General features: G+C 36.3%; 6 protein-coding genes across 6 annotated transcripts; 5 read left to right on the forward strand and 1 right to left on the reverse strand.

Annotated features, from left to right (window-relative positions):
• The first annotated feature begins 2,757 nt into the window (after positions 1 to 2,757).
• Positions 2,758 to 4,148, forward strand: LOC121749385 (disease resistance protein RPS2-like). The gene is made up of 3 exons (XM_042143956.1): positions 2,758 to 2,927; positions 3,078 to 3,788; positions 3,902 to 4,148. Exons 1-3 carry the CDS (start codon positions 2,758 to 2,760, stop codon positions 4,146 to 4,148), a joined length of 1,128 nt encoding a protein of 375 aa, XP_041999890.1.
• Positions 4,149 to 21,807: 17,659 nt separating this feature from the next.
• LOC121749386 (protein ALP1-like) lies at positions 21,808 to 23,043 on the reverse strand. Its single transcript, XM_042143957.1, has one exon. The coding sequence runs from the start codon at positions 23,041 to 23,043 to the stop codon at positions 21,937 to 21,939; it is 1,107 nt and encodes a 368-aa protein (XP_041999891.1). The 3' UTR covers positions 21,808 to 21,936.
• A 5,091-nt stretch (positions 23,044 to 28,134) lies between these two features.
• LOC121746819 (telomere repeat-binding factor 4-like) lies at positions 28,135 to 31,346 on the forward strand. Its single transcript, XM_042140753.1, has 5 exons — positions 28,135 to 28,445; positions 28,764 to 28,975; positions 30,113 to 30,194; positions 30,766 to 30,970; positions 31,070 to 31,346. The coding sequence occupies exons 1-5, from the start codon at positions 28,296 to 28,298 to the stop codon at positions 31,096 to 31,098; spliced, it is 678 nt and encodes a 225-aa protein (XP_041996687.1). The 5' UTR covers positions 28,135 to 28,295; the 3' UTR covers positions 31,099 to 31,346.
• A 2,202-nt stretch (positions 31,347 to 33,548) lies between these two features.
• LOC121747740 (bidirectional sugar transporter SWEET4-like) lies at positions 33,549 to 35,403 on the forward strand. Its single transcript, XM_042141840.1, has 6 exons — positions 33,549 to 33,692; positions 34,135 to 34,171; positions 34,431 to 34,647; positions 34,732 to 34,893; positions 34,974 to 35,096; positions 35,179 to 35,403. The coding sequence occupies exons 1-6, from the start codon at positions 33,650 to 33,652 to the stop codon at positions 35,299 to 35,301; spliced, it is 705 nt and encodes a 234-aa protein (XP_041997774.1). The 5' UTR covers positions 33,549 to 33,649; the 3' UTR covers positions 35,302 to 35,403.
• Positions 35,404 to 42,652: 7,249 nt separating this feature from the next.
• On the forward strand, positions 42,653 to 53,134 carry LOC121746744 (diacylglycerol O-acyltransferase 1A-like). Its single transcript, XM_042140668.1, has 16 exons — positions 42,653 to 43,113; positions 44,385 to 44,465; positions 44,684 to 44,757; positions 44,848 to 44,923; positions 45,636 to 45,703; positions 46,765 to 46,888; positions 47,109 to 47,207; positions 47,571 to 47,672; positions 47,762 to 47,898; positions 48,563 to 48,644; positions 48,767 to 48,787; positions 49,315 to 49,377; positions 51,190 to 51,237; positions 51,329 to 51,391; positions 52,039 to 52,092; positions 52,636 to 53,134. Exons 1-16 carry the CDS (start codon positions 42,775 to 42,777, stop codon positions 52,738 to 52,740), a joined length of 1,536 nt encoding a protein of 511 aa, XP_041996602.1. The 5' UTR covers positions 42,653 to 42,774; the 3' UTR covers positions 52,741 to 53,134.
• A 14,188-nt stretch (positions 53,135 to 67,322) lies between these two features.
• Positions 67,323 to 70,498, forward strand: LOC121748861. The gene is made up of 2 exons (XM_042143411.1): positions 67,323 to 67,490; positions 68,208 to 70,498. Exon 2 carries the CDS (start codon positions 68,246 to 68,248, stop codon positions 70,307 to 70,309), a length of 2,064 nt encoding a protein of 687 aa, XP_041999345.1. The 5' UTR covers positions 67,323 to 67,490; positions 68,208 to 68,245; the 3' UTR covers positions 70,310 to 70,498.
• Positions 70,499 to 72,089: the final 1,591 nt, after the last annotated feature.

Below are 72,089 nucleotides of genomic sequence, written 5' to 3' on the forward strand. Positions count from 1 at the left end.
CTTTAATCTCACGTAATACAAACATAAAGCATATTCTTTTATCAATACATATAATCAGAAACAATATATAATATAATTTAATAACAAACCATTTCATATTCATATGCATATGCCACTATATTCAGTTTATTATTCTGTAACAGTCAAGCCTGGTATCTACCATGGATTCCTCTATGACCCGAAGGTCCCTCTGTAATTGGACTCATAGGTCCCTCTGTATTTGACCCGAAGGTCCCTCTGTAATTGGACTCATAGGTCCTCTGTATTTGACCCGAAGGCCTCTCTGTGATTGGACTCATAGGTCCCTCTAAAATTTCAGATCCAGTAGAAGGCTGTCACAGATCCTCTTTAATCCAATGATTCACATAATCAGTATCATAAACGTATCCTTTGCACCAATAACATATCCATATCATATTTCATCAAATTATCCAATATATCTAAACAAACATGTCCATTTCAGCAATCAAATATTCATATCATATTCGACCATCAAAATCAAATAATTTATAATCATATCAATTTCACACCATATAAACCAATAATTCACTCCAATTCAACATATAACAATCAACCACATCACACATGTAAAACTAAAAGTGTGATTTATACACACCTGGTCACGACAAGTAATCTAACAGAGGACATGTTCCTGCTTCCCGGCCTACAACACTCGATCCTATGATTAAAAACCTCAAAAGAGCTTAAATAATTCTCCCGTACTTGTGGTGGTGAGCATTCTCTTCCTACTTTTTTTTATGTTCTTTCCCCCTATTTTCTCAATAATAATCTCTTATGTGTCGAAAAGAAGTCGGCTTAGCCATTAGTCACCCCTTTTTGTTTTTAAGCAAACACATAAGGATAAAGGTCATGCAATTCCTTTCCTACTTACACGTGTAGTACCTATTTTCCTTGCACAAGACTAATTATTTCTCTAAATATGTGTTGTGTCCCATGCACAACAACACCTACGTGTCCCATGCACACCCACTCCCATAATATTACACATACTATTAAACATACACACGCATTATTATTACACATACTAATTTATAACTATAATTAGTTGTGCATGGCTATACGTAGCCATAAACACACATTCATATTGTACACATACTTATTTATATATATTATATACTACTACTTTAATTCAACGATTTAATATACTAAAAAAATTTATATTATACATAATATATTCATTATTTATTTTGAAATACGGAATAAAATATGCAATGATGCAAAATGATGTACGTTTCGGGTTAGGGATGTCACAAAGGTGATGGTGGATAGCGACGCAAACTACTGCTTCATATCAGAGCAGTGCGTCCAGGGGCTTCAACTCCCAATTACAGGCACAACACCCTACTCGGTGGTGCTGGGCGATGGATCCACTCACCGGGCGGCAGGGATATGCTGGAGCATTCCTTTGACATTGGAGAAGGAGAAATTTGAAGTATCGTGTTATGTCTTCCCTCTCCGGAACATCGACATAATTTTGGGGGTCTTGTGGCTTGCTTCCCTCGGCAACGTCATGGCTAATTGGCATCACTCATCCATGGATTTTTCAGTCAACGGCCGTCCCGATTACTCAAAGGAGATCCGACTCTAATGCGCAAAGCCTGTTCCACTCAGGAGCTCCGTTTCCTCGAGGAAGGGGACTGCTGCTGGATCCTCCATTCGGTTGAGAAAAGAGAGTTTCGGAGCCGTTTGGGATCATTCCAGCTCTGCCACGGGCAGCCCAGTCAGACCTGCTGCAGCTGATTGATGAATTTCCTTCGATCACAGAAACCACTGCGGGGCTACCCCCCCGCCGCCACACCGATCACCGCATTCCTCTTCTACCAGGTACTGACCCTATCTCCGTTCTCCCGTATCGCTATAATCATTTGCAGAAGGACGAAATGGAGAAGCTAGTCGCTGAGATGTTGGCTTTCGGGGTGATCCGGCCGAGCACTAGCCCGTTCTCCAGCCCGGTCCTCCTCGTTCGCAAGAAAGACGGTTCTTGGAGGTTTTGCGTGGACTACCGGGAATTAAACAAGCGGATGGTACTCGATAAATATCCCATTCCGGTGATACAAGAATTACTAGATGAATTACATGGGGCCAAGTGGTTTAGCAAGATCGATCTTAAGGCCAGATATCACCAAATCCGTGTGGCAGCCGCCGATGTGCCAAAGACTGCGTTTCGCACCCGTTCCGGTCATTATGAATTCCTAGTGATGCCTTTCAGTCTCACCAACACTGTGGCAACTTTCCAAAGCCTTACGAACGACATTTTTTGATGTAATTCCCTTTCTTCAGCCTTGAGGACAAGGCTGTTTTGACGCGTGGGGCAGTTGATACGGTCAATGCTTGGAAAGTGTATAGCCGAGGGAATAAGGGAGTTGTTTGACCAAGGGAGAAAAATAAGGAGGCAAGCGAAACTGAAGCAGAGGATTAGTTTGAGCAATCCAAGGAAGAATCTGCAGTTCCTATTTTAGTTCCTATTTTATTGTAATTCAATTATTCTGTTATTTCACAGTCTATAAATATATGTACGCTAGGGAGAATAAGATATCTCTTAGGTGATAATTTATTTGGACGAATTTGTCGTAGGCCTCCGTAAGGATTGTTATTTCCGTTCTCTGCATTCCAGAATTAAAAGTGTGTTCTTTCCTCTGCTATCCATAGTTGAGCGTGTGTGGGTGTGAGTTTGTATTTAAGTGAGTACAACTCGTGCTCCATCCATTCAATTAGCCTTTCTCTCCTATTAGCATCATGAGGAGGAAGAAGTTTGTGCTGCTGTTGGATGATGTTTGGGAAGGTCTTGATCTTGAAAAGATTGGGATTCATGCACCTAGTAAGGACAACGGGAGCAAGGTGGTTTTCACAACGCATTCCATGGAGGTCTGCAGCGACATGGATACCGACTGCAAGCTGAAGGTGGAGTTTCTCAATGAGGAGGAATCATGAGAGCTATTCCAGCAGAAAGTTGGAGAATCTGCTGAGATAGTTAACTCACACTTGATATTGCCTCATGCCAAGACCATGGTTAGGAAATGAGGAGGTCTTCCACTTGCTCTGGTGACCACATGGAGGGCGATGGCGAACAAGAGGAGTGAGCATGAATGGAGATATGCAGTGGAGATCCTACACAAGACCCCTTCACAAGTTCGAGGCATGGAGGATGTTTTCAATCTTCTCAAGTTCGGATATGATAATCTTGGCAGCGATAATCTGAGGTCATGTCTGTCGTATTGCTCGCTGTTCCCTGAAGACTATGAGATTGAGAAAGAGCAGCTTATTGAGTCCTGGGCAGGGGAAGGCTTCTTGGGAAATGGCAGTAACCTGCACATAATGGGGCATGCCATTATTGGATCACTGAAAGTTGCATGCTTCTTGGAGACTGGAGAAGATCCGTCACGAGTCAAGCTACACGATGTGGTGAGGAGTTTCCTGCTGTGGATTGTGCCTGAGCAACGGTTCATAATGCAGGCGAGCCAAGGCCTGACAGAGGCGCCGTGTGGGGAGAGATGGGAACAAGCTGAGAGAATCTCTTTGATGGATAATCAGATCACAAAATTGTCTCAATCACCTCATTGTCCCAATCTTTCAACATTGCTGTTCCACTGGAACAATGGGTTGAGCAAATTCTGTGATGGTTTCTTCCAAAACATGCCAGCTCTCAAGGTTTTAGACTTATCCTTCACCAACATCAAAGAGCTTCCTCCGAGCATCTGCAGATTAGCCGCGATTCACCATCTTGATCTATCAGGAACTAAGCTAACCACACTGCCTAGAGAGCTTGGGTCTCTCACAAATTTAAGGCACTTGAATTTGCAGAGAAATCAATATCTTAGAACAATTCCACGCGAAGCAATATATGGCTGTCTCAGCTGAGAGTCTTGAATTTCTACTACAGATACCATGGTTGGGGGATGCAAACCACCGCTACCGCTGCCGATGCTAGTGAGCTAAGGCTTGCTGACTTGGAACGCCTGAGCAGCCTCGACTCTCTTGGGTTCACTGCAACCTCCTTCTCTGATCTCCACAATGTGTCGCGCAGCAGATTCTTGCGTGGATGCATACACTACTTGCACATCAAGGAGTGTGAAGGCCTGCATCAACTGCCATTGTCATCATATGCAGGAGACGATGATCAACTATGAAGGTTTAGCATCAACAACTGCATGGACCTCAGGTACTTGACCATCAACGAGGCTGCAGGTGAGAACTGGCTCCTTAACCTAGAGATCTTGGCTCTTAATGGCCTTCCCAGCCTCACCACGATATGGAACAACGCAGTTAATGCGACATGTCTACTAAACCTCAGATGCATCAACATTTGGTACTGCGAAACGCTGAAGGATGTTTCTTGGATATTGAGGCTGCCAAAGCTCGAGGTGGTTTACATATTTTACTGCAAAGAGATGGAACAAGTGATAAGAGAAGAGGATGTAGAAGAGGAAGATTACTCGAATGTGTTTTCAAAGTTGAGGATTATGTCCATAAGAGATGCACCTAAGTTGAGAAGCCTCTGTAACAAGGCTATGATCTTTCCTTGTCTGAAGAGGATTGCTATCATAGATTGTCCAAAGCTGATGAAACTTCCACTCAAAGCACACAATGTTTCGGCAATGCCAACAGTTTACTGCAGCAAAGAATGGTGGAGTAATTTGGTGTGGGATGACACTGATACCCAAGATACCTGCTACCCCTACTTCATGGAAGCATGAGAATGTCCAAACTTGTTCCTCTCTTCCAATAGTTCCAAAGCCCAAAAAAAAACCTGCGAACTGATCATCTAACCCATTGCAGACTGATGAGCAGAGTTAGTCCAACTTTTTATTTATTTTGCATATTGATGAGTAGAACTTGTCCAAACTTAATAGTTAAGCAAATTATTAACTGTTCAAGAATTTCAAGCATCCATCTATGTCAGAGCTGGAAACAATCTGGCTGAAGCTGAACAGTCGCTAATGGTGATGTGAATAACTCAATTTTTCTCAGATTATAGCATGAAACATTGACAGAATCAAATCAGCTAACAATTCATTTTCAATCACAAAACAATGCTGAAGCTAAGTTATCAATTCAACATAAATTGATTTGGCAACAACAATAAACTCAAAATCCACACACTAAATCAAAGTGCCACTATTTTCAGACAAGGTTTCTGCAATTATTAATGTGAAGCAAATAAGGAAGAACAAACGAAAGCAATAGCTAATGCTAGAAATATTCGGGAATATAATAAAGTACATTTACATGTACAGAATACATAACTCCTGCAATATAGTTCTATAAGGAAGGAATCAACCTTATAACTCTATAAGACATTAGGACTTTGGCTCCATAAATGAATTCTGAATGGAATCTCTTATAGCATATAACTCAATCAAGAAATTTGGTGAGGACTAGAGTTGAAACTAGCAAGCCAAATTAATCAAGAAGGAAACAATGTGGTCACTCGTTCAACAATCAAGAACGAAGCTTTGTGGTCACTCGTTCGGCAAAATACTGCATGACTACAAGTTTTCTAAATCTATACATATATAAAAGTTGAGTTTTGGGACGTTTTGAATAACTATTTTATGCATAGGGTGTAAATGCAATAAACAAAAATGATAGGAATTTATTTGGACGGTTATGCTGATAGGAATTAAATTGGTTAATTGATTACAATCATAATCATATACTCCTATATATTTGGACGGTTATTGTGATGGGAATTTATTTCTCTAAGAATGCAACCATCGTTAGATAATTTCCTTCATCTTCCTTGGAATTTTTAGTGTTTCGGCAGTTATGGTCATTAGAAGTAACGTATCAATTAAAAGTAACGTAACAATAATTATGACATGCCCAAATTGCAATATATACACCAATGCTATAAAAAAACGTGCGGCATTTATTACTTTATATTTTTTACCTATAAATATGTCTCATTTGCTATGTTTCTTTTTCACAACCTCATTAGCTTCTCCGGTTACATTATTTTCTCTTCATTTTTCTTATTAAGATAAAATGTTTTATGGAATTCACATTCCTTAATTCCTTAATGAGCTGCCGCCTAACAATATTGCATATGTCATCAAAGTAAGGTTTGTATGTGTTTTTCAGATGAATGTGAAATTACGCTATCACATTTAAATCTGATTTTGAGGATCATTCTCTGTTTGAGTTATGTTAGTTCACATTTAAACTTTTTCTTAATGTTAATTTATTTTATTTTATTGTTAACTTTGTTTTAATTTCTTCTGCTTGAGCTAAAATAGTTCTTTTTTTACAAAAAAAAAGTCATAGAATCTAACTGTCTATAATATTTTGAAGCTAATGTTTTGCACATTCGTTGTCAACTTCATCACTTTCATGTTTTTGGTGCAAAAAAACACAGCCAAAGTCAATGATTGGCAAAAGGAAGCAAAGAAGACGAATCACATTGTTCTTGCACACATGCATAAATCTTCAATTTGGAGATTAAATAGACTGGAGGAGAAAATGGGGTAGAAAACAGTAGGAGAGAGAAGTTGTGGCGCTATGATGGTGTATATTTGGTTGAGTTCGTGCTTTACTATTTCTTTTTCTTTATTTTACTATTCCTATTATTGTATAGTTAATGTTGTTTACTTAATGTTGTTAATGAAGTATTTTTTATTGTTCTAATGTTAAGTTTTATTCGTATTTCTATGTGTGTCTTTTATTTGTTTTGTGATTTATCATTTATCTTTTTATTGCAATATCATTGCCCACTTAACATTTTTAGGGTTTAGAGCCCATCTCAAATCAGTAGTATTGCACCCAAAAAGTCCCAAACTGAGAAAAATGGCAACTTAAAAGCCTTCCATATGAACTGATGTTAATATGCAAAAATGATCATCTCAAATCAGTAGTATAGCACCCAACGTCCCAATGTTATTATGCAAGAATAAAAACCTTATTAAATAGGATGTTTTAAATACTAATATTTCATCAACGCAGTACCCTAGCATTAATTCATTTCCAGTAAACCATAATTGTTCTTACATATCAAGTAAAACAATTTATACCATTGTGTTTTATTTGGAAAAGTTGTCATTTCAATACAGTTCTCCATGTCAGATACAGTTTCATCAGAATATTTGATCTAGAATAATGTTAAATCAGATCAAGGATTTATCTTTCACAATTCATGAGCATGGAGTAAACTCCTGCATTATAGGAACCTTTTGAAGGAAAACGAAAACTTACTAAATCTGATGTGAAAAAACAAGAATAATGTTAATAGATCACAAAAGAAACCTACTACTTCTTAAGGGGAAAAGATTATCCATGAGATCATTAGAATCCTTTTTAGTGACAGAAAATTGAGTTGCTTTAGCCCAGTATTATTATGATAGAATTTTTATATCTACAACTAAATGATAAACAATAGATCTTCAATCAACTGCCAATATCCATCATTTTCGAGTATCAATGTATCCAACAAAAAATGTGAATTAGGGTATTTATGTCAATTACTAATAAAATAGTTATAACTAACTTTTTAAAAATATCTCAAAAGTTTAAATGCATATAACTATCTCAATTTAAATTATGTTTTCACACAACATATATCAAATTAAAGATAATTTTATAATGATTCTAACGAGACCTCATTTGCATATGTTCCGATGTCAAAATTTAAAATTTTTTTTTTAGTTTCGTATTTTTGTAGTGCCAGATTAATGTAAACATATCTAATAAAATATGTCAATATAATACATATAAAATGTCAATTCGAAATTATGTTGACATATTCCAAGCATCACATTGATATGTTTAATACACTATGTTATTTTGATCCAAAACCCTAAATTTAATAGTTCTTTTAAATTTTTAAATTTAAATAATAATAAACGAAATTACACCTGACAATTTATACACCATTAGATTTCTAAAATCGATGAAATTCTTAATGATAGCTGGTTGTATTCGCCTATTTTTGCAGTAATAGCTTGGGCCACCGCAGGATTAACCACATTTTATATGTTTCGCATCTATTTGCTTACTTTTGAAGGCCATTTAAATATTCATTTTCAGAATTACAGCGGAAATCAAAATGCTTCTTTCTATTCTATATCTCTATGGGGTAAGGGATATTCAAAAATAATTAATAAGAATTTTAGTTTATTAAGAATGAATAATAATGAAAGTTATTCTTTTTTTTCTAAAAAGACATATCGAAGTCATCACAATGTAAGAAAAAAGAGAGGGGAACAATCAATTTTAAAACTGATTTTTAATAATCACAATCGGCAGTTTCATTTTATTGTTGGTGTTGGTGCTATTAACACATTATCCATCTTAATCACATTTAATGTCATTATGAATAATAAAATTAAAAGGTAGGTAGCTGCCTTAAGAAGAAATATCGATTGGTCTGGTCTCCATTGTAACGTTTAATTTTCTCTTGACTCTACCATCATTATTCATTAATATAGGAATAAGAATGAATGAGAAGTCATTTGAATCAAAAAGACTCTTTGTATGAAACAAAGTAACGTCTCCCTATAAATACTTACTACCACCGGATAATTCTGCATGCGGTGGTGCCATTTCAATGGTGAATGCTTGGGATGATGATCTCGATTTTGCGGTCGAGATAATTGGGAAACGGCGGTGAGATATCGCTGCAGATCCCCAAATCCATGAGGATGATAATCCAGAGCGCTTTCTCGGCGGTGCAGCGCTGTGGACGCCGTTGATCCGAAGGGCGACGCGTTCTCTCTCTCCGATGAGAGATCGAAGAAGAAGTGATGCAAACCGGAAAGGTGTATTCTGTTATTTGAAATATTTCTTAGTTTAGATTGGAGGGGCGGGGGGGCTAATCGTGGTTCTTGAGCGGAGAAGAGTGGAAGGTTTCCAATGGAAATAGAGGTTGAAAGAAGCATCGACGGCGACGGAATTGGAGATGGATGTACAAACTTCAAACATTTGATTGTGTTGTGTAAATTGATTTTGGATTTTCTCAAAGAAATTATGATTGATTATATATGTATCATTTATAATAAGAAGAAACGGATGTGTTTCAACTTTGAGATGATTGGGGAAACAAGGTTTGAGAAATTGAGGGGTTTTAATTAGGGCTAGGATTTTTGGCCTGGAATGATGTTTCGAAATAACATATTTATCAATTTTTAAAATTTGTTGATATTTATTTTTATTTTTAGTGTTATATGAATTCTATTTAAATTTGTATGCATTTGATTTACGTTTTTATAAAATTATTTCTAAAAATATAATATATCAATATTTTCGTGTTCCACTTATTTAGGATAGTAAAGTAGTAGTAACAATATATTCTATCACATCCCCAATTTATGTCATTTTTAGTTAATTTTTGTATGTATTTAATTGTTCTTAATTGCATAAAGAAATGGACACAAAATGGCATACAACGAACAAATATATGAAATTATGCTTATTGTTTTTTGTGGTGGAGATAAAAGAGTACATTAATTGTGGTTATTGGAAGCTTGATTAATTTTATAAACAATGTAAATTTCATATAATTATCTTAAATATGTGTATATGATTGGTTTATTTCTAAAGTTGCATTATTTATGTTTTTGTGATTGTAAATTTAAATTATTTTACATAATATGATTTTCAATCATATTAGTAGCAACTCTTCATACATATATGAGTAATTATATTAGTAATTATTGAAACGTTACAACATGGTATTCAATGACTTATTAAGTTAATGACGATAATGTAGAAATTTCAATGGAGTGGTTCGAGTATTGCAAGGGGAAGGCCTGGCAGTGAATGATCGTTACAAATCTAATTAATCACTGATTATAGTGGGGGAAATAAAATGTCATGGTCTGCAAATAATTAAATTATTAATTGGTTTGGAATTCTTTTCAAATGGCATGAGAAGCTTGATCGATTTCATTAACATACAAATTAATATAGGAATGAGAAAGGTGAAGAGTTTTGAATCAAAGAGTAATCTATAAATTCTCTTCACAGAATAATTTTTCCAATCAAAATTCCTCGAAGAGCTGATGCAAGGTACACCAAAATTAGTGGTGATGCTGAAGATGATGAGCTCGATTTTGGGGTTGACGTCGTTAATATAATTGAGAAATGACGTCTCTCTCCGTAGATGAGTTCTTCAACAGAGGCATGAGAGCTCACGAGGGAAAGGACAGAGTTGTGAGAACCGAGAGTGAGGACCGACGCCGACAATTACACGCCGGAGACAAAGAGGTCGCGATAGTGAGAATGAGAGTTTGAGGGAGGAGCCTCCCTTCTCAATAATCTAACAATGTTAGTAGTAGTTGGGTCAAGTTGCAATTACTCCTGTGGGTGTTATTAACAAAAATTTGGATGTATTGTCATAGTACTAACAAAATTAAATATAGATTATTTATTTTGCTAAATTCACTAATCAACAATTTTGTGTGCATATTTTTTTTAATAGAAGTGAGAAAGTTTATGAAAATTAATACTAATACATATCTCCATGTAATTGAGATGAAGGTAACGGTTACATCCAGGGTTCAATGTTTAGCATTTAGGATTTATGATTGATGGTTTAGTGTTCAAGTGTATCGAGCCATTCTAATTGATCTCAAATCTAGAAGCTAATAGGGTTTTTTTTAAGCTAATAGGGTTTAGGGTTTAGTATTTATGTTTAAGAGTTCATAGTTTAGTGTTTATGGTTTATGATTTAAATGTATCGATCGAGCCACTCTTATTGATCCAAAACTCTCTTTTATATATGTATAGATTTGCACAATTTTAAAAAAAAACAGAATGTCATCATGTTTTTTTAATTAAAATTGCAATTTCTTGATATGAGCATATAATCAGATTTACAGCCAAGATTCAGGTAAAAAAAACCTACTATCAGTAAGGATTATCAAGTAGGTCGACCCAGTGTAAGATATCGAATACAGATCTAAAACTCTCAAAATAGAATAAGTGATCAACAAAGTAAAATTGAACTGGGACGGATGGAGATTTTTATTGATATTTGGCTCATTTGTTGGTCATGATGAGTATATTTTAAAGTTAGGGGTTTAGGATTTAGGTTTCAAGGTTTGGGTTTTTAGTGTATAGGGGCACTATATTGCAATGAAACGAAGCTCGACTAGGAAGTGTCTCACCAGTGCAATCTTAAATTATTGCAACGTAAACTTGCTCCTGCAGTTATAACTCAACGGTTAATTCATATTTTCACAGAATTAAAATGCTTTTTAATTTTAAGTCTGATATTTAAATGTCAAGACAGTTTATTAAAATGTCAACACAAATATGTGCTGAAATTTTAATGTGATTGTATTGACATTTTAAAGAAAAGTTAGCATTTACACGCACTCTTGTGGCCATGTGGGGTTAATGTGATTGAAAAAGTATAATCCAAAGTAAGAGGATGTCGAATATTCTTTTGTTTATCATTTCACTAATTTTATTTCTCATAATGAAATAAATACGAAGAAATTAAAATGACTCGTGCATCGCACGGGGGTGATACTAGTATGAAATAATGTATGAGTAAAAACTATCATATAAATTATGGCAATCGTTACATAAGCTTCTTAGTAATGTACATACTTCCCATCTCCATAATGACCAAATGCAAAAATTACGGTCCTGATAAAAAATAAAGAAAAAAGCAAAAATAGCAAATCAATTAAAACAAACAGCATTAGGAGAAAAGGGTGAGGGAATAATTACAACATTCTGGTACAAAAGATGAGTTAATATTCCCCATATTCAGCCTCCTAAAAAACTTATTCAGTTCGCAATCATGCATCAGCAAGAGGTTGGAGTATAAAAAGACCCAAAGCCAGGGAGAGAAATCCAACTCCACTTATTTGTGCAGATGTTACTATAAATGCAACCAGAGGTTAAACTACACTGATTTACATTGAGAATCTGGAATTGGATCCTAAAACGTTTGAGAGAGAATCCAATGTTATGAGAAATTTCAAAATTTTCTCTTACTAACAAAGCCAAATATATGCTAGCTATTTGCCCATCTTATTAAGCTAAGATTATAAAACATAAATTCAGCCTCACATCATAGTCGTTAGTCTTACTCTTACACACAAACAAAGGACACACCATGCGCGGAAGCTCCTACCAAGACTGCGGTGAACAATCGATCCATCAAAAACCGGTTTGTGCCGGACTGAAATCCGAGCTGCAACAAATCAACCCAAAATTAGGAGGAAAACTGCGTGAATTGATTTTTATATCACCAAAATACTATATACAACAAGCTTACTGAGAGGAAGAGAGGGGCATTGATTAGAGGAACTAGTGACAGAAATTTAATGCAAACCTGGGCTCGGATCAGATGGCGCCGGGAGCCAATACAACCTCTGCCTCACCGTCACTTTGTACCGATATGTGATCGGCGCTAACTATGACAGCGGAAGTATAAAATTGAAAAAGTAATAAAGATAAGACTAAAGGCTCATTTTGGTCCTTAAAATATTGCGATTTATTGATTTTGATCTAAAATATTATCTTTTGAATTATTCGGTCTTTCACAAATAAAAACGGGTCACATTTGGTCCGAATTTGACGGAACCGTTAAAAGTTAACGGTCAACGCAAATAAGTGAGCCCAAATTAATATAATAACCCCAAATGAATTAGAATTTCAATATTTCTTAAAAAATTAATAAAAAAGAACGTGTATTCTTCCACATTTCACCAAAAAGATTCTACAATTCAAATTACTCTTTCTTCTTCTTTTCGATTTGAACCACTACTTCGGCGATTTCCTCTCCACCAGCTATGGTGGCGCCACACCCTTCCCTGCAACTCCCCATTCTGCTCCACTGCACACTCTTCCTTCCCCTCTTCCCATCTTAGCGCTATCACTAATTGCCCTCTCAAAACCATCAAAATGAGCACTTGCCACAAGTTTCCTGCCCCTCATACTACGCCTACGGCGACGGCAGCTTCGTCGCTAAGCTATACCATGGCACCCTCCCCTTCTCCCCATCCTTAAACCTCTCCAATTTCACAATTGGTTGCGCGCATTCCATTCTTGGGGAACCCATTCTCCGAGGAATTGATCGAGCTCTGCTGCTGGTCTTTCAAATTAGGGCTTTCCGAACCCTCCCCTCGAACTCCCGAAACTCGTCGTTGTTGTTATCGTTCTCTTCGGGAAGGAAGCTCGTGCTCTCAATTCCGATTCCGCCGCCATTGTGGGCGGCGGAGGGGTCGAATTTGTTCCAATTGATGCGTGCCCTTTTCGTGGGCTTCTTCACTTTGCAGTGGCCGAAATCGGCGAAATTCTCGGCGATTTGGAGCGAATCGTGGAAATTGTCGGCGGCGGCGGCGGCACTGTTGTTGGTTAAAGGTCGGGTCTTGGAGGTTTTGGCAGCGAGGGATGGGTCTTTGTGGAAGCGCCAGGTGGAGGTTTTAGTGGGGCGGGGAGGAGCGTCGTCATAGGGCGGGTCGCCGCCGATCTCGCCGAAGCGGCTGCTGGGGCGGCGCTGGCGTTTGGGGGGTTGGATGCGGCGGCAGCGGTGGTGGGGTTGTCGAGTGAGGGGGGTCTAATTAAAACAAATAATATCAAATAATTTAGAATTAATCTATGTTCTTGTTTTTAATTTTTAATTTTATTTTATTTATTAATCTATTTTCTAAATTATTATTTTCCAAATAATTTTAAAATTCTAATAATGAATTGCTAATCCAGTCAGAAAACTCACTTATTTGCGTTGACCGTTAACTTTTAACGGTTCCGTCAAATTCAGACCAAATGTGACCCGTTTTTATTTATGAGGGACCGAATAATTCAAAAGATAATGTTTTGGACCAAAATTAATAAATCGCAATATGTTAAGGACCAAAATGGGCCTTTAGTCTAAAGATAACCATACTAGCTCTTTAGAGGATAATTTATCATAAACACAGAGACCTTATTTTGATAGACTATCAAAAATAGAAATTAAAAAAACATATTCGATGGAAATAGCATCTTCACTTAATTTGGATTTGTTTTAAAGCAAAAGTAAATATAGTACTAATATACTCTCTCTGTCATGTCCCACTCAAGAGGCCACGTTCTTGAGTGGCATGGAATTTTAGGAAGAGTTGTTATGTGTAATAAAATAGAGAGGAAAAATACATTTGAATATTTTAATGAGGAAATAGGAGACGGGATGTTATTTCCAAAATTGGAAAGTGGTCATCTTGAATGAGATAAATAAAAAAAGAAATGTGATCATCTTGAATAAGACGGAGGGAATATTTTATTAAAAAAATATTTTCTATCCACATACTTTTTTTCACTCACAAGGTATATAGGAAAAAGAAAGTAAGAAGGTCAAAAGGAAAAAGGTTCCTTATAGCAACTAGACAAAAAACAAATAGTGTGAGCGAGTCATTTTTCATTTTTCATAGAATTTGTACAAATATAGATCCAGGAACATTAGATGCATCCAGTTGAAGAATCATGAAACATTAACGTCTCCAGAGTTATAAATTAAATGTTGGACACTTCATTAACGTCTTGAGAGTTACAGTTTGGCATGTTGAGTCGTGTTTTATGTCTTTTTTGCTATTTTTTATAGAATACCTCATATTTCACTAATCCATTTATTTACATTTTATTATAAAATTAATATATAAAAGTATGACTCACATTTTACTATATTTTTTAATTTTAACTTTTTTACATTTATTTAATGTGTGATGATACAAAGTGGGACACATATTAGGGTGGATGAAAAATAGATTCATACTCCTTTTAACTTCACTTCAATATTGGTACTGTTCCACAGAAGAATGATATGTTACATACCTTATGGAAGCTTTTTATGTGAACATCACTATCGTTTGACAAAAATTTAGTATTGTTCATTTCGATTTATATATTTAATTTGATTCTAATACATTAAAAAATGTTATTGAAATTTGTAATATCACAAATTCATAGATTTCAAAGCTTGATTTATTATTTTATTAATTTATTTAAAATTATAGAGAAAACGAGCAAATTCAGCTTTGATTTTTTAATGTATTAGAATCAAACTAAATATATAAATCAAAACGAACATGTTAAACGTGCGTCAAACGAAAGTGGTGCTCACATAAAATATGTAGCATATCATTCTTCTTGTTTCACATATATCAAAGCGAATTGGTTTAGTTTTCTCCCTTACCGTGGCTTTCTTAAAAAGATTTTTAATATATTCTAGACTAAAGGCCCAAAATGGTCCCTAACATTTGGCGTTTTTTTTATTTTGGTCCAAAACATTATCTTTTGGATTATTCGGTCCCTCACATTTGAAATCGGGCCACTTTTAGTCCTAATTTGACGGAATTGGTTAAAATTAACGGAATGCAGTGGTCAACGTACTTTAAATCTATTTTGACCAAGTTAAGTTTTTATAAAAATTCAATTTTTTTTCTTTTTGAAAATAAAGCAAATTTGGTTCAATATAACACTAATTGATTTAATAAAATAAATATAACACTAATTGGTAAATCTCTCTCTCACTTCCATTCATCTTCTTCGTGGAGGCCTTCTTCTCAATGCGAGAAACCCTAGTTCTCGGAAGAACATCAAGTAACCCCAACTCCCCTCCCCAACCATGGACCGTTTGAATCACAGCAGAGAGACCGGTGAGAGTGGCGGTGGACGTGACTTCCGATTCCGGTATGAATTTTGCCATTGCAAGAATCGGGCTTCGCTGAGAATCGTCAACACCCATGGAAAACCAACAAGGGGGAAGCTATACTTTGTTTGTGAGAGAAAAGATTGCCGTTTTTTCAAGTGGTGTGAGCCAATCGACGAAGATGACGCCGTGACATCTGCAATGCCACTGCCGGATACCGAAAGTGAGTGTTTTAGTTTGATTTTGTCATCAATCGAGGAGAATAATAGGGCAATAGAGAAATTAAGTAGTGTTGTGATGTATGGATTTTGTTTCTTTGTTGTGGTGTTTGTTTGTATATTAGGGTTCAAGTAATGAAATTATGTTTCCAATGGTGAATCAAATCTGGAATCTTAATCAAATTTCAGTTTTTGGTGTATGTTGTACTCTAGAATCCTATGAATTGCAATCCAAAAGTGCGTTTCTTGGTGTTTGAAGGGCAAGAATATCTGCAACGTAATTTCCTCAAAATGTAAAGGACCAAAAAATGTATTCAAAATGTGAAGGACCAAATTGGCAGTGTAATCTTATATAAATAATCTGCATAAGAGTGCAAAAAATGTTTTCCATCTGGTGATTATCATTGATAGTTTATGTGTAACAGCCTAAACAATTTCACATCTTTAGCATCAACCCAAAAATGATATATATAGACACCTCCAACTCTAAAAGAAGAAAATAGAAGTCATGTAATTGGCCAAAATTGTAAAACGTGTACCTTTAAAACATCAAATGAAACCTCTATATACTAAGTCAAAATGAAGTTAGCAATTCAGAATGAAATTTTAAGATTGGGATATAACAAGTATCAACATACAATTCATGTCCCTTACAATCTATCCATATTCAACATACATTAGCATAGTAGGGGTGGTAACAAGTAGGCAAAAAACCACAATAACCTACAACAAGTAGGCAAAAAATCAACCACTAGTTTATAAAGTGAAACCACCATAACCTACAACAAGTAGGCAAAAAACCTAAACAATGGGCACTGCCCAAACCAAAATCAACCAAAACAATGGGGTAACACAATTGTGGTTGTTACAAAAACACATTAGCATAGTTTCAGTTCTTCACAGTTGATGAAGTAGCATGGTTGTCACCCACGGCTGAGGAGGGCTGATCCACAAACATGTCGGCAACAGCAGTTTGGCATCGTAGCCTATTGTGACCGGGTTGATGACACAATGTGCATTTTTGTACTGCTTCTCCTCGCTGTCGCTTCTTCCCTACAAAGCAGGTTGTTAACAATCAACATTAGTAAGGTTTATGTATTTTTTTGGTTTATAACATGGAAGACAATTATACCTTTTGCGCGTTTTGGGCTGCTCGGAGTAGCTGGCTCACGTTGGGGACGTTGGGGACATTTTCTTTTGTTGTGACCGACAACTCCACAAAGCCGACATTTGTAATCCATCATCAACCCTTTCCGTGACATCTTCTGGCCTCCATTAATGTCATCTCTAACTTGCACTATACAGGCTGCCCGAGCCTTATCTTTTGTCATTTCTCGAGCCTCTTGCAGGCTCTTTTGTCTAGCTCCCTTCGGACGTCCGGGCAGCTTGGTCAGCTCGGGTGGAATAACGTTCGGGTGGGCCGTCTTTGTCCATAGTTGCGGTCCTTGGACTGGATAGATGATGGCTCCATACACCATTTCGAAGGTTTCCTTGGAGTAGCACTTTGCGACAAAGTCGTCAACATTCTCCGAAGTCATCTCAATCGCTGCCATGGCATGTTGACACGGTAATCCAGTCAACATCCAGCGCCTGCAGCTACAAGTGCGGTCCCGCAGGTTGACAACAAATTGGTCATTCCACTTTGTATTGACTTGATAAATCCACTCCCAGTCCTCTTTCACCATGCATTCTCCAATCTTCTCCTTCGTCTTCTCAAGCTTCTTTCTGATTTTCGGGCCAAAAGCATCTTCCAACCTTGCCCCCATTTTCCTCCTTGTGGTTAACCTATCCATGAGATACATCCTAATACACTCGAGCATCCCATACAACGGCTTCTCCCGAGCAAATAGTAAGACCTTGTTGTAACATTCAGAAATGTTATTAACAAGGATGTCACATTTTGCTTCAAACCCAAAGAAGGCTCGACTCCAATTCTCCTTCGTTGTGTGATCTTCCAACCACTTGTATGCTTGCTCATTCTCTTCCTTCAATTCATTCATCGCCTTCTCGAAGCCATGAATATTAGTTGCTCGAGCTGCCTCCCAAATCAAGTCCTTCAAAATAATTGAAGGAAACGATTTCTTGAAATTGTTGTGCATATGCCAAACACACATCCGGTGTTCGGTATGCGGGCAACACTTTCTCATGCTATTGATTAGCCCCTGGCATTAACAAAAAGATTTGTTAGCCCCTGATATTGAGTAGTTTCTGGTTTATTCACAGAAAACAGCATTATGCTTAAATTTAGGAACCTGTAAGCATACTATGTTAGCATAACGTACCTTTTGTCTATCCGAGATGAAAGTCCACTTGCTAGAGTCCGTAATTTCCAAATCGTGCACCAACAGCCCGAGGAACCAATTCCATGTGTCAGTATTTTCAATTTGAACCACGGCAAAAGCTATGGGAAAAATCTGATCATTCGGATCCAATCCGATGGCTGTCAAAAGAATTCCCTTAGCTTGCCCCTTCAAATGACACCCGTCTAGGCCTATCAAGCTTCTGCAATGGCGTTTAAAAGAAGTTTTACATGCTTCGTAAGCAATGTAAATGGCCTTAAACCTGTCATTTCCATCCTCAAGCTGCTACGTTGCTAAGACAACCGTGCTCCCTGGATTAGTCCTCAGAATTTCAGCCTTGTAGTCATGTAGGCGCTTGTACTGCTTCACCAAGTCCACTTCTATCAACCTACATGCATATTGCGTAGCTCTCTTGACCTTCCCTAGAAAAATGGTGATCTTCAAGTCACAGTGCACCTTTTCTATAAATTGGCCAACAGTCATTCCAGGGATGACTCGAATATCTTCCTTGTATTTCTTAGCTAGATACCGTGCATTGGCACATCCATGGTTATATGAAGCCCCGCCACACTTATGTTTGTTCTGGAGACGGGAAACCTGCCAAAACCCATGGGCGGGCCTATGAGCCAGTGCCACGAGCCACGGGCATTCGCTATCCTTCTTGCTTCTTAGTACCCCTCAACAGTGAGCTATGCAACGAATGTTGTCATTTTTTTTCAACCTCAACTTCTTCCCCAACAATACTCCTTGGTGACGAATCAAGTCTTTGAAGTCTGACTTGGAATTAAAGCGCAACCCGGTTTCCCATCTCGGGTCGTTCAGATCAGTGTCAACCTTATATCTTCTAGTCAAACGCCTTGTATCGTCATCATGCTCTTGCTCTTCTTCATCTCCGGATGCCTAACTTGGTGAGTCACTAGGAAGTTGATCACTGTCGCTAGTATCATCAGGAATGTGCCTTGACATTGCATCCACGACCCTATTCCACCCTTCCACATGGGCAGCCATAATATTATCTTCATCCTTATCACTAAGGTCGTAGTCACTATCAACAAATGGAGGCACCTCCACATTGACCTCCTCAGCAACAACATCCACCTTGCTCTTCCCCTTATCATCAACATTAGCCTCTCCATGATCTTGTGTAAGGGCGTAGTCACTGTCAACGTTAGCCTCAGCAACACCAACCTTCCTCTTCCCCTTATCAGCCGCATTTAGCCTTTCATCAGTCGACTTTCCATAATCTCCACGATCTTGTGTTACTTGACTGACCAAAACCCATGTTGTTTCCACAACATATAGATCAACTATCCCGACTTTTACTCCAATGTCAGCCATCTCCATGGAGGATTTATTGTCAAATAAGCGGACCAAGCCTTCTTTTAAATTCATCCCAGTCTTCAAGTAAAAGTACTCCAACACACTTACATCTAGACCAAGATTCGTCTCAACAAACTCATCTACTTCAAGTTTCGACCATTTTTCCGGGTCACATCCGTGCATGTTCTCAGTCATCTCATCCACGTATTGTTTTCCACGGCTTCATCCATATATCCAGAATAGTGTGCTTTTGTTATGAAGGTACCATCTGCAATAAAAAGAAAATGAGAACCATATCAGTCCTAAACATATACTGTAAACAATCAAATATTATGTTAACAAGTGTGGTCCCCACTACCAAGATTGTTCCCCAACTCCAGACCGTAAGCCTTTAAAATTCGAAGCAGCAAAACACATCCCCAACCTTGGTCCCCACCAACACAAATCAAAGAATATACACACATACCCACATGCTCAGCACACTCAACACACCTGACCCACATGCTCAGCACACAGCGTGAAAATCCTAATCGAGACAAAACCCTAATCGCGTAATAAGTGAAAATCGAGACAAATCAATTCATAATAAGACAAAATCGAGCCAACTCAATTCCTATTAAGACAAAATCGAGACAAATAGAGGACAAATTGACACAAACATTTGGGACCACTTCGAAACGAGATTAAACATGCAGTAAAGCTTACCTTCTCGATTTTCACTCGGCGCTGGTTGACTGTGCAACGCCTTCCTCCTCCTCTCAAACATGTATTTGTTATCACGCGGATCGCCGAAGCAACGGTGATAGGAGTCATACACGTACCAACTCATTGCAAACTGCTTTGGAATCTCCGGCTCGAAACTGGTTGAATCGCCTAATCTATTCGAATTTTGTGAAGAGTTTAGGGATTTAGGAGTGTTGAAGAAGGGTTTTGTTCGAAGAAGTGTTGATGAAGGATTCTGTTCGAATTTGAAGTGTTGCTGAAGTGTTGCTTCGCCTTTTCCTCTAAAATTTTTATATTTTTTTTAATTTTCTTGTTTAAATTTTACATTTTTAAGTTTTTGATTAATTAGGTTAATTAGGTATTAGGCATTAATAAAACATAGTTATAACTATTAATATGGTCAAAATAGATTTAAAGTACGTTGACCACTACATTCCGTCAATTTTAACCAATTCCGTCAAATTAGGACTAAAAGTGGCCCGATTTCAAATGTGAGGGACCGACTAATCCAAAAGATAATGTTTTGGATCAAAATTAAAAAAACGCCAAATGTTAGGGACCATTTTGGGCCTTTAGTCTATATTCTGCAAGTATTATTTGTAGTCTTTTCGTCCCAAAGGAATATACACTTTGGGTTCGATACGAATTTTAATAAAAAATTGTAAAGTGAAAAAGAGATAGAGAGAAAATGTAATTAAAGTATTATTAATGGAAAATGGATCCTACTTCATTAGATTCATTAGAGAGAAAAAACTTCTAAAATTAGAAATGACATATTCTTATGGAACGGACTAAAAAAGAAAGAATGCACGTGAGACTGAGGAAGTATTTGAAATACACTGTACAAGTAAAATAAATCGCACGAATAGTCTCTCTCTTTATCTTTGATAAGATTAATATATTTGTCTCGATGAAAAGTTGAAAACATAGTTTTCTTAGGAGTCTTTGAAGTTTATTTATTTATCTTTGATATTGTACTTTCTTTTTGTCTTTGATTTCTTCCTTCACTTTTAATTCTCTTTTACTTTGTTTACTACGATTGGACCCAAGTCCAAGAATAAAAGAACAAATGTAACGCTAGATGACTAATGCCTAATATATGTCAAACGTGCTGCATTTGATGAACATACAGAGATATAAACCGAGCTAGCTAGAGTATTTCATATCTGGTTGACTTGAATATTAGAGGAAAATAAATGGGAAAATAAGATTGGTAAAATTTCAAGAAAATAAGTGTATCTTATTGGTGACGACTGAAGCGTGGGTGAAGCAAGCTTCTGTAATGGAGACAAGAGGGTAGATAGATAAAATCATAAAACTAATTGGGGCCATTGATTAAAACAATTTAAAATGGCTCATACCTTATTTATTTATCTATGCAAGGTTTATTTCTTGTCTCTCTTAGTTTTAAACTGATGGTTTTACAATTTGGTTTTTTCAAATAAAACTTCATAAAATATACAGTAGGAGTAATTACTTTATAAGATTCAAAGTATTTATATAATACTACTACTTTAAAGACCTTATAAAAGTTGAATTCAATGTCCTCCACCTTAAGAAAATGGTCAGTGTTCATCACCAGATAATCCAAATCTGGAAAATACTAAGGGACAAATTTCATCTTAATTGTCACACAAATAATCTTGAATTGAACAAATGTTAGCTTCAAATCAAAATGCATACAACTCCTACAAAAACTAGATATACTGGTATAGTTCAATTATTAATCCTCCCACACACGACTTAGTATATGAAAAAATAGACCAAAAATTAATGACTACTGAAAATTAGTGCCGGCGAGACTATGATGCAACAAGAGCTTGTGCGCAATCTGGTCTCTGGCATGTACAGCCTCAGCGGACCTCACGGGATTCTCCGGTGCGCTGAGATCGTCGAAGAGGTCGAACCTGAGGTCCGCCGCGATCCCCTCGTTCCTATTCTCGCATATATTATACAGCACGCAGCACGCCCCGAGCACGACAGGCAGATCGAGCAGCTTCATCTCGGTACGCTTTCGCAGGCACATCCACCGCGCCTTGAGGCGCGTGAACGCCTCCCTCGCCACCTCGTTGATCTTCTCATTGAACGCGTGCTGCGTCCACGTCAGATTCTGGTGCGCGTACGGCACCAGCAGCCATTCCGCGAGCGGGAAGGCTGAACTCCCGACGATCCACGTGGAAAAGAGATTTGCGCGGTGGAACAGCGCTGACTTGTGGAGCACCTGCTCGTCGGTCATGGAGCCCGGCCAGCCGACGCAGATGTCGGTGAAGACTCCGTTGGGGTCCACGACTCCTTGGAGAGTGATGGAATAGGTTGTCTTTTGTTTTCGCTCCGTGTGGCGCTTGTTGAAGTATGCGGCCACGCTGACCTTGGGGGCGATGATCGGGGTGTGTGTGGTGTAGATTGCGCCGCCTACCCCGGGGATGCCGGAGGAGGCCTCGAAGTCGCGCTGGATGGCGGCGGTGCGGGCGGGGTCGGGCCAGTGGAGGTACTTGGGCATGAGGACTGCGCGGATGGCGGTGCAGACCTCGAGGATGAGCTTGTGGCAGGTGGAGATCCCGAGGCCGAAGCGCCTCGAGACCTCGCGGAGGGCCTCGCCTGTGGCCAGGCGCCACAGGCACACGGCCACGCGCTGGGGCACGGGGATGGCGAGGCGGAGCATCGTGTCCTTCTTCGTCACGGCCGGCTCCAGCTCTTCGCAGATTAAATCGAACGTCGCACGACACATCCGGAAGGACTTCCGGAACTCCTCGTCCGGGTAGTCAGAGCTGCTCACCTGCTCCCACCAGGCATTGGACCGGCTCTTCACCCACAGGCGCGGCTGCCCCGCCGAGCTCGGCTCTTCGGCGTCCCGTGCCCTCTTTAGTAATAAATGGTCGTCCATGATATAGTGAGCATGAAGAATTGAATCAATATAATGGTGAGAAAGCGAGTATGCTATATATATAAAGGTGTGAATGCATATAGGAGCGCGACGCGTGAGGCACGATTGGGAAATGGGGGGGTTCGGGTCTGCTTTTCGATTTGATACGATGAAATAAATGGTTTGTTTTACTCAATGTTTTAAAAACCGGACCGGGAAGCGAACCGGCGTCATTATTGGTTCACTGGTTCAACCGGTTCACTGGTCGAACCATTGGTTGAACCGGAATACTGTTTTTATATATATATTTATTTATTTAGTAGTAAATAATAAGTAAAATTTAATTAAATATTTTATCAATAAATATTATAGTATTATACATTTAATAGTATTATTATAGAAAACAAGTCTTGTACTAGTATATTAGAATATTTAATGACGTTAAGTTTAAATACAATAATAAATTATAATACACAACATTAAAAACTAGTATTAAACTCTATGTATAATTATAAACTCCTATATTATAAAACATTAGTGATTGTAAAAGTATAATTAAAATATAAGAAATATATTATAATTAACAATTTCTTAAAAGAATATATAAAATTAAAATGAATTATCTTAAAAGAATATAAAATTAAAAAGAATATATTTTTAGTGAATGATAGAATTTTATTAACTTTTTATCAACAAATATAATTAAATATATAAATTATACTAGTAGTAAGTTATTGTAAATAAAAAATTTAATATTTATGTATAAAAATAAATAAGTTCATAGTATTATTTTCAAAAAATAATGCGGCAAAATAATATTATACACAAAGATATATGAATAAACATAAATTAAAAACATATATTTAATAAATACTCTTAGTATATAATCAAATAGTAGTAAACTTTTAATATAATTAATCACATATTCTTAATATACATATCTACGTATTAAACACGAATTATTAGTTTATATAGATAAAATATTTCGTGTTTAACATATGAAAATAACTTATGTTCATATTACTACCAAGAAGTCCTTGTGGTGTAGTGGTAGAATTGTTGGTAAGTTCACCGGGAGGTCATGAGTTCGACCCCTATCAAGGCCAAGATTTTAGAATAAAATTTTGAAAAGCATTTGAACCGGTTTCCGGTTCCCGGCCAGACCGGTCCGGCCGGCCGGTTTCGGCGGTTCATGGCGGTTGAACATGTCACTGGTTTTATAGTGCTAACCGGACCGGACCACCTACCTGTTCGCGGTTGAACCAGTCGAACCGGCCGGTCCGGTCCGGTTTTTAAAACATTGGTTTTACGCGGTGGTTGGGTTTTGAGTTGAGTTGGATACGCGGTCTTGGGAAAGGACGAGGAAGCTCTTTATCAAAGCTATTTGAAAATATCACAACATTCTATATTAGTCAAACATTGCAAAATGGGGGAAAAGGGCTCTTTTGGTCGCTTTACTCTTTCTGGAAAGTGTAGTTTATAATCCATAAACGGTTATTGGACATGCTATATGTCGAAAGTATGACACTCTATTTTCGTAATTTTTTATTCACTAAAGTCTAGTTTTGATCGCTTACATTTGCTCTAAAATTTTTTTTTGTCTCATACATTAAATTTGTATTCTTTTGGTCTCTAACATATTGTTTTGGTTCAAAATAACCATTTTCTATTAAAATTAACAATCAAAATGTTTTATCAATTTAATAACTTAATTATAATCTAGGACTAAAGTCCAATTTTGGTCATGTAAATTTTTCTACAAATTCTTTTCGGGTCTCATACATTAAGTTTATGACCTTGTTTGGGACTAAAATGTACCAAAGCAATATGTTATGGACCAAAAGGCCACAAACTTAATGTATGGGACCAAAAAGAATTTTAAGGCAAATGTAAGGGACCAAAATTGAACTTTAGTTTTTTTGTTGACTACATGCAAATTGAGCAACTAACGTTTCTTTTGAACAAATGAGCTTGCAGATTAAATATACTCGCCCGTCCCATAAAGATATGGCATTTGAAATGACACGAAACTTAATGTACAATTGAAGTAAGAAAGATAAAAAGAATGGTAATTAAAATAGTTTTGGTGCATAGTGGGATTCATTATTATTAGTGTTTATTGAGTTGTAATAGTGGGTCGTAGTGATATAAGTTGTAAATAAATTGATGTATATGAGTAATGTATTGAGAACAATTTTTTTATAAATGAAAATGTTCATATTTTTATGGGACGGACGAAAATAGAACACTCTAAGGGGCTGTTCACTTTACCCGATATTAGCAGTTTTGAGGGTAAATCAGATTCAATTCTTGTATTCAATGTCCAATATATCTGAAGAGCCCGAGCAATTGGAGGCGGCCCGCACTATTTTCTTCATGTTAACCCAGAATGTAATCTTTAAAAAAAGGTGGTTTTTAAAATTGAGGTGCCCAGGTTATGGAATGATACGAGCAAAATTGTCAAAATTACCATCGTAATCCCCGTGTCATATCAATTGCCCATATTTTTATAATTATAAGAGCACTTGCAACGCGTCTCGCGGGTGTCTCTTATCTCGTCCCTCCGAGACAAGACGGACGCGAGACGCGTTGCAGCGTCCCGTCTCGTCCCCGTCTCGCCGGCCCGCGAGTGAGCTTCGTCACGCTGACGCAATAAATCATTTTTTGTAAATTTCGAATTTTAAAAAAAAATAAAAATTTCAACGGTCATTTTATAAAAAAAAATTATTTTTTTTCTTTTTTTATTCTATAAATACTCATCTTTCAAGCGCGATTCAACATTATCAAAGCACCGGCTCGTACGTGGTTTATGGAGAATATGGTTGACATCATGTATACGTGCATAATCTTGCACAACATGATTGTCGCCAACGAAGGACCTGAGGCCGAGAAATTGGTTTGACCCTGAAACCCCGGGAAGCTCTACAACAAGTAGTCCGCCTCGCAGTAGAGTGCATTCGTCTATGCAAGATCGGTTGTCTATTCGGGCAAGGACATGTGATTCTACCGTCCACGCCCAACTCCAAGATGATCTAATGGAGCACATTTGTGCAAACTTTGGCAACCAATAGTGTGCGCGGAAGAAATTAAATTATGTATTTTAAATATTTTTTTAGGATTTTTATTATGTGTTTTTTTAAAAAAATTTAGAATTTGAAGTTGTAATTTTATTTTATTTAATTTAATGAAGTGTGTTTTTATTAATTGAATTTGTTGGAAATAAAAATGAAAAATGAAATTGAATGAATAGTTAATAGATGAGATGGTTAAAAGACAGATAAGAGATGGAGGGTTGTATGTGCTTGTCTCTTAGTTAATAGATGGAGTGAAAAGTACAGTGGAGCCCATGAATAGTTAAGAGATGAGACGGTTAAGAGACAGCGTTGCGAATGGCCTAATGTTTTTCCTTTTTATAATAATAAAAAATTTCCTTTCAAGGGACTTCTTTCCAAAATCATACAAAATTCGAATTTTGCCAATATAAATAGCATGTAGGCTAGTTGTCAAAATCATCCAAAATTCGAATTTTGCCAATATAAATAGCATGTAGGCTAGTTGTCGAAAACCTCTTTCATAGAAAAAGAAATCGATCTTATTTATTTTTCTTCGTTTTTGACAAGTCTGGACTATATATTCACGATACAATTTGGTTAAATTGGTCACGCAAATTAGATAATGGGTATATAATCCATACTTTTTGTTTTGTTATTTTTTAGATTTCTTCAGATGAATTTTAAATATGAGGGAAAAATAATAAGTTAAAATAAATAGCTTGATTATTTTTTAAAATAAAGGACAAGTTAGAGAGGAAGAGAGAAACTATATGCTCCCTTTCCCTTTTGTCCCTTATAAATATAAATTTTTAAAGGACACCCGGGTAAGTAAGAGAAATTTTGAAAAAAAAATAATTAAAGTATTATTAATGAAAATGGGTCACACCTCTTAAAGAGAAAAATGTTTTCAAAAATAGATATTACATAATTTCAAAGGGCGGACTAAAGTAAAAATAGTTTTATTTTTTTATGAATCAATTAATGAAATATAAAAACGTTAAGAAAATGTATAAACAATACTCGTGCATAACCTAAGGGATACATGCTAACTAGGAGGCTAGCAAGCATGGAAGGGAGAGTTACACTTTTTAGGAGCAATTGTGGCCCCTAAGTAGTGCTCAACATATAGAAACAAATATCCCATACAATAATATGATGAACTCAAAAACATGAGAACAAAAGCCAAAGTTGGCATCTCCTCTTCATACTTTCTTCACCGTAATTGTGCAAAAACCATGATGTCATCCATGCTGACCTCAAATTTGGTAGAGGTTGGACCTCGTTAAAACCTTTAAGTGATAAAATTCAGTGAGAAAAACTCCCTATGAGGAAAAAGAGTACCCTTGTAACTAGGAGTGGAGAGTGGCCGGAAGCAGGCAAATTAGATAACTCTTGAGATGTGATTGCTCATGTCAGTAGAGAGAGTATAATGTAACACATGTTACTATCTTCACTTCAAACACAATGTGTTTCGGTTCAAATGCAACCTCCTCAAATATTAGTGAATTTCAGGTCCTCCATATTAAGCTCACTTATGCCATGAGAGATTGAGAGCTAATCTTCCAGCCTTGCACATGACATTCACTCCACTTTCTTTTCTTGACCATTCACTTGATGGTCGTAATCAGTCTATGAAATCCAATTATCGCTTGATTTCCCTCCATAACCTCTCTTATATCACACTAGAAGAAGATGGTGATCACCAGACTTAGTGTGTGCCATGCACAGTGGATAGTGCGGGTCGATATCCATGTACCCCAGTCTGTCCCTTGTTGGCAGGTTGCCTTTGATGGCTTGCCAGATTGTAGACGAGTGTCACGCGACACAAAGTCCTTCCATACGAATCCGAGACTCAATTTTCGTTCACCCTTTGATCTGAGCCATGTACGGATGTATATAAATGTATATATATATATGGAAAGTTCAAAACAACTATCATTTGAAATTATTTATTTTTCCATAAAAACTAAATGTCTCATTAATTAGGCATGGATCTATTTTTAACCTTTTCTTTTCAGGGAAAGCACTATATGGAATAGAATATTCGTACTAAATGAGAACATAAATCATTACGGAGTAAAATTTATTCAGCAATAAAATAATCTCAGATTATGATGTAGCCGTCAAGAATTATTGCTTTCTCTCCGATACATCCCTCCAATCCAAGGTATCATTCAAATTCTGTGGCAATCCGGAAAAATTATTTGTTTGCTCGGCGCGATGGGGAATCCGAAGCAGAAGTGGACCGCCGAAGAGGAAGAGGCGTTGCGCGCCGGCGTCGCCAAGCACGGCGCGGGGAAGTGGAAAATTATCCACAGAGACCCTGAGTTCCATCACCTCCTCTCTTCTCGTTCCAATATTGATCTCAAGGTAATTATTTTCTCTGTAATTGACTATGGACAATTGCAATGTTATCATCAATTTTAGTTTTTTTAAGCATTGTACTGAATTTATAATTGGTTATTTTTCTCTACTTTTTTTGTCCATCTCTCTCTCTCGTCGTTTAGGGCTGTTTATATACGAATAGAGATACGCTGCTTAATATTCAATTTCTCTCTCCATGTTTATTCATAAACTACAAGTGTTGCAAGCTTATTGAATTCATAAATGGGATAGAGAATCAGGTATCGTGGTTGAAGTAGATAAAATGTGGCTCTTTTATGATTACAGTTGGTTTTTCTTTAACAGGATAAGTGGAGGAATTTGTTTCCTAGTGGCCAAGGTCCAAGAGATAAATCAAAGGCAACAAAGGCGAAACCGAATCCTGCTGATGCTCCTGCTACTCCACTGCCAACTTCACATACCTCGGGTTCAGTTGCTCGGTCGTCCAAGGATGCATCTACAGATGTTGTTATGATAGACTCTTTAAGACCCTTTCCAGAGGGGATTAATGCTGCCAAGTAATTGTTCTCCACCACTATTGGCTTAAACAAGTTTGTTTGTTTGATGTGTTATGTGCTTTACCTCAAAAACTAGTGGAGTGCTTATTAATTTAGTTTTCTATGTATTTATGTATATATGTATGTGCATATATGTATGTCTGGAATCCTCAACCATAGGCAATAAAACTGAGTAAAGATTGTTTTGATATCACCAGTCTTTTTTTATCTTATTGTCTCTGTCGGGAGTGCATATGCTTGTCAATGAATTGGATAGCTAATTTAGCACTATAAGCATCTACTGTAGTAGCAGGGTATGAAATAGATTGACGAAGATAATATATTTCAGGCAGTTTAACTTAGATGCAAATATGTGCTGTAGTGTGCCAATAGTGAATAGTGGAGGCTCAAGAATAAGGATACGAAGGATGAAGGTGGAACAGTACCCAATGCAGTATTTTTGGACGATATAATGAGTTTTGGTGTTCAGTTTAGATGCTTGGACATCATCTTAAGAATCTAGAGCTTTTACAAGTTCAAATTTACTTTCCATGTAAATTATTAATATTACTAGTTGGTTGGTGAAGTGTTTTTTCCTTAACTGGTAGAATAGAGCTTGTATGTATTTTATTGACTGCGTAACAAACTAACAGTAAACATATCATTATTTCAGTAAACATAGACTTTAAATTTCGATAGTTCTGCATTATTTGGCTGCACTAATTGATCGTTGGATCCCATGTATATTAGGTTTCAATATCATGAATTGACCTGGAGACCCTTGTAATGATTCTACACTGGCTAAGTTCTAAAAAATGCAACTTTAGTCTGGAAAGTTTTTTCGTTTGACATTAGTATATCAATTGAGATGTTTGTTGTTTCTGGAGTTAAGAACGCGGTGGGAAATTGTGGAACTTACTCATAATTGATTAATATGTTCCTATGTGCTTCTACTAGACTTCTAGTTGTGGTATTAAAGACAGTGATAATGAAGGAAGACAGAAATAGAATACAAAATGTCTTATTCTTGTATTTTCCCTGATAAGCATGTTCTCATATTGGCACACTCTCCGTCTTCTTGTGACCTGAATTTCTTGATTTCTGGTAAAATTTTAATATTTATCCTCTTGTAATGCATGGCATTATTGTTTGGTGCAGGTACAATACAATGAAATTTGAGACGTCGTCAACTCTTAAAAACCTAAATGGTTTGGATTCTAGTGCAATAAGCTTTATTGAGGTTGGTACATTTGGTTCTGATGAATATAGTTGCATGCTACAACTCAGTTTCTACTGAAATATTTTAGGGCCACAATCTTCTAGTGAGATTATATTTGACCTCTTAAAGTTGTGTAAATATTCTAGAGGCTCATTAGTAATATTTTTTTTGTTTTATAATTGGTCCTCGAATTGGAATTTGTTACCTATCATTTTCTGCATGTTGCTGACATTTCACAGAATTATGGTTAGGAGCATAAAGATCGTGATGTTATATCCTTACTATGGCTCATTCGCTTAGCTAATTTATTCCTTTTCTTCTGTCTTCTATGGCCGAAACTCTTCATGTAGAGTTAGATACATTGAGCCTCTGTTTTAGTGTGAACATTAGAATTTCAGTTTGCTTTATTCTGCTGTTTTAAGCTGGATAGAGAAAGGCTGTTTGGATCAGAGATTGTTGTTGCCATGTGTTTCATTGTCACTCTCATCTTGTAAATGTTTTTTGTGCTTATGAATTTCATTTTACTTAAGTTTGTGCTTATAGTGCCTAAAGAGTAAAGATATTTCTGCTTCTGTGTTGAATATTAATGCAGCAAAAGCATGAGGTACCAATTCAGAGCATTGGTTGCCTTGTCGATAAAGTGGAAGAGGCAGCAGCCTCCGCTGCCTACCAAATTGCAGAAGCTGAAAACAAATCATTTGTTGCTGTTGAATCTGTGAAAGAGGCGGAGAGAGTAGCTAAAATGGCCCAAGACAATGAATCACTCCTACAATTCGCAATGGATTGTTTCAATCAAAGTAAACTTTCAAACCCTTGTATCTTTTTCTCTACCTCATACTGATTGATAACCAATTTATTCATCTATAAGAAACATGTTTCACCCATTTTATCCTCAGCGACAGGCGAAATATTGGTAATGGCATAAGAATTGTTGCTGCAGTGGTGGTGGCATTAAGGTTCGGTGTTCTGCAGTTCGTTACCAGAATCTTGCCATGGTTCCTGCTGAATTTCGATAGGTTATTTAAACTTTAGGATTTGAAAATATTACTAGTATTGCTTGTGTAGTTTTAGTAGAAGGTGCCTAGGGTTTCATATTTATAGCATTTCTCGTCGTTTTGTTTTGCAACGACAAGAGCATCCTGAATGAGTAACAAGTAAAATATTTAGGGAACATCTCGGAGCTCATTCTTTCTTTGCTGCGTTTGATTGCACGAAGAAACTTCTTCGTGTAGTTGAACCTCGATAAGGTGTTATCATCACCAACAAAAAGTAAACTTCATCTAAATCCTTATCCTGCTCATAGGGCTTGAAACTTCTGCACAATATATCATCTAAAGAGTTTCTAAATCCGGAAAGACAAAGAGAAGCAGAATCTTGATATGGATTTCTTTTGTTGGATTCATTTCATCACTGCCATTTTCAACTACTGCAACAACAAACAGAACACTTTTCTCTCTTAGCCACTACCAAAATTTTTGGCCAGTAAAATTTGCATAACATTAACAATTTTCAGTACTAAACTCTTCAGCAAAAAAATGTGCATAAGATTAAGAGTTGAAGGTTAATAATAATAATAATAATCATCAGAAATTGGTAAATCCTTTCATGTCTTAGTTCTTTTAGCAAAACATCATAACGAGTGATAGAGGGATATAACAAATGATACAATCAATAATTATTAGAAATGATATATGATCATTATCGACTAATCTAGAAGCATAGATAGAAGTAGAAACTGGAAACTTCGAAATTTCAATGAGAACTATGGCAGCAGATGTTCATGGATCTAAACAAACTAACAGAGTTGAATATGCAATAAAAATTATTCGTTTTACTATAATATTGATAATTTTCTTCATACCCTTTATTTTGAGAATTTTAAATCGTGATCCTAAACCTATGCAAGGGTACAAATTTCCTAAAAAAACACTAAGCATGGTCAAAATTATGATGTGTCTTGCAATTTTGAAATAGTTCCATGAGGTAACCAAGATATCAAGCACGGACAAAACAATTGATGATTCAAACGATGCAGTTTCTTGACACACAAAACAAAGTTGTTTCATTAAAATAATTTCTTTTTTCTTGCATGTTTCTTTTCTTTTTATTTATTTATTTTTACAAACACTCCCGGGAAACGTCTATTGACGTTGTGTGCTTGTCACTTAGGGCTAGGGTCATAAGTTGCCGTGGATTGCCTAGAGTTGTTAGGATCATCAAATGCATATCCGAATTCTACATTTGTTTAAATTTTATCCGTTTTAGGCCAAGTTGATACATGCATAGATTGGCTTTTGAGTTACTCTCATAAAATCTCAAACCAATTGAAAACAATATTGCCACAACGACGTATTGGCTCCTAGCAATTGCACAACATCGCCATTGTCCCTAGCAATGATGTAGCGTTGTTGCGCGATTCACGACTTCCTGCGATTCTCATCACGACACTCACACTAGGGTTGATGCAATGTTGAATCACAAACCACCAAATAAGTTTTTATTTTTTGGTTATTTTGTCTCATTTTCTTTAATTAGATTTTTTCGGGCTTTTTTCTTTAATTAGATAGAAAATACTTAGAAGAGTTCTTAGTTTGACTACTAGCTAGAGATCTTACGTTTTCTATTTGGTTTTAAATAGAAATAAACTACTGGAGTTCGTGGTCCAGCACGAATTTACAATGTAAATGGTTAAACTATGAAAAAATAGGCGTGCATGCAAAAATTTATACTATGATTTATACATTACACCATGATTGATGATTTGCATAATAATAATCAATCATACTTGCAGAATATGAATATGCATAGGGTGTATTTTATTCCTTAAATCAAATTTTACCCATTTGATCAATGCACGGTTTATAAGGACTTACGATATTCCACATTAAGACATTTCTATCCCAAGCACAGTTTGCACCTTTTTTATACTAATAATAGTGTTAAGTTTTGGATACATTTGACTACTTTTATCTATGTTTTTTGGGGTAAATATATGTATATGGTTTATATTTATACATAATTCGCTTACTATTTTTTAGTGCTTGTAGTCGAACTAATTTCTGAATTTTCAGATGTTTATTTTGATCATTCAAATTATTTTTCTTGGACGTCCTTCTCTAAATGACACATTTGGAAACATCACTCTCTATTTTTTTCATCCATCTTACTTTATTCTCTTCCTTAAACTAACAAAATAACACTAAATAAAATATCCGAAAAAAGAAATGGTTCACTTAGAGTGGGACGGAGGAAGTACTGTACTACTACTCCTTTATCCTTGAATGATAAAATTTGTTGGGTTGAGTCGTGACTGAACTATAGTATATATATCTGCATGTGCTGAAATTGAGAGAATAAAATTCTGTTAGCATTTCATTATAGCAATTCAGTTGGGCAAATTTGTCACGTTCTCAGCGTGATCGCCCCTTCACCTCTCTGTCTCTCTCTCGGAAGATACAGTACCTGCTGCCGTGAAGATGTACGGACAAAGCCTCGCTCGTTTCATCATCGGCATTGTTGGTTTGTGCTTCATCTCTCTCTTTCTTTACGTTTTTTCTTTCCTGAGTATTTTTTTTATCTGTTTTGCATGTATGCGTACGTGAGTAGTCTACAGTTTTAGTTTTAGTTTTTTTCCTTGCTCCAGAACTGATTCCGTGTAAATTAGATTTGATTTCTACGGCGATTGATATAGCTTAGTGAGAAGAAGATCGATTTGTTTTCTTCCATTTGTATCGTGATTTTGGCGCCATTTTTTTATCGATTGTTTATTCATTATGTGGAATATACGAACTCGAGGTAGTCTACTCTATCATAAGAGTAAACACGATCGTTGTTTTCTGGAATTCTACTTTGTTCAAATCTTAATCGGAGTATGCAACATTTCATTATGAGTTTATCCGTTTGCTCTTTGCGCATTTTTCTTCATGGAATTAATGCGAGCTCTTGAATTCGTTTGATGTAGGCAATGTCATCTCTCTGTTGCTGTTCCTGTCTCCAGCGTAATACTCTCTCTCTCTCTCTCTCTGTAATTAATTTAACCCAGTCAGAAATTGGAAGGAACTAGATTCAGATTGTGAAACCGATTAAGATGTCGTTCAATTTAGCTTAGCAATTAAATGGTTGGCTTGAACATTCTCAAGGAAGATGCAGGAAAAGGAAATATCTCATTTATTCCAATAATCAGATAATCTTACTTAATCACTCTTCTATTATACATTCTGCCACTCGGTTTTGATAAGCTGATGACATTCACAACAGGCCAACGTGTCTGCGAATATGGAGGAACAGAACCACGGAGGAGTTCCACCCCTATCTGTTCCTCGCCTCGGTGTTGAACTGCACGTTCTGGGTATTCTATGGTTTACCAGTGGTTCATCCTGACAGCATTCTTGTAATCTCAATCAATTCAGCTGGCCTTATACTGGAGCTGATTTACCTCATCATTTTCTTCTGCTACACCAATAACAGGAATAGGGTAAGTAAGTAGTTATGATTGGCCATCTTGATGTTTATGTAAGTGTTGTCAAAAATGAATGGTACTGATTGTTATCTGCATCAGGCTATCATATTTGGTATCCTTATTGTAGAACTCATCCTTCTTGGTATTGTTGCTGTCATCACACTCCTCTGCTTTCACTCACACGCCTCTCGCTCCATGTTCGTGGGGATTATCTGTGTCGTGTGTGGGATCATCATGTACGCCTCTCCTCTGTCCGTCATTGTAAGTTTCTATATCTCTTTATGCTACGACTACGAGTTATATATTCCTTGGCCGATCAAAATTGACCAACTCATCAATAGGGACAAGTTATAAAGTCACAAGATGCTGAGTTCATGCCGTTTTGGGTCTGCCTTGCTGGTTTTTCGAATGGGATCGTTTGGTTCATCTATGCCTTCCTCAAGTCTTTCGACCCTTACATCGCTGTGAGCTCATTGCGTAACAATATGAATCATCCCATTGTGCAAATTCTGGATTGATCTTATACATGACTATATTTTGGTGTAGATTGGAAATGGACTTGGAGCAGCTTTTGGTTTGTTTCAGCTGTGTGTGTATGCTTATTACACATTTATGGGTAAGAGAAGTGCTTCGGTTGATAGTGAAGTCAAGCATTGTGAGATTGTATGATTGCTTTGAGAGGAGAGTTATTCAACTTTGGATATTTGCAAATTCTTCCAGCTCATGATTCTTTTTGCTTAGACTATGTTTTTTAAACGATTCAACTAACTATTCCTGATTGATCTCAGCCTCTCACCTACATATGAGTTTATATATTTAGAGAGATTGCTATTTTGCGTAATTTCCGAGTTATTTGGCCTGGTTGGGTTTCTAAATAGTGTATATTTTTATATAATACATAACTTCTTGAAGTCGTTTCTAAATAGTGTATATTTTTATATACATAACTTCTTGAAGTCGTTTCTAAATAGTGTATATTTTTATATACATAACTTCTTGAAGTCGTTTCTAAATAGTGTATATTTTTATATACATAACTTCTTGAAGTCGAAAATGTGTTCGAATTAGTAAGGTTATTTAGAAGCATAAATTTGGGCACCTAATTAGTTATGGTAAGGTAATTTGAAGCATAAATTTGGGCACATAATTAGTTATGGACATTGTTAGGTTCCAGTTCCAAATTATGATCACAACACGTGAATGTAGTTCCCCAAAAAGTTGGCTCTCTTAGAAAAAATGAAAAGATTGCTAGGACAATAGAGTATCTATATTACGACTGATTAGGAATGATCACGATAAGGTATATATATTACGACTGGTGATCACAGTAGAGTATCTATATTACGACTTATTAGGAATGATCCTATATATATCAAGAGTTGTGTTTCTAAGTAGTGTGTTTGATAATTTAATTAAACTTTTAAATTATTTAAAATTTTTATTTAGTGCAAAAGATAGAATATTATGGTAATTTTTGTGTAGACTAAAATATCATCAATAATATGTATACACAAATTGAAAGGGGGAACTATGGAGGACAATTCAGTAATTTCCACTATCTTGATTCAATTTCAAATGGAATGCCAGTTAGTGATTATGATTGTTTAGATTGAACATAGATTCGATGGAGTATTTACTAAAGCTAATAATATAAGTAGCAAAACACACGATTAAAGCCGGATAAAAGCTTGTAAAACATACTAAACAACGCCTTACCTTATTATAATTGGAGAAAATATACAAACTTGTCATACTATCTTTTTAACACTTTCCTAAAAGTATCCCAATATTTTTTGTACGCAGTATTTGAACAACGTACAAAAATATCTATAATTAAGTTTTGGGGGTTTATATTGTGAAATATGCAGTTAGGGTTAAGAATACGAGTTATTCTTACTTGGTGAATATAGGATTAGGAACCCACTTCCTCTTTGGCGCGAGACGTTCATTTTATGTCAGTTTTTTTGTTAAGCTTTAAACAGTATTTTTGCACTGTTTCAAGCTATGTACAATATTATTTGGCCTTTTTTTGGTTTTTTTTAACGGAGCAATTTAAAGTTAACTATCAACTAAAATTGTTGATGACAAGGAAACATAAAAATACAGAAAAATAGTCAATACTATTATTATAACCTCTGATTCAGGATGAACTAAGAACATTGAACATAAAAAATCCTGTTCAAAATGAAGAAAGTAAAATTTTCGTGATTTTTCAGCCAATTGAATTGAGTTAGAAAATACTAACTTCGAGCCTTCGAGGAGTATGTATAATAAATGCGAGTTAGAAAATAGTAACTTCGACATTCTTAGTTCATCTTGAATTAAAAATTTTCCGATTGTATCGCTAATGTTTTTTTAATTTTTAATGAATTTTTGGATTCAAATTCAATTATTTTCGAAAAAATTGAGTGCTTTCTCGGTTCTCAACATTGGACTAAATTAACTTCATAGTCTTGACCGTTAATTTTCAAGTCCAAACATATGGTATATAATCTGAACTAGGCAAGAATATTATTTAGTATCAAGTCCTAAATTAAAAAAAAGATCATATATAAAAGAGCAAATGTGGACTTTATCTTAACACATTTTAACAAAAACATGTCACAATATTTTCTTATATTTTTCCTCATAATTAATCTATCGTTTAAAATTTGACAATGAACCCACTATTTAACAACATACAAACCGGACCTTTTGATTAAGGTTAATTCAAGTCAAAAGGCACGTAGTAAAGAAAAGAAAAAAAAGAATGTCAACACGGTATCAACCGTTGCAGTAGACATGTTAAAAAAAAGAAAAAGAAAAAAAGAGATATTTTGAAATTTGAAAATAATAATAATACTAATAATAAATCAATTGGTGTCACCATTTGTGCTCTCCCGGGGGCCAATTATAATCACAAATTCACAATTAGTTTATTTTAACTTATTTTGATTTACGTTTGAGTTCTGCTCCATCGTTATTTTCTGACATGTTTGGTGTTGTGAACTGGGAGGGCTACAAGTTTGTTAATTGGTCGAGATTGGTCGAGAAGTGATGAAATTTTTATGAGCCTTGTCTGATACCATATTAAATGGTAAAGACGACATTACATAAAAGAAGAGAGGAATATAGTTTGTAACATGCTTGATTGTAATCATTATGTTATTTCACTATATGTTTCCCTTTAAATAGAGATTTACATAGTTTTTGTACATGATAAAACTTGGGGAAGAGAATAAAATCAATTACATTTAGGGCAAACTTCCTTAAAAGTCATAAACTTTTACTAAATTTCAGTTTTTCCCACGAACAAAAAAATTGTCGTATGATGTCACGAACTTTACAATCGGTTGTCGTTTTCCCATGGCGGGTTTTCCGACTATGAATCCAGCTAATGTGGCTGCCAAGTGTGTGTTGAGTGGATGATGTGGATGCCGAATTTTAAGATGATGTGTCTTATCATCCTCCACCACTCCTCATCCCTACGTGTACTCTCTTCCTCCTCTTCCTTACACCCCGGGACTCCGATCCCAACCCCGACTCCACCATCAACGAAATCAGTTGACCTACTCTCTCTCTCTCTCTCTACAAACCCAAATCCCCAAATCTCCACCGCCACCGTAAGCAATAGGGAAAGGCAGAGATGGTGGGAGGATCTCCACTTTGACAGTTATGGTTCTTTTTATTTTGGGCTTGTTGGATAAAAATAGAATTTGGAAGACGACGGTTGCTGAAGCGAGGGAGCCGGTGGAGGAGGCGGTGACGACGGCGGAATTCGGAAACTCAACGGCGGAGGAGCTTCTTGGAGGAGAGAATCCATATTCTCTTCTTCTTCTTCTTCTTCTTCTTCTTCTTCTTCTTCTTCTTCTTACTGTAGAGAGAATTCAAGAAGACTTTGTTGAATACGCCGCCGCGTCTTCTCTCACTCTTACTGCATTTCTGTGCCGGCGGCGGCGGAGGTTGTGATGGTGGCGGTGGCGTCGTCGTCGCGATGAGATTTCTGTGTTTCACACATTTATAAATCTATCTTCTACTCGTCTTCCTTTTTCCGCGCTTTTTCCCGGCTCCGTTTCTCACTTTCTTCGAATTTCGACAGCGGGGCTTCCTCTACCGGTGGCAGAGGTGGCTCGGGTGGCGAGACGGGATTGATCAAACCCAAATCTTTGTAAAATCTCCTGCTCGATCTCCCCTCTCTCAAAGCTTCACCCTCCCTCACTACCCTCTTTGCAACCTCCTCCGGCGGCGGCGCTACCCATTCAGCCGGAAAATTTTTACCACCCGCAGTGGGTTTATACATAAAACTACGTCGTTTTTTAGCTGTAGAAAACGATGTCGTTTTATGAATTTCCCACGATCTCCATGTCAGCTTTCAGGCTTGCCACGTATGCTAATTTTCATCCGGAAACCATAGGGTCGGGTCAAAATGGGAGATACCAGCAACCCGACAAAGTTCGTGACATTATACGCCAATTTAATAGTTCTTGGGAAAAACCGAAATTTGGTGAAAGTTTGTAACTTTTAAGGCAGTTATTTATTACATTTAATACAATAGCAATCTATTTCCAGACTTAGTGTGGTGATTTGATTCTGATTTGTTTTGCTTTTCTAACAAAAACAATGTCTTTTTCTAGAAAATTTTTTTTCATCTCTTCGATATTACTTGCATATTATTTGGCACACTACAAAATATAAAGATTTTTATATTGAATCACTAAGCCCCAAGTAAGAAAAATAATCTATGACCAACTTAACATGTTCACTTGAACTCAAACACAGAATTTTTAGTGATCAATGTAACCCTAAGTTTTATGCATTTTATAGTCACATGCCCAAATTGATCCGTCAATTGCACCGTGTATATATATCAAATGAGTACACACGCTTGTATATTCACCTAAATAATTATAGTATGAATAAGTACTCTATGATAAGGCTGGAGAAAAATACTGAATTACTGGCCTTATCATACCAAAAAAATACCGAAAAAATCGAATTTTGGGTATACCGTGATTTTCGGTACGGTATGATACCTTGCCGAAATCTTTCGGTAAGGTAACGGTATGAATTTTCACATACCGCGGTATACCGCTGCATACCGAAAATCGGTATGTACCGTAAATTAAGGTATATACAGTAAAATATAAATATAATAATATAAAATATATTTTATATATTTTTTAATTATAAAATCTATTATGAAATATAAATATAATTACGAATAAAATATATTTAATATATTTTTTAAATTATAAATAATATTTTAAAAACTCAAATTATCTATTTTCATTGATGTTGAAAGTAAGGTATGCCGCAAAAGTACGGTATACCGAACTTCGGTACAATATACCGGAAATGAGATACGGTATCGGTATGAAAATTCGTCATACCGAAAATTTTAGTAAGATAATGGTATGATTTTTTCGCATACTGAATTTATGGTGTGGTGGTTTTGATAAGATAAACCGTACTTATCCACCCCCAGTGGCGGACGCAGCAAAAATTATTGGCAGGGGCTTGGCTTTACTGTATATTCCCTTCGTTTTAAAGAAGATGACCCTTTTTTTTAAACGACACGATATTATATGCAAGTTTTTTTTTGTGTTAAATAGATAGAATGAAGTATGAGAGAAGAAATAAAGTAGGAGCTAAATAAATTTCATTTTTAGTAATTAATCATCTTGAGTGAGACAATATAAAAAAGAAAGTGGATCATCTTCGGTAGAACAGAATGAGTATAAATTCAGATAATGCAGAGATAATTTTTATTCAATTTTCAGTTTATTTTAAAAGGATTACCTAAAACAAACTAAAATTGGTCTTCGTGTTATCGAAAATGCAATAAAATATGGTGTACTTTTGATATATTAACAACAAAATTACTAACTTTGTAAGAAAGAGATAGGTTATAATAAAACATTTAATAACCCATTTAATATGAATGAACTCCTATTTAAGGAAATAAATTTTAACTCCTTTAATAAATATTTCTTCACGTTAAATACGTTAAATTTATAAATCAATAGGATTTAGAATTATAAATGCAATGTGTGTAACACGCGTGGGAAGCTGCGTGAGAAAAGCTGAAACTTTACTTTAAATATAGTTATTATATTATTAGTCACTTCGTTCTTCTTTACCAAACGTTCTCAATCTTCTTCTTCCGCCATTGCTGGTACTTTCCTTCTTCTCTAATTTCAAATTTTAGCCCCTTCCACCCAATCAATTTTCAAAAATTTAATCTTTGAGGACATATATTGGGAAGGGCTGAACAAGAATTCCAACCAATTCGAAAATGATAGAAGTAGAAAAAATAATAAAAAAAATCATTTGGCAGGGGCTTAAGCCCCTTGTCCCCTCTTCCTGTGTCCGCCACTGTCCACCCCTATTCTATGATACACATATTGCTTGATATAATTGAATAGCATAGTTAGATAGAAAAAACAACCATGTGTTGCATTCATGTGTTGTATTTAATATGCATAAGCTATGTTGTTCAAGTCGTTTTCGATATTATCCATAAGCGTTCTATAGGTATATTTAATTTATGAATAAGACACCACACAATTCAGAAACTAACATATATAGCTAGTGTTTAGGTTTCACTATCAAATATTTAAATTGTCTTAGGTTGTCATATATACAAGCCTATAATGTGTTCATCAACTTGATCGTTACAATGATCAATTTGGGGAGTACTTATATTATTCAAATTTTTTACTCCACAGTCGCAGATCCGCTCTAATAGGGTGAATATTCAATTTTTGGTTCGGTTTTTTTGATCAAATTGAACTGAATTGAAAAATTAAAATTTTGTGACAATGAAAATCGAACCAAACTAAGCTAACCAAAAAATCAATCCGAAAAATCAAATTTTTATAAAGATATCAAAAAAACCAAACCCGAAAAACCGAAATCGCACATTATATCCAAAAAAATCTAATAAAAAAAACAAAATTCCAAAAATTAATTTTCCAAAATTAACACAAAAAATATATTATCACCCAATTGCTAAAAAGTTACATTCTTTATAAAACCTACGTATATTATATAATACAGAGTATTAAAAGAAAATTCGGTTTTTTGAATATTCAAATTTTCAATTTTTTTCGATCCGAAAAACCAAAATTACCCAAAAATTTAAACAGAATCATAAAAAAATTGAATCGAATTTTAAATTTGAATTTAGTTCGGATCAGATATTCGATTTTAGTTGTTTTGCTCACTCCTATGCTCTAATACCATTATAGAAATTAATGAATACTTAAAATCAATAGGCGATAGGTGTAATGGTCCAAATATTTGTTATATTATTACTCGTTCATTTGCCCAACTACACTTTCAATTTACTAACTAAGGTAAATGAGATACATACTTATATTTCAATCAAATAGATGAACAACCAATACTACGTCTATTTATTACGTGAAATATTACAAAACCAAACAGGCTAATTTGACTAATTCCGATTGTGATTTATTACGCGCAATGAAACGATAATACCAACTATTTTTGCACGCATCAATTTGATCTAAAAATATTGGACCTTATTACTATTGGAAGACATTATAATATTCCACAAATAAATATGTACAAATGGTGCCAAATTCAGCATCTTCCGAAGGTGCTGCTACCGAGCCGTAAGAGCATTCACAATGGTAGATGTCCCGGCGGACGTTGGACTGGCATGCCAGACGTCCACGCGGGACGTCCGCCATTAGGCAGCATGCAGATACGGACGTCCGTTGCGGACACCAGAGTTCCGCGGCTTTTCGGGACGTCCGTCGGGATGTCTGTCGGGACGTCCGCCATTGCGTTGACACGACTGACGTCTCGATTTTTTATTGTTTTTTTGTGGATGTCCGCCATTGTCTAATGGGATGTCTTTATGACGTGGCAGTGTAGTGGGATGTCCTTATGACGTGACAAGAGGTGTTTTTGGAAAGTCCGTCGGGATGTCCGCCGGGACATCCGTTCCATTGCGGATGCTCTAAACACTAAGATACGTCACCATAGTCACAAATCAAAGTATGGATGAACATTCAACATATTAAAACCGCCTTATTTTTATTTCATCTCTCTTCAGAAAAATTAATTTAAATCTCTTGAACCGATTTTTTCTCTGAATTTGTACTTGTTTTTCGTTTATCAATTTTCCGCGCGATGGCGATCTTAGGCTCGCCGGAGATCATCGGCGCGACGTCGTCCAGCTCCGACGATGGCGGCGCACACCACGCCACTCTTCGACGGAGACCGACTGCGCTCTCTGTTCCGCCCTCCGATTCCAGCTCTCCGGAGGCTGAGAGCGCAATCAATGACCGTCGCGATGCTGATTTGAGCTATGGTAACGAGGATGAGGAGAATACAGCTAAGGAGAATGAAGTGAGTAGTAATGTCGACGGAACGGACGCCATGGCTGTCAAATTGACATTCAGAGCAGCGGCGCCTACACACCGCAAAAATAAGGAGAGTCCTCTCAGCTCCGACGCTATATTTAAACAGGTAGCTTAAACTTCTTTGAGGTCAGTCATATGGCGTTGCATGAAAATTTTTAGGTTTCCTCAACTCCGAGCTTAATATTTTTTCACTGGAATATATATGAAGGTGAATTCATAAATTATTGCTATTCCGTCATTTATAAGTTATAACCACTGTCTGTTTGCTTATAATCTGCTGCTATTCTATTAGTTTTTTGCCTAATTACTGTAGTGCTAATAAGGATCGAAGATCAGTAACATGCTTGTTGCTATTAATTTGCTGGGATAACTGATCTGAAGAATCATAAGAATAAATTTAACAACAGTCGCATGCATGTGATTTTTTTATGGTTGAACTTTTGATTATGTTTGCCTAATGAGAGAACTACCTTAAGAAATTTTGGATTGAGCTCTTCAATTTTTTTAGCCGTCCTGTATGTAGAATCCAGCAAAAAAGTCCAACTCTAGGTTGGGTGAGGACTTTTCTTTCTTTCAATTGCTTTTATGCTTCATTTCCATTAACCCGTAAATAGAACTTGTGCCAGTATAATACAACTTGTGATAATCTCAATTGAACTGTTCAGTTTTAGACCAGAAACTTGGTGAAATGCTTTGATTTTGGTGTTTCTAGGTTGCGGCTTTCTTCCTTTTTATGCGTGGATAGTTCTTCATATTCGTTCCTATGGGTATTGAGGGTGCAGATCTTGTTGTGGTTGAAAGTGAAAAACAGGAAATTGTTAAAAGTAACAAGCTTCTAGACTTTTGCTGTTTGTATGTAGTTCCTTATTTCTTTGATTGAGTTGGAAAGACTGCTACTGTTGAAGAGTATTTTCTGCTATCTTAATAATTGTAATTTCTCACTAGGGAAGCTTTCATGTTGTGCAGTTGAATCAAATTGGTTCTACGATCATTTACATCAATCCCAATAAAGTCGTGCTACGTCTCTTTGGCATGCACATGTTTTATCATCTCTGATAATATATTCGAATGTGTGGTGTATTTCAAAAAAAGTATAATTCTTAAATCTGATTCAGCAGCATTGGTAATTTCAAACGCACACGAAATTAAATTGGGCTAATAACTATTGTTTGTCGTTCTTGTAAATGCTTATTTGACCCAACTCAGAAAATGAGGCCTAGTATATTCAGTTAAATTATTACATAAAGCATTATGCAGTGTGTGATTTTAAATTTCAACTTCCCTAACCACAAATGTTGGAGAGAGATGTTTATCATTTTGGAACAATTGGACGGGAACTACTTGGTTTTTAATAATCATTTATTTGTCCTCTTGCAGAGCCATGCTGGTCTATTCAACCTATGTATAGTGGTGCTTGTTGCTGTAAATAGCAGACTTATAATTGAGAATTTGATGAAGGTGCGTCTTTCACACAAGGCCAGTTTTTTCCCAAATGAATACTAGTGCTTTGAGTTATTACATGTCTGCTAGCTAGTGCTCTAGTAATAATTGATGCATCTTCATAAAACTTTTACATTATATATTCACCCTAGTTTTTGTTAGGTAACTAAGTATGTACTTGCTACTTCTTAATTGATTTTGTTTTATCTCTATTGTCTTATACTGTCTTTATCCAGTACGGTTGGCTAATCAAAGCAGGATTTTGGTTTAGTTCGACATCACTTAGTGACTGGCCATTGTTAATGTGTTGGTAACTACATTTTCAACCCTTTTATTAAAATTTGGGAGGATTTATATAAGAGATTATCTTAACGGTAGCTTTCTTACATTGTTTTTGCAGTCTTTGTCTACCAGTTTTTGCACTTGGTGCATTTCTTGTTGAGAAGTTGGTGAAACTAAAGTATATATATGAATGGGTAAGTAGATATCAGTTCCTTCTTCATTCTCCCATTTTATTGTTTGGGGTTCTCTTGTAGATTAGTTTGTGTATACCTACTTTCCTTTCAATACTAAGTAAGATGCGTGGAGATTCATCCTTGAATCATCATTAAAATAAGTGAGTATTTGTTCATTTGCACACAAATGAAATTTAAATGGACACAATTTTCCGCCTGAATGTTGCATCTCCGTAGCAGTTCTTTGCTTTACTGTATATAATACCATAAAAAACTTACAGTTGAGTTACAGTAGTATTATTGCAATCTGTCACCCTGAGAAAGTTGTTTTGCTACAGTTGAAAACGTTATATATGTTTTTTAGTTGCTTTTTGCTGATAATGTGTGTTTTACTCTTCAATTAATTAGCTTGGCTACTATTGCAACAACTCTTCTTGGGCTAAAGTTGCGCAAAGTTTAATATGGGTTGATGTGTGGTATCCATTGTAAAGGTTTCAAGGTGGAATAGTATGTCTCGTTGAATTATGATATAGTCCACTTAAGGGTTCAGGGTTTAGGGTTAACCCTATGGACATTTATCCATTTTATAGTGTTTTTCACATTATTGTTAGTTGACCTTATGTGATAAGTGTGACTTAGTGTGAGCTTAACTTGCATTATTGGCTATTGTGCTTAATGGTCCATGAAGATAATAATTAAGAATATAGTACTAGTTGAATTTATTCTGTTGCAGGTTGCAGTTTTTCTACATGTAATAATTACAACAACAGCGATCTTGTTTCCAGTTGTTGTCATTCTTAGGTATGTCTTTTTTACTACAACAGAAGTTGAATATTCATCTAAAATGAGGGAATTACCAAATTAGCTCCTGAGATTGTTTTTCAAGGTTCATATTATATATTCTACAAACATATATACATCTGCAATGTTTGAACTTGCTTTAGTTACTCATTAACTCACAAATCAATTTGGTATTGTTTGATGATATTTCAAGGTGGAAGTTGTAATTATCATTCCTTATTTCAGACACTAATGTGTTCTAATACATGCAGAATTTTAAGTGGTTTTTCTTATCATCAGTATGCTGATCCTTTAACCTAGTTCAAGAATCATCTTGTTTAAAATTCTTCTTCGACGGTGGCCAAAAGACCCGGCTAATATGTATAAGAAAAATATTAAAATGTTCCCATCAATTTCCTCTTAGATTTGACTAGAGAGGAGAATATCATTGAAATTGGACATCTATGATGAATCTGTTTTGCAATTCACTCTTCAAACTGGTGAATAAACAAATTAATACTGTGACCGATGATTTATCAAAAGTGAATTTGAATAGATGGGTCATTTAGTCCACGTTTAGGTAATTTAATTGCCCAGAAACCCATTAAGATGATCTGAGTATGAGTTGAGAAGTGGAGGGTGCTCCTGACATTTTGACATGATAAATTAAATGCTAGTTTCTTACTTCATGTATTGCTAATTTACTATCATGACGTGACCTTTTAAGCGTTGTGGGTTGGTATTACAATTTACAACCAATGGATGGGGTGCTATACGTGCTTCATCATTCACCCTATACCTATTATGTGTATGTTAGAGTTTACCGTTTGCATAATCTTACGAACAGTATGAAGTTGGGATAGTGAATGTTTTAACAGACATTTCATTTCATCAGATTCTTTTGCTTGTTGATTGCAAGTAGTAAGACACACAAATGGATAGAGTTCCTGCATGATTGTTACAGAGGGGGGGGGGATCATTAAAACATTAGTTTTAAGCAATTCTGTAGGGACAAAGGATCTCAGTTGAACTGGTGTAAAGTACAATCCTGATGTGAATATCCTGATTCAATTGCTGCACAGGTGTGATTCTGCTGTTCTGTCAGGTGTTACGTTGATGCTCTTTGCTTGCATTGTATGGTTGAAGCTGGTTTCATATGCGCATACAAATTATGATTTGAGAGTACTAGCAAAATCACTTGATAAGGTAATGAGAACGGATGTTTCTGTTATCTCTCGGTGTATCCTGTCACAAATATTCCCATTACCTATTAATACCTTTATTGGGATAGTAGTCCTCAAAAATGTTTACATCAGGATTGTATTAAACAAGCATGAATGCAGTAGCAACTTTTACTTGAATCCTTTCTTAAAGAGGGAGCCATGCTTGAATATTTTCTCATAACAAGTTTACTGTATGATGTCAGTGGGAAGCTGTATCTAGATACTGGAACCTCGACTACTCATATGATGTTAGCTTTAAGAGTCTGGTGTACTTCATGGTTGCTCCTACATTGTGTTACCAGGTATACTTGCTCTTGCAATTCATCAACAGAGACATCACACTCACTCTTCAATCATTTTTAGTTTAACGCCTTGGTTTCCTGGATGGGGTGCTTTTTCAAGATTGTATATCCAATCTTGGTAGTGCATACTCATTCACCGTGATGAATAAATTCATTTGGAATCATATTCTGCAGAGGGTACAAACATTGGTATCTGTAATGTCAAGTAGCTACATAGAAGAAAACACCATTCTCAGTTACCTAATAGTAAATTATTTTAATTTTATGGACTGTTTAATGCACAGGTCCTTAGCAGCTGTAGAACCTCCACTGTAAGTGTTTATGCTTATGTGATAGTGATTAAGTGAAGTTCTGTTGTTGTAGCCAAGCTACCCTCAAACATCATGCATTCGGAAGGGTTGGGTTGTAAGGCAACTCATTAAGCTGATAATATTTACAGGATTTATGGGATTTATTATTGAACAGGTAATTTCCTTTTCTTCCTCTTCAAATTGAGATCATTCAACTTATATAACTGTGTGACATGGCTTTATAAGGTTTGCTCTATAATGCAGTATATAAACCCGATTGTTCAAAATTCTCAACATCCCCTGAAAGGAAATCTTTTGTATGCCATTGAGAGAGTCTTGAAGCTTTCAGTTCCAAATCTATACGTGTGGCTCTGCATGTTTTATTGTTTTTTCCACCTCTGGTATGTTCTTTGTTCCTAAAGTTTATTGAATACTTTCACGTCAAATTACTATGATAGGTTAATCTACTTACTTTGGTTCAGGAAGTATTATGGTAGCATTTATATGGCTGTCTTTTCTGCTTGTGAATTCTGTTCATTTAGATATTGCTACTCTTTACGTAATAACCATGTATACTGGCTGAAAGCTGAGAAGTTTCTGAATAACTCGTCATAATATGACTAACATGGTTTCTAGAGCATGTATCTCCCTGAAGTATATGAAACGATGAAATTTTAAGCCACCGAAAAGGACCACAAATGTTCTCACTGAATTAGAAATCCCTATCAACCAGTTCCAAGACTCAATTTGGGGTGTTTACTAGTCATGGATAGATATACATTCAACTTCTTTTCACCAGATTTTCCTAGGACACTTGATATTTATTTGGATAAGCTGAAGAGTCGGTTCTCTTTTGCATGCCTCTTTGTGGAGGTAGTTTGGCTGGAGCTTGTTTTAAATACCTTATCAATAATATTGGTAGCACCGATACAGTTCATAGAATATTTCTCTCTCTAAGTTTTGTAGCCTCTATATGATGAGAAACTAGGTTTACCACTTAAATTTAGCTTGTCCTTGTAGCTGCATTGCTCTGATCATATACTTACATGCAGTGCTATGGTATAGGCTAAATATACTTGCTGAACTTTTATGCTTTGGGGACCGTGAGTTTTATAAGGATTGGTGGAATGCAAAGACAGTTGAGGAGGTAGAATACTACCCTTTTCTATTGTCTATGTGCTATTTTCTTTATTAGAACATAAACATGACTGACAATTTTTTGTATGTTCTTACTATGTATTGATTGGACAATGTTGCTGTTGTTGTCAGTATTGGAGAATGTGGAATATGGTGAGCTTTTTAGTTTTTCAGATCTGTTTTATATTGTTGGGGAATATTGAACTCATTGACCGAATTCATCCTTAGAGGTTTGAGCAATTTGACATGTTGAACTAACTCTTGTGCTGAACATCACCTCACAATGCGCATTCTCATCATTATACTGAGTGCTTGCATATCAAACAACTATTGTGACATGGTTGTGTTAGAATTTGGTGGTGGGAGGGGAAATATGAAAGCTGGAGTGTGATGCATGGAATGAGCCTTACGTTCTTATTTCCATTCAAAAAATGTTCTTTCACTGTGTATTTTTTGCAATTTTTATTGGGCTAGCTGGATTATCACTTATTGATTTTCTGTTCTCACAATTATAAACTAGTAGTATTTACGAGTAGGCATTAGTTTCTATTTTGGGATAAATACATTGGAGCATCATATGGCACATAACTATGTGATTTCTGCTGCCATTTCTTAGTTCTACTGCTTTCTTGTAGTTACTATCTTCTGTTGTACACTTTCTTATCTTTTGTTCATCACAGCCTGTTCATAAATGGATGGTTCGACATATATATTGCCCATGCTTACAAAATGGATTGCCAAAGGTATTCTGTTATAATTTGTTTGTTAGTTAAATCAACTTCCTATGAATGCTTGTATAGATTTATTGGCTATAGGCAGTTAGTTTCCCGGTGCTTCCTTATTCTTCAACACCAAATTATCCTATCTATATGCATGATCGTCCTCTTTTATGTGTTTATACATGTAAACATATATATGCACTTTGACATCACTGGTGCAGCAACTTCTAGTTAGTTTATTATGCTTTTCTAGTGTGCCTGAGTTAAGCTCTAACTGAGACTCAAGGGTCATCAGCTTCAACTGCTATCTAATTGAAACAGTGTTTATGTTTGTGAGAATACTTGATACTAGAATTTTGTTATAGGTTCGAACGACCTCTATCCATCCCTTTTAACACTTAAATCTTTCATGTTAGTTGACTCATTTATTTTTTAATCAAAAAACTTTATTCTCTCTCCATCTTAACCTTTTAACACCACTTTCTTAAATCTCGTGGCCAAAAGAAACAACACAACCAACTTGGGATGGAGGGAGTAATATTTAAGTGTTTTCGTCGCAATGATGAAAGACAACTGTCATATTCCAACAACTTGCTTATAATGAAGCCGGTTGCAGTTGTATAATAACCCAAGTACAATGTATAAAATGAGTTAACTACTTAACTTCAAATTTGTGTATTTTCGAAATTCTATATGGTGAGTTAAATGTTTGTCTGACTTTTTTACCCGGCGGGATTCTTTTATATATAAGGAACATAAAATAAATTACATCTACACCATCCATTTTTTAATCTAATGGACCGCATTTGACCTTAGTTTTTATATAAGATTTGGTTTTGATATATATATGGGTGCGTTAAAATGATAACCATATTCATGGTGATAACCTAATAATCTATCATTTTATGGGTCAAAAATATCATTTTTACTAAAAATGATATTTTTTCAGCATGCATAGAATGATACTTTTAATCCATAAAATGATATTCTATTTTACAAAATGATATATTTCGTCCATAGAATGGTAGGTTATTAGGTTATCACCATAAATATGGGTTATCATATGATCACATCCATATATATATATATATATATATGGGGGAGTGTTATATTGCTAACTCAATACTTAATTGCTAACTACAAATTAAATAATAGTCATTAGATATTCAAATCAAGGGCCTAGATCATCAGCCCCGTAATGTCAATACGATCAACAAAAAAAGTCAATAAGGGTATTAAGGTCAATTTACAATAAATTAGTTATAACTAACTTTTGAAAAATATCTCATAACTTTAAAATGCATATAACTTTCTCGATTTAAATTATGATTTCGCACAACATATATCAAATTAAAGATAATTTCATATGGATTCTAACGAGATCTCACTTGCATATGTTCCGATGTCAAAATTTGAAAAAAAAATCGAAAATTTTCAATTTTTTCGTACAGCAACAAATGTCAACATAGTATATAAAATATGTCAATATAACACATGTAGAATGTCAATATAAGCAATGTGCTAACATTCTCAAAGCATTGTGTTATATTTTCGAAACACTATATTGACATTTTCATCCAAAACCCTAATTTGGTAGTTTTTTTTATCTTTTTCGATTTAATTAATAAAAACGAAAATTACACATGGCAAAATTTAGACCACAAGATTTCTAAAATTTTATGGTCTTAAATTAGTTGTAGTTAGCAATTAAATGATGAGTTAGCAATTGATCACTAGATCAAACCATCCAGGTGCAAGTAAACTATGTGAAGCACATCACCATTTACTTGTGTCTCCTTTGTTTATCTTTAAATGACCCCTCAGTTTCTGATGCAGATGGTGGCAGTTTTGATTGCATTTCTTGTTTCTGCAATTTTCCATGAGGTGTGATGACCTTATCATGGTTTATAAGATTTATGGAACTTAGTAAAGCTAGCAGTTAGATATATAACCATGGATTATATGTGCCAAACAGTTGTGCATTGCTGTCCCTTGTCACATATTCAAGTTTTGGGCATTCTCTGGTATCATGCTCCAGGTACGAAATTTTATACTCTGTAAATCTCATTATCCAAGAAGACATGGCACCGTTCTTTGAAGATATTTTGTGAGCTTTAGAAAAAACAACTTATTGATTTGAAGAGGCTTGCCTTTAGAGGCAAAATGTCCAATAGGGCAATGGACATGATTCTATCTAATTGTTACATCACCAGCTTTCCCTGCATATAGTGACTGCTATGATTGTAATGTAGTAGCACAAAATCAAAAGAGACTCTGCAAAGGCAATATGGCCGATCAGGACCAAAAATTCAACTTGGATTATTTGTTTAACATCAGATCCAGGAAAATGCTCAGCTAATAATTTTTTTTTATAAAACTAATATTATATTTTGATATAACCAAGGAACGCATGGAATCAGCAGCTTTCAATGTCGATTGGCATTCCGCAAAATGAATCAACTTACATATCGTGCTGAATTTTTAAATGAGAAAAGTAAAAGGAGAAAGCAGATGAAAATTGATGGATTCCATCATCATCCAAAAAAAAACATGGCAGAATTGCTGCAATGATATTATTCCTTGTCAATTGTTTGTCACCTTAGGCTTTACATTTTAACTCTTATTAATGCTACAAATTACTTGAAAGATAAATTCTAATCTGTCCTTAACTTTGCATTTGAACAGGTTCCTCTTGTAATCGTGACAAGTCACTTGAAAGATAAATTTAAAAACTCAATGGTTGGTTTCCTCTTTCCTATCACATTTACCACTTCTGTTCAATTATTCTCTTATCACTTTCACAGTGACTGACTTGACCTTATGAATTCCCCCCCCCCCCCTCCCAAAATAAAAAGGAAAAAATCAAGGCATAAAAATGTAGTCATTAGTAGCACATTAGGCGTTAACTTGGGCGTTTACTTTTGAGTGATTGGATAAATAGATAGAAAATAAAATAGGTTAATCTACCATTTACTTTGATTGATTAACTAACTTAATCATCCTATCCCTAGCTTCCTGGTTTTGGTCTTGTATAAGGTTTATTTCCTGCACATAGTTTGGAAGAAGTCTATTAGCACGGAGCGGTCTATTTAACATAAGTAGCGGCAGCTTGGTCTCGGATAAATAATCTATAGGAGGGTGTACATGTGAAAAGATTTGTTTGTATCAAATTATATGTTTTACTGATCACAAAATACTTCAATAATTCGTAAATAGCTACAGACATTTTTGCCGTGTATGCTTCCTTTTGCTGTGCTCTTGGTAATTTTTTTTCTCCACTAGGTGGGCAATATGATGTTCTGGTTCTTCTTCTGCATCTTCGGTCAACCTATGTGCGTTCTGCTGTACTACCATGACTTGATGAATCGAAAAGCTAGCGCAAGGTAGGGATAACCATCTTGAAAAGATGATCTTCCAAGTAGAAACCGAAACCCCCAGCTCACCCGAAAAATAAGAAGAAAAGGAAATTCGTGATTCTGCGGTGATAGAGAACATGCTGCATCTTATCTGTGTGAAACAGCTTGGAGTAGTATGTTATATGCCATGGCATGAAGACTTTATGATTTGTTGTAAGGGGATAGGAGCCTATTTTTCAAGGATATACAGAATGGTCTTAAATCTGATCTAGCATCTTCATTTTCGGAGATTGGCTCCAATTTGTACATCTTTTCTTTCTGTTCTATCTATCACAACTTGTAAATTTTGCAAAAATAGCTCGTGTTGTATGTGGACTGTAATTTGATTTCCAGAACTAAATCGTATATTTAGTGCTTGTTTGGTATCCTAGATAAGGCCATAGCCAAGATATATGAGTTATATGCGCTTATTTGACTGTTTGGTAGGCACTTAAAGTCCATCTCTATCTTAAAGCTCATCTTGTGTTATCTCAACGTATGATTCATGTGCTGTGAAAATAGTGCATATTAGTCATTTCGGGGTATTTTTTCTAAATTAGTGCACATTTTGTTTCTATGGCCATTCTTTTGGTTTAATTTGCTTATGTTATAGTACTATTTATATTTTATTCACTTATTTAAAATGTTATTAAACATAGCCCAGCTATTTCTTTTCACAGCAAATTATGTTTAACTAAGTGAAGTCTTTTCTCCACTCGCAATATATTTTATAACATATTGAGAGTAGTGCCTTTGGGAAAAGTCGAAATTTCATGCTACACCAATAAATTTTTTTGACGCATTTACTTGTAGCTAAAGTTGCGAGCTTTTATAATTCTGGGATGCAAGTTGGCCGTGGTATATGTTAGCCAGAATCCTATCTAGCCCAACCGAGCTAGTTTTGACATTCTAGCAATGTGTGCTCATAAATTATGATTTTTTTCGGCTATTGCAAACTCTAAAAATTGTCCCAGATATAATTAGTTTCAAGACACATTTAATTTTGTGTGCTGTAGCTTGTGTGCTAATTTTTTTAGATAGTACTTCCTCTATTAGAGCATTAGTAGTGGGGGCGCCCTAAGGGATGCTCTAAAGCCCGTCCTATGCCCCGCCACGTCAGCACTTTATCCTCCTACCCTTCCACCTGCAGTGGGGCGCCCTATAAGCCGCCCCAAAGGCCGCCCTATAAGCTACCCTAAAGGCCGCCATATAGGTTTCACTATTGTTTTGTTAATTAATTTAAATGTTTTCAAATATGTCAATGCAAAATAATTAAAAACGCCATATAGAGTTGGAGACGGCTCCATGTCAGACAGACCGTACGAATCCGTACTGAATCCGGGATCATACTGCGTGTTGGAGTCGAACGGCCGATATTCGTCAGGGTCTGTACCCGGCCAACGTGCACCACCCCCAAACATCGGACTATTCAGACTTGGGTATTCACCGGAATCCATTTTATAGTGTAATTTGAGTGTGAAAAAGTGAATGGAAAGGTTACAAATGAAGGTGGGGTAGGGGGTATTTATATAAATAATTTTTTCAGAATTAAAAAAAAAAAAAAACAAAATCGCGTTGCATCGTCCGCGCCATCGTCCGCGTCGCCCACAGTGGGCGGACGACGGCGCGGACGATGCCCTATCGTCCGCGTATCGTCCGCGGACGATCTATAGAGCGCGGACGATGCATCGGGCATCGTCAGCGCACCCACAATGGGCGGACGATGGCGCGCCCGAGGCATCGGGCGGCCTATCGTCCGCCCCATTGCGGATGCTCTAACATATGTCACATTTGGTTAATGACACAAGATTTTAGGAGATGTTATATTTATATTAGTGTGTAAGAGAATTTTTTCGAAAAAGAAGAAATGTGACATTTTTTATGGGACAAACTAAAATAAAAAAGTGTGACATCTATTATGAGACAAGTCTATCATGTTGATTTTTGGTAACACTTAGCTAGCAAGGTCTCTCTTGTTTACATTGTATTATAACACTCTCAACATTCCCAACTGTATATGATTTCACTCAATGTAGTTAGGATGTCAATGCTAACTGAAACTAACTAAAAAGAGGGTTATGAAACTATGACAAGTTATAGACTTAAAAAATATAGGGCTACCCTAAACATCAAATGTGTAGGTCCGCCGGTCTAATTAAGACATTCACAATGGTATCCCAATTTTCTGCTTCATTTTTTTAAATTTTAAATTATATACTCTTTTTGTCAATTAATATTAAATACTCCGTTTACTTCTCCTTTTAGTAATTTCTTTCTCCTTACTCCAATTACTTTTTCTTTTCATCTCCCTTTTACTTTTCAATTGTGCGTTAAAACTCATGTCATTCCAATAATTTTTATTCTTTTTGGGAGGAAAAACTTATTTATAATTTCAGTATTTGAAAAATAATAAAATAGGTAGTAAAATAAAATAACTTAAAATTAAAAACTACTATTACAAACATAAGTTTTAAAACTACTACTCCCCCCTCCATGGAAAATAGTCCAATTTTACCGTTTGGGATATCCACAAAAAATTGTCTCATTTCTATAAATGGAAAGTCTATCTCTCACACTTTACCCACTTTTTTTCATCTTTCACACACTTTACTTACTTTTTCTCCATATCTCTCTTACTTTACCCACATTTTCTCATTCTCTCTTACTTTACAAATTTCACATTAAAACTCGTGTCGTCCACAAATAAGACTATTTTTTATGGACACAAGGAGTAATAAAAAAATGTAAACTAAAAATATAGAAAACCCACATTACAATTGATACGAGTATATCTATAGAATATTCTCATATCTCTATTATTTCATATATTATTGATTTAGCATATCTTTCATATTTCTTGATCACTAAGTTAGGTTATTAGGGAGTATTATAAATAGGAGTCTTTGTTATCTTTTAAATCATTCATTGAAGAAATACAATTTATCCTTTTTATCGTCTTTTACTTTTCTCTGCAATTTACTTTATCAAAAACTCTAGTTGAACGATAGTTGGCTGCTCGACGGGAGGATCCCGCGAACGAACCATCATCTTCTCCGCGATCTCACAGTTATCTCTCGATACGAGTTTACTCGTATCATCTGGTGTTTTCATTGTGTTCTCATCCTCCGTCAGCATGTACCAACAACGACAATTCTCAGAGTTGCAATTTTCCAACAATGGATTGCCATATGATGTGCCATCATTCAACGCGGCAGATCAATTTCAGCCCACTCCCTACCACCAGAACCCTCAATTCGGCAACCGTCATACACAACCGCCGCAGCCACGACCCCCTTCCTGTTGGGACCCACCTTGGTATCACGTGCAACAAGAGTACAGATCCTATGTTCAAGAATCCCCAATCGTCTGGCCAACTACCTGCTGGGACTTGCCGAGACAACACACACCTCAACACCACCACCAAGATCTGATCCAGCCGCCTTATGGCTATGAAACAGCGTCGACTTGTGATCTAGATCCCTACCGACGACAACGCAGCCCTCCTGACTGGTCGTCGCCACCGCAGCGCTCACCCTCTTCCTGGTATCCACCGAAGCACCAACGCACAACAACAACTATCAATTATGGAGAGAAGGAATCCGTAAATGGTCCTAATGATTTTTGGGATTCATCTAAATACGAAGAAGACGTGATTGCTGGCTATAGTGAGGAGACTTGGTTTTTGGCTCATGAAATTGTTTACCAAAGTGACACTGTGAAGGGGAAAGGACATGGGAGTACTCCACCCACGGAGACGCAGGATTTGGAACCGGACCTACCATTGGCTGCCTTGGCTTCACAGCTTGAGCGCTTGACCGCAGTTGTCAAGCAATTGGTGTCCCAGATGGATGCAAACGAGCGTCGCTTGAGCGATTCACACGCTGCAATGCGTCCTCCACTAGCCCCAGTGTTCAGCGTCCATCCAGTCCCTCCGTTAAGCATCTCGTACACAACACCGGTATTGTGTCCCCTACAGCAACCGACCGTTGCATCCCCAGCTGTTCTCCGTCACGTTCCACACCAGGTTTTGATGTCGTACTCGCCCGATATGTCATCCTACTCCGCTGCACCCTACGATTTGCAATCGCTCGTGAACCGCGACACCGCAGGCAGCCTGCAACAGCCACATCACTGCAGGAAGCAGCTTGTCGGACCCTTCACCAAGGATGCCGCTCACATCGAGCACCCCCAGTCACGTGGGGGAACTGCACACCCAGCCTCGACCTCCACTAGCCCCGCCCAACGGACAACTGTCAGGTTCACATATGGGTCCCTTTTTGGAGTTGCAGATTGAACAAGTGGTTAAAGTCGAAAAGAAATTGTTAGATGATGAAGGAGATGATGGATCCAGCCCCCTATCCGTCATTGACTCTGTTAAGTCACCATTTGGGTGTATATCGACTCCACTTGAGTATATATCAACTGTATTGAAGAGTAGTGAATGGAAGAAATGCATCAATGGGTCATTACAGGACTTGCAAGAGTCAAATGATCTCTATTTGCATGTTATTTGGAGAAGTTCAAGCAAATTCGGTGATATATATTATGAAGTCCATTTTGTGAAGACGGTGGAGCTTGATATTTTTGTTAAGCTGCTTGATGAGAAGATCAAGAGATTGTCACCCTTTGCAACTCGGCTATCAACTGGTGCTCCTCCATTTGTGGATGTTTTGCCTGAGTTGTCGAGGAATGAGAGATGTGGCTTTGTTCTCGGTGATATCTCTATTAAAGCTCTCATTTTGGACATGTTTGTGGCCGGAAGTGATAAAACGTTCACACTAATTGAGTGGACATTGTCCAAGCTCATACAACACAAGAGATCTAATAATGAGCATTTGCATGCAATTGATCCAGGTGGGGATAACTCCCCAAAGATTTTGTTCACAACAGTCTTCATTTTGTGTTGGTTTCCACCTTGAGGACAAGGTGAATTTCAACCGTGTGGAAGTTGATACGAGTATATCTATAGAATATTCTCATATCTCTATTATTTCATATATTATTGATTTAGCATATCTTTCATATCTCTTGATCACTAAGTTAGGTTATTGGGGAGTATTATAAATAGGAGTCTTTGTTATCTTTTAAATCATTCATTCAAGAAATACAATTTATCATTTTTATCGTCTTTTACTTTTCTCTGCAATTTACTTTATCAAAAACTCTAGTTGAACGATAGTTGGCTGCTCGACGGGAGGATCCCGCGAACGAACCATCATCTTCTCCGCGATCTCAAAGTTATCTCTCGACACGAGTTTACTCGTATCAACAATCTACATTTTTTAGCGCAATTGAATTTTCCATGGCATCGGACACCGATACTTGTCCATTTCAAGCGCCGACTCGTACGTCTCCAGCGTCATCGCGTTGTCCATGAGTCAAATGTTGGGATCTGATCTAATCTATGTCACTATGTTTATGGTTTGATGACGAATCCACTCAAGAACGTTGCAGAAGACGTAGATCAGATGATCTTCTTCTTTGAAGTAAATCCTCAAACACACGAGTGTGAGTATTCATTTGATTAATCGGATTAATTTCTTAGTTAATTAAAACTTGAACAGAAAACTCGACAAAGAATAAAACTCACAATTTGATTAATGGACAAGCTTCTGATTTTCGTCCAACATGTGCTTCTTATATAAACAAACCAAGTCTAACATTAGAAAATAGACTAAAGTCCATTTTTGGTCCGCCGCATTACTTTGCTCCTAAAAAACTTTTTGATCTTATACATTAAGGGTGTGACATTTTAGTTCCAAATAATATGTTTTTGTCCAAACTTAACTTTTTACGTGTTTGACCAAATTAATGATTTAATTATTATATAATAAATCTAATTAATTTAATTATTTTAATATTAAAATTTATAAAAAAAATTACTTAAAACATAAATTAATTAAATTAAAAGGAAATTTACTCTTGGTTGCTGTCCACAATGAGGATTTTCAACCCCCAACATGCAATTCCTTTTACCCTAACTTGCTTGGGCCCTTCTCTTCAAAGATTGGTCCATTGTGTGTTTACTCTTTAGACCACTCGCATGTATTATTTAAATTGAACCGCCACCTAATTTAGTGCGAAGGAATATCATACAAATAATAAGATACATATCCCTATTAGGATAGGTGCATATTTAATTATTTATTTGGGGTTAAGTTCTATTCTAAGCTAAGTAGCTTAAATTGTTGCCATTTACGTAAAGTCAGAGGAAAGCTAAATAAAACCATTTTTCGGAAGATTAGGAAGCATATATACCACGTGGATTTCATATTCAACGCTTTAAATACTTAGTTACTACTTACACAGATATAAATATTGAATTTCTCCAAACTGAAACTCAAGTTCACTTTCAAGTGGTTGACCGTTGACGCACCACATATTTTTGTTTTATGTAATGTGTATCTGTATTCATTTAAGAACACCCACAATGGTGGACGGACGGCATCCGTCCGTCCATGCCAGCGGCATGGAAGACGTTGTCCGCTGCTGCGCTCGCGCCGCTAGCACGGCGCTGCTCGATGCATCGAGCACGTCCGTGCCAGTGAGCAGGTGACGTGTCGACGGCTGATTGAGCAACGACATAGCCGTTGCATTGAATATTTTTATTTTTTTTTTCAAAAATTTGGTTTTTAATTATAAAAATCAATTAAAAATAAAAAAAATATTTTCCCAATCCCAAAAAAATGGTCATTTTTTGCCCATTTTTCTGTATTTTTTTATTTTTTATTTTTTCCCCCAAAATCATCTATAAATACACACATTCATCATCCATTTTCCACATCAAATCATCTCTCATTCATATTTTTCATACAACTTATCTACACCTTCATCTCTCACTCAAAACGTCAAATGGATTTCACCCATCTTATTGCGAAAGCGGAGCGCGAAGAACAAGAATACTACGAACAACATCGTGCCGCTTATGATGCATATGTCGCAGTGAATACCCCCGCTCCTCCTCCTCAACCAACTAGATCAACTCGCCGCTACATCCATTGTGACCGGGAGGGAGCCCTTGCGGTTTTTTAGGATTTTAATTATGTCTTTTTTATTTTATTTGTAATTTGTAATATTATTTCAGTTTTTTTAATGAATTTTAATGTTATGAGAATGTTTTTATTTAAAATGAATTGTGCTCGTCCTTGCGGAAGAGCACAGCTGTGGGTGTTATGCTCTTGCCTAATAGCAGGCAGGAATAGTGGCGCCCGGCCCACAACCGTGCTCGTTGGCAAGAGCACGGTTGTGGGTGCTCTAATAGAAATCCTCATTCATATCAAACAAACAGAAAAATGAATGACCGATTGAGCTCTTGAGTGGCGAAAGCTAGAGCAACTATTTTTTAAATAATAGAAAGAAAAAGCAACGACCGAAGAATGAAAAATAATAGGAGAGCTTTATTTGAAGCTTATGCCCGGTCAAAGGATTTTGATCGAGAATAATTTCAGCGAGACATTTGATTTTGTGAAATTAAATGATATGGCGTCGATGCACGCTCGGAGTAGATGACCGTGGTATATTCATTTTCTCAAATCTGATTCCCGGTGAATGAGAAATAATGGATTAAAGTTGTGCAAAATTGCAAACTAATTAAATGAGTTATGAGAGAAGCCATCTGATTAATTAAGAGAGTTAATTATCCCACATTGAAAAGTAACAACCTATTAAATAAGTATTGAATAGAAGAAAGGATTATTACATGCAATAATTACAGTGGACTAAGATGGGCTATAAAACCCACACGCGCCGCCGCCGCTCGCCACGCCGCGAGCCCCGAGCCTGTGCTCGTGTCCTTGGACTTGACAATTGGTCTTTGGGTGGTCGTGGGGCTCGGTGCTTAAGTTCAACCTAAGGCTGGTCTAGTTCTTTTTAGACCACCACTGTTTCCACATCAGCGAGCCAAGTGGGATGACACCATGACACCTCGTCAGTATGACGAGGTAAAGCCAACGTGGCTGACAAGTGATGAAGTCCACGTCGTGAATGAACTTAGACGCACAGCGTATCCCGATACGTCCGTCCATGATCAGCCTTTGTAATGCTCGGTGGTTACAGCCTCGCAATGATGACAACCATCATTGCTGGTTGACCCCTGCAGTGGACTGTGCCTATAAATTGACTAGTCATTCCATGCATAACATCATAAGTTGTCCAGAGCCTTTGACCTAGCGGCAAGGAGCTTAGACATTATTGTATGAGGTGCCGAGTTCGAGTCCTCTTGACATCAGTTGTAATTTCCTCCTTTCTATAGTATAGGAGTTTATTTGTAATTTCCTCCTTCGTATAGGAGTTAATTTTTTTTTAAAAAAAGAGCATAACATCATAAGCTCTATCCCTCTCCTCTATCCAGTTCGCCGGAGCTTTGCTGATAGCGGTGCTGCTTCACCAGAGACGTAGCCGTTTTATTTTTGGCGACGAAACGCCAATCCAAGAGCACCACCAGGGCGTATCTCGTCTTGCGGAAAGAGGACTCCTCGACTCGGCTAACAACTGTTCACGGTTCACTGTTTCGATTTCTATCTTGTAATTTCGTTTCAGTTTGTTCTTCTGTATTCATTCTTTTGGGTTATATTACGTCCGGTTTTATATCTTGTAATCCAGAAACCAACAAGCTTAGTCCCACTCCATGAATAATTATTCTATAGTAACCTAATTAGGGAGCTTATTCTTGAAATAAACAAACCATAAAAGCAATTTTCAAATGCTTTTATACTCGTCATTTATAGTACATGCTTTTCAACTATTAACGTAATTTCTTTAACGTAAAAACTTGAAAGATGTAATCATTCCATTAAAAATTGTGTACAATTATGACATCTTATCTAACTACTTATTAATTACACTCATTTTTTCATGTATGACTAAATTAAGTGTTTTAATAAAATAAAATATATATATATATTTGCTGGGAGCATTATGGTCCTATTGCCTCTATAGTGTTAAGTTTCAACTTAATATTAACCATTAGATTAAGATGTTGGATGGACTAGATACTGAGGAGAGATCATGGCCCGCGTTACATTATTAGTTGAAATTGGTACATTATAGCAGTAGAAATGTAAACAAATCATTAATATCACACGTTTCAAAACTACAAGTCCGAATTAAGCGCGATTTTTGGGGAAACCGATTGATATTCCCTTCCGCACTATCTCTCTGTCATTCCAAAATCCTCTCCCCCAATTCCACTCTCATTCAAAACCCTAGCCGCCGGAAAGAGACCAAAAAAACAGTTCTCCCCGACGTTTCTCTCCGTGAAAAGCCTTCGACTCTATGTTTCTCAGTCGTTTCAGCCTTCTTTGTTGTTGTACGGTTGCTTTGGCTGTCCAGATCCGGTGGAAACTGAACCAAAGCCGGCGATTTCGGGTAAGTGATGAAGCTTCAACGTTTTTAGCAAAGTTTTTACGGTGCGTTTTTCTATAAATCAGCACTTCGTGTTCATTACTGTTAGGTTTTCTCTGTAAATCAGCACTTCAGGTTCATTGTTGTTAAGTTTTTTTTTTCTGTAAATCAACACTTCTGTCAATTTACAGTTTTTGGTTTGGTGATGGATTTCGATTTTGGTTTGCTGCATTATTTAATTGATGCTCATACATCACAACTCTATATACATTATTCACACAAATTGGGTACATTATTTCACTGTTAAATCATTTAGATAGATCAGTACATTAACTGATTCTGCTTTTATGTATCATGTTCTGTTACATCATGTAGCTAGATATGTACATCGTGTTCTATTACATTATTTAGCCAAAGATGTACATTAGTTGGTAATGCTGTGGTACATTAGATGTTGTTGTCATGGGACATTTTTTTCTATACAATATTTTGATAGAAATGCTACATTATAACGATCTATTTGTACATTATTTCACTATGATGTTCTATCCATTTCCTAAGGGGCAGAAGTTATATCCATTTCCCAAGGGTTTAGCAGTCCATGAGGCTAGGATGTAGTACCAACCCATTAGTACAACGTTCAATAAGGGCAGAGAGTCAGAGTCATTCCCATTATATTCATTATTATTGTAATGTACGACTATAGTTATTTCATGTATATTTCTCTTACTAAGTAATTTACTAGGATAGTATTTTAATGTATGCTTTTCTGATTTTGTTTGTGATCAGATGGGACACCATGATTCGAGAAACTCTCCAATGCTGAAAGATATAGAGAATGACAAGGAGAAGCATAGGCAAGAGGAAATATTGACATTTTTTAGTTTGTTTTCCAGGTGTATTGTTTTTTATACTTGCTTTAAGACATACATTATTTAGTAGTTAAGTATTACATTATTTTGAAGTTATCCTACTTTATAATTTTATCCCTACTATTATTATGTTATAAATTTACATTACTATACACTTTTGACTCATGGATTGCTAAACCCAAAGGGCATGAATTCAAGTTCCTTTCAACATTATTCTCTTCAATATGTACATTATTCACTGATCCGAATGTACATTATTAGATACTATTAGTACATTATTTACTGTACCAAATCTTAAACATATTAAAAATGAAATTTAATTCATGTATATGCGGTGGTGCTATACCCTAGCCCCATGGATTGCTAAACCCTAGGGGAATGAATCAAACTTCCTGCACTTGGTGATGGTTTTGTTTGTGAGTGGGTACTACAACCCAGCCACATGGATTGCTAAACTCAAAAGACATGAATTCAAGTTCCTTTCAACATTATTCTCTTCAATTTGTACATTATTCACTGATCCGTGCACATTATTAGATACCATTGGTACATTATTTACTGTACCAAATCTTAAACGCATTAAAAAAATGAAATTTAATTCATCTGGTAGTGCTATAACCTAGCCCCATGGGTTGCTAAACCCAAGGGGAATGATTCAAACTCTGTGCCTTTGTGATGGTTCCGTTTGTGAGTGGGTACTTCAACCTAGCCCCATGGATTGCTAAACCCAAATGACATGAATTCAAGTTCCTTTCAACATTATTCTCTTCAATCTGTACATTATTCACTGATCCGTGCACATTATTAGATACTATTGGTACATTATTTACTGTACCAAATCTTAAACGCATTAAAAAAATGGAATTTAATTCATATGGTGGTGCTATAACCTAGCCCCATGGGTTGCTAAACCCAATGGAAATGATTCAAACTCTCTGCGCTTGGTGATGGTTTCGTTTGTGAGTGGGTACTACAACCTAGCCCTATGGATTGCTAAACCCAAAGGGTATGGATTCAACTCTCGCCAAACGTTAAATACTTACACAGGTACATCATTTAGTATTACACATGTACATTAAAGGCCACTTGGCGTACATTATTTAGTTCTACTTAGCCTAAACTTTATTCCCTGAAATACGTACATAATTCAAAAATGAATTTTGATGTATGGGTTAATAGTATGCCCTAGCCCTATGGATTGCTAAACCCTATGGGAATGGCTCTAACTCCCTTCCCGTAGTCAAGGCTTTGTTAATGAGTCGGTACTATACCCTAGCCCATGGATTGCTAAACCCTTTGGGGAATAGATTTAACTTTTGTCACACATTAAACCCATTGTAATCTACATTATTCAAAGACGACATATACATTAATACAATCTACATTTACACTTAATATAGTACATTACTTGTCGAAAATTTACAAGCTGTAACTTACGAAAAGAAAACACGAAAATCTGTAAATGTTAGATGATTTCATGAAAATAAAACAACAATTGATGCAAAATAAAACTAAATACAAGAATGAACTAATCACAAACAAATACAGAAAACCATAGATGTCAATTATACGATTAATACAATAACTTTCTACCAAAATTTATCAATAATTCTCGAAATCGATGAACGAATTAATTAAATGACTTTCTTCCATTGTTGAAAAAACCGAAAGGAATCAAGGGACACCACCAGAATTCGGGTTTAGGCGAGAAACTACACCACCAGGCGTGTTCAATGTAGAAAATTGAGTCAGTTACGGGAGAGAAGAAAGAGAAATTATTGTGTAATCATGAACACAAAATCAGAATCAATATATTTGAATTATGCGTGAGATTTGAGGGAGAAATTAAAGGAAACTTCCATAACTGACTAAATATGACTTCCTCAAAAGCCCTTTTTGAATTTTTTTTAAATATTTTAATTAATAACATGTGGCACTATTTTCGGCCACTAGATGATTAAATCGTGGGGTTGAGATTTAGTCGGAAGAATGAACCATATTTACAAAAAGGATATGAATACATCCCTATATTTGCTATTATAAATGTAGAATCAATCAAATTTATACTACATGTTGATGGAATCGCATAATACTCCATCCATTCTTTAGATATAGAAACTTATCTACTTTTGTCTATCACTTGAAACTAGAAACGTTCTATACTGTTTTACTTTAGAAAAAAAAATATCTTTAATAAAGTGAAACTCATTTTTAACTAACAATACTTCAATCATTTTTTCATCTATCTCTCTATCTCTTACTTCATCAGTTATACAATTAAACTAATGTCGTTTCAAAAGTTTTTTTTTTGCAAAGACGAAGGTAGTATTATGTTTTTTTATTAAAAAACATAGCCAATTAGCCTCAACAGTTCAAACCCAATAGTATTACTAGTATGAGGTTAAGGTGTCATTCGGTTGCTATAACTTCATTATCACATGATTATCCATCTATGATTAAGTTGAACGGGTCCTAAGAGCACCCGCAATGTGGCTTGTTGCTGGCTCGATCTTGTCTTGTCGAGACATGATCTAGTGCGCCACCCCTACACGTGGATCGATGTGATTTGGTGAAATTGCTTTTTTTAATCGGAAAAATTCTAAAATAATAGAAAAATAAATTTTATTTCCTACTACTGCAAAAAGAAAGATAGCGGGAGGAAACTGCCCAGAGGCGTTCGTGAAGCCTTCTGTGTAGAAGGATTATATTCCACAAAATATAGTCTTCACTAATTCACGGATCTGTCTTTTAGTATGGATCGTTGTGAAATAATAGTTTTTTATTTTAATTTAAAAAATCATTTTTTTAAATGAAAAGCGATTTTTTTTATATTTAAAAAAAGAAAACCCACCACCAACGATTGTCAACAATTGCTTCGTCTTCACAAAGTAGTACACAACTTCCTTGGGATGTTTGGTAGCGTTGACTGTATGCATTTGACATTGGAAGAATTGTCTCACAACATGGAGAGGGGCGTACACTAGCAGCTACAAAGGCACCCACCCGACGATTGTGCTAGAGGCGATCACCAACTACCGCCTATGGATTTATGCGTATTTCAGGGTCCCCTGATCGAACAACGATATGAATGTCCTCAACCAATCTAACCTCTTCAATCAAGTTTTAAAAGGTATAGCACTGTTGATGTCCTTCACGGTCAACAACTGTCAATACAACAAGCGGTCAACATGGGATTTATCCGAGGTGGCCAACCTTCGCAAAGACGCTCAACATGCCACAAAATCCCATACGGGTTCTTTTTACGCAAAGTCAAGATCCTGCTAGGAAAGATGTTGAAAGAGCATTCAAGGTTCTACAAGCACGGTTCGCGATTATCAAAGCTCTGGGTCTTTCTTGGTTTCTGCAAAACTTCACTGACATCATACATGCGTGTATTGTCATTTACAACATCATAATCGAAGATTAATGATCGGAAGTGGAAAGTTGGTTTGACCGAAAACTCCACTGCAAGTAGTTCCCCACGCTAGAATGCGTTGATGTCATTTCACGAGCGATTAGCTCGCCAGGAAACAATGCGTGATTTCGCCCCACACCCAACTCTAGGAAGATCTAATTAAACATATTTGAGCGACATTTGACAACCATTAGTGGATTGATTTTCCACGAACATTTCGATTTTAGGACTATGTATTTTATCACTAAAAAAATTGTAATCTTAGGATTTGAATTATGTAAATTTTGATTTTTTTTAGTAATATGTCATTTTTTATAATTTTAAAATCTTTAATCTAAATTTAAATTAAAAAAAATAAAAAATACTCCCTCCGTCCCACTAAAGATGGCCCACTTCCCTTTTTGGTTTGTCTCATCCAAGATGACTCATTACTATAAATGAAAATACATTTATCTCTACTTTATTCCCTCTCTTTTACTTTACTATCTCCACTTAACCCATAAAATAAAACAGCATAAAACTCTGTGCCGCCCAAGTAAGGGGTCATCTTCCTTGAAACGGAGGGAGTATCATGTATAGTTAATAGAAGAGTAGTTTAAGAGAGAGAAGTAAAAGCGGGATGCAGGTGCTATCTCATGATCAAGAAATGAAGAAAAAAATGGGATGAAGCATATGAATAGTATATAGATGAGATGTTAAGATATGAATAAAATATAGTGTTGTGAATGACCAAGTGTATCATTGCCTATATTTTGAGAGAGAAATAAGGCCCATTGGACCTATTGGACCTACTCTAATGAAGTTTGGTCCAATTCTAAATTTATATTCTAGATTGTTCCATAACTTTTGTGAAGTTTGGTCCAATTCTAAATCCATATTCTAGATTGTTCCATAACTTTTGTCAAGACCAAAACCCTCATATCACCACTCACTCACTCACAACACAACTCACACACAATAGGTGTTTGGGCAAATCAAAATTTATGATGAATTGAATTTCTCTTTCCTTTCATCCCTTCTCTTTTGCACAAATCTTCATTGAAACATTACATGGAAACATTCACCTCCCTTCTCACTCGTTAACTCTTTTCTCTGAAGCTGGACACACATAAGGTACATTACTTGCTTGCATGATGTGAGATTCGTTAACTCTGTCTCTGCATTTTGCTTCAGAGTATGAAAATTGAAGTGCCGAAATGTTTGATTAGTTCTATATTATGCGTTTATTGTAGCGTGATTTCTTCAATTATACTGTTTTTATGCTATATCATCACTCTTCTTTCATGCCTCCAGCTGAGGTTGAAGAGACTTTTTCATATTTTTCTCCTTTTCTTATTAACTTCCCATTGGCAAGGATAAATCTTGTTCTATACTTAACGACAACAGTTATTTAAGTAAAGCTGATATACTTCTGGATTTTGACAATCTGTGTGTTAATTTAGTCATTACTCTTTTACTAGAATTTAATATAAGCAAATATTATGAATAAAATAAGCTTTTATTTGAGAAATTTATTTGATACGGATCGGCTTCCAGCATTATCTTTAGTTATTTATTGGTTGTTGACAGAGTTTTGTTTATTGGTAATTGTTTTGAGATAGAATTGATCTCGTAGATTTTGAGTAGGTTTAGTAGTTATTATGAATATTAATTACTACTATTATTTTTATGTGTTTTTCCAATTATTGGGTATTTGGCTGTGCCTTGTGGTTATGCAATATTTCTATTTTACTAATGAGATAAAACTATTAGCTTACACAAAAGTTGTAAGTAATGTTCATGAATTGTTTGAAGATGATAATTGACAATCTACATGTGTGGTGTGCTTAGGTAGCTCATTGTTGAATTTGGAAGCTAGTTTATTTTTAATGGATTGCAACAAAGATGAGGCTATCAGGGCTAAGGAAATTGCTGAGAAGAAGATGCAGAGCAATGACTTCGAAGGTGCCCGTAAGATTGCTTTGAAAGGAAAAAACCTCTACCCGAAACTCGAAAATATTACCCAGATGCTGAGCATCTGTGATGTGCACTGCTCAGCTCAGAAAATGGTTCTAGGATCCGAAAAGGATTGGTATGGAATCCTTCAAGTTGAAAAGTCGGATGACGAGGCAGCGATCAAGAAACAATATCGCCGGCTAGCACTTATTCTGCATCCCGATAAAAATCAATTCCCTGGCGCTGAGGGGGCTTTTAAGTTGATTTGTGAAGCAAATGCATTGCTTTCGGATCCAGCAAAGAAATCTACGTACGACAATAAGATAAATGTCTGGTCCGGATCTACTACAAACCCTCTGAATCATCAGACTAACAGAAGCTTTCAGGTCAATAATCAATATGGTGCTCAAAACAGAAACGCATCTGATGGTTTCAGCAGCCTGAATCGAGATCAAAATACGGACTCTACCTCGGTTTTCTGGACACAATGCCCTTTCTGCAAAGTAAACTACCAGTATCTGAGACAATATATAAACAAATGTTTGCAGTGCATCAAATGCCATAAGAGTTTTGATGCATATGAAATGACTGCTCCGTGTGTTTCCTCGACTAGTTTGGGGAACCAAGGCTCTCAGCATGTGCCATCAAAACCTGATATACACCAAGTTGATAGTTCTCAAGAGACTGATCGGGAAAATCGGGAAAATGGTGTGCAAAATATCGAAGTGTCTTCAGTGTCTGGATCACAAGGGGATGTCAGCATGAAAAGTGTTCAACCAGAGGCAGGTTTCCGAAAAGGAGGTCGTTCCGAGAGTATCAAGGTAGCTAGTAATGCTGAAAATTTGAAGACCGGGACGGAAGGCAAGAAGAGGGGGAGGAAGTTAGTGATACAATACAGTGATGATTCTGATACTGAGCCAGAGCATGTATCGTACACGAAAGCTGATGAAGATTATCATTCTGGACCTCGTAAGAGAGCTCAAACAAGCGAAGAAGCAGATGTTGAGAAGCATAAGGATGGCAATGAAAACAAAGAGACAGGAGCTGATTACCCCAAAGAAAGTTTGAAGGAAAAGAATAAGAGCACTGACAAAGAAGCTGAGATCAGAGGCGAAACTGGCAGTAGGTCTTGTGTAGTGGAAATTGAAAGCTCTGACATAGATTTATCTTCAAGTAATGATTCAGATACAGGCTATTTCGAGTGTCCTGATCCAGAATTTTACGAATTTGAGAAGATGCACGATGAAAGCCTATTTTGTGCGAATCAGTTTTGGGCTTGTTATGATACGTTAGATAGCATGCCAAGATTCTATGCTAAGGTTAGGAAGGTACGCTCTTCTCCGTTTAAATTGCATATTACATGGCTGGAAGCTGCTCCTATACATGATTCTTGTAAAAGATGGGTAGAAACGGAGTTACCTGTTGGTTGTGGAAGCTTTAAACTCGGTAAACCTGATACTATATCAGAATGCTTGTCACTTTCTCATCAAGTGCATTGTATAAAAGGCAAAAAGAAAGGTTCTTTTTTCATATACCCAAGAGAAGGGGAAGTGTGGGCTCTTTTCAGAGACTGGGACATGAGTTGGAGTTCCAACCCAGAGAATCATATGGGATTTAGATATGAAATTGTAGAGGTGCTCTCTGATTTTGCTGAAGGTATTGGCATAAAAGTTGCGTATTTGGAAAAGGTTAGTGGATTTGTGAGCCTTTTCAAGAGAGCAGACCAAAGTGAGAGTGATTCATTTTTAATAGGGCTGACAGAGCTGTACAGATTCTCGCACTGTGTTCCCAGTTTCAAATTGACTGGCACGGAACGAGAGGGAGTGCCGGTAGGTTCATTTGAACTTGATACCGGCTCCTTACCTCTTAATCCTGATGACTTGCATTTCCCTGGGAGAGCCAAGATCGAGCGGGGATATAAGAATCCAAGCGTTGGGAACTCACTTCCGAAATATGCAAAGGAAAGGGGTAAATCTTCTTCGACAGGGAGTTCTTGAAGTGAAGGTGACGAACTGATTTAATCATGTAGTCGTCCGAATTACATGTGTTTACAAGGCTGGTAAAGATTTATGGCTAACAAATACTAATAGTAGGTACTACTCTTAGATGAAGGATTGTGCAGAGACTGCTACGTATTTTCATGTTCCAGCTTACTGTTATTAGTATTAAAATTAGCTTTTATTAAATCGGGCATTTACACTAATTGACGTGCTTTGAAGAACCACTCACAATCTTTGAGCACTGATCAAATGCATTTGAGCACTACACACGCTAACGCTTTGCATGCGAATTCGTTGTGTTGACAAGACTACTATTATTTAAAATTTAGTAAATCAGATTTTAATAAAATGAAAACTTTGAAAATCCAGTTAAATTCAATTATGCATCCACCAATTCACTCAAACTTTTCAAAATAATTCAATCGCTGGAGTTGGAACCAATGTTATAAATGGCGAATGATAGCTTACAGTACTCGACCAAATATCCGCAACAAGGTTATGTCGGTCAGCATGCCAGGATAATTTGATCCGATAGGTACATGTTTTAAGAAATATAATAGAAAGTATGCTAGAAAAATTAGTGATATGTGGACATGAATGGACACACATGGGAATGAATAGGGGCGAATGAATAGGGGCTTAAGCCCCTAATAAACTTGATTTTTTTTAATATATTTTCTTTGTAATTTTTTTAATTTATACCAATTTTATTGTAAATTTTTACACAAAAGCCCTTATCCATGAGCTAAATTATGGAGTATATGAATATAGTTTAAATAATATTTTTTTATAAAATAGCCCTCACAAGTGATGATTTCTGCGTCTACCTCTCTACACGTGGATCCTACTTTTACATGTGTTTTTAAAATAAAATGTGAGTAAGAATGAGTTAGTGGAATATGTGGTCCACCACCAAAAATGATAAAAATGAAAGATCACAAATTTTTAGGGATGAACGAAAATGAAAATAAATGTCAAATTTTAAGGGACGGTGGAGTATTAATGGTCAATAAGTAAATACTTCTTTCGTCCAATAGAAATAGACATATTTCCTTTTTCATCTGTCCATATCCATAATTATAGCAACTTTTTTTCCTTCACTTTTTATTATTTATGGGTCCCACCATCCACTATACAATTTCAACTACTTTTTCTCTTCTCTTACTTGCCGATTACGCATTAAAACTCGTGTCAACCCTAAATGACCATTTTCAAGGAGACGAAGGGAGTATAATTGATCAAAACAAATATAAAAAGCAGATGAATCATATGCTACATACCTTATGTAAGCCTATTCTCGTTTGACGCACATTTAATGTTGTTCATAATGTATAAGAATCAACATAAATCGAAATGAACAACATTAAACGTGCATCAAACGAAAGGGATGCTCACATAAGAGCATCCACAATAGGAGTGGACTAGCAACAACTTAGCAATAGCCCAGCCTAAAACTCCTCCTGCCACATCATCATGCCCTTCCAACAGCCTAGCCAAAGCCCTAGCCCAGCAACAGCCTAGCACGTAAATTTGTCTTTTCATTTCTGTTTGTTTCGATTAATCAATTACTCTATTTGGTCAAAACAGAGTTGAAATAATAAATTTTAAAAAAAATCGGATGGCTCGCCGTGCAATAGGCGGCGAGCGATCTAGTGAGCGCCTCTCGTCCACGCCCTAGCTCTCGGGCATTTCTCTCTCCTCCTCTCAGCTGACCGCTCGCAATAGCGCCCTAGCTGAGCGCCTAGCCACACGCCAGTGACTCCTAGCCACACGCCGG

The sequence above is a fragment of the Salvia splendens genome, chromosome 9, assembly GCF_004379255.2.
Source record: "Salvia splendens isolate huo1 chromosome 9, SspV2, whole genome shotgun sequence".
Lineage (NCBI taxonomy): Eukaryota > Viridiplantae > Streptophyta > Magnoliopsida > Lamiales > Lamiaceae > Salvia > Salvia splendens.

Bases quoted from the DNA above. Each gene is read 5' to 3' on its own strand.
- LOC121749386 (XM_042143957.1), bottom strand. From the start codon at position 23,043: ATGGACGACCATTTATTACTAAAGAGGGCACGGGACGCCGAAGAGCCG.
- LOC121746819 (XM_042140753.1), top strand. From the start codon at position 28,296: ATGGGGAATCCGAAGCAGAAGTGGACCGCCGAAGAGGAAGAGGCGTTG. The intron at 28,446-28,763 runs GTAATTATTTTC...TTTCTTTAACAG, and splicing joins GTTCCAATATTGATCTCAAG to GATAAGTGGAGGAATTTGTT. The intron at 30,971-31,069 runs GTAAACTTTCAA...TTTTATCCTCAG, and splicing joins AATGGATTGTTTCAATCAAA to CGACAGGCGAAATATTGGTA.
- LOC121748861 (XM_042143411.1), top strand. From the start codon at position 68,246: ATGGATTGCAACAAAGATGAGGCTATCAGGGCTAAGGAAATTGCTGAG.
- LOC121749385 (XM_042143956.1), top strand. From the start codon at position 2,758: ATGAGGAGGAAGAAGTTTGTGCTGCTGTTGGATGATGTTTGGGAAGGT. The intron at 2,928-3,077 runs GTTTCTCAATGA...GACCACATGGAG, and splicing joins GACTGCAAGCTGAAGGTGGA to GGCGATGGCGAACAAGAGGA. The intron at 3,789-3,901 runs GTCTCTCACAAA...TTTCTACTACAG, and splicing joins ACACTGCCTAGAGAGCTTGG to ATACCATGGTTGGGGGATGC.
- LOC121746744 (XM_042140668.1), top strand. From the start codon at position 42,775: ATGGCGATCTTAGGCTCGCCGGAGATCATCGGCGCGACGTCGTCCAGC. The intron at 43,114-44,384 runs GTAGCTTAAACT...GTCCTCTTGCAG, and splicing joins CCGACGCTATATTTAAACAG to AGCCATGCTGGTCTATTCAA. The intron at 46,889-47,108 runs GTAATGAGAACG...GTATGATGTCAG, and splicing joins TAGCAAAATCACTTGATAAG to TGGGAAGCTGTATCTAGATA.
- LOC121747740 (XM_042141840.1), top strand. From the start codon at position 33,650: ATGTACGGACAAAGCCTCGCTCGTTTCATCATCGGCATTGTTG. The intron at 34,648-34,731 runs GTAAGTAAGTAG...TATCTGCATCAG, and splicing joins ACACCAATAACAGGAATAGG to GCTATCATATTTGGTATCCT. The intron at 34,894-34,973 runs GTAAGTTTCTAT...ACTCATCAATAG, and splicing joins CCTCTCCTCTGTCCGTCATT to GGACAAGTTATAAAGTCACA.